At 41.9% G+C, this 72,089-nt stretch overlaps 2 protein-coding genes across 3 annotated transcripts; one reads left to right on the top strand and one right to left on the bottom strand.

The window, feature by feature from the left end:
- Positions 1-21,766: 21,766 nt before the first annotated feature.
- On the bottom strand, positions 21,767-51,811 carry C6H14orf39 (chromosome 6 C14orf39 homolog). Its single transcript, XM_074909186.1, has 17 exons — positions 51,760-51,811; positions 51,378-51,434; positions 48,230-48,356; positions 42,751-42,840; positions 38,053-38,240; positions 37,529-37,571; positions 37,002-37,122; positions 35,711-35,805; positions 30,908-31,047; positions 30,346-30,449; positions 28,267-28,352; positions 28,109-28,173; positions 26,926-26,996; positions 25,199-25,356; positions 24,578-24,713; positions 23,145-23,202; positions 21,767-21,960 (listed from the first exon to the last, which is right to left on the bottom strand). The coding sequence occupies exons 1-17, from the start codon at positions 51,806-51,808 to the stop codon at positions 21,767-21,769; spliced, it is 1,782 nt and encodes a 593-aa protein (XP_074765287.1). The 5' UTR covers positions 51,809-51,811.
- Positions 51,812-63,904: 12,093 nt separating this feature from the next.
- On the top strand, positions 63,905-66,927 carry SIX6 (SIX homeobox 6). 2 transcript variants are annotated; one of them, XM_074908814.1, is made up of 2 exons: positions 63,905-64,721; positions 65,886-66,543. In XM_074908814.1, the coding sequence occupies exons 1-2, from the start codon at positions 64,150-64,152 to the stop codon at positions 66,052-66,054; spliced, it is 741 nt and encodes a 246-aa protein (XP_074764915.1). In that variant the 5' UTR covers positions 63,905-64,149; the 3' UTR covers positions 66,055-66,543. The 2 variants fall into 2 exon arrangements, with proteins under 2 accessions (XP_074764915.1, XP_074764914.1); XM_074908813.1 differs by lacking the exon at positions 65,886-66,543 and adding an exon at positions 66,617-66,927 and having other exon boundaries at positions 64,036-64,721.
- Positions 66,928-72,089: the final 5,162 nt, after the last annotated feature.

Genomic DNA, 72,089 nt, shown 5'->3' on the forward strand with positions numbered 1-72,089 from the left:
CTCTTAATAGAAACATAATGAAACCATCAAGAGTTTTCATTCAATTAGACTTTTTTTCCCTCTGGTAAATTATTATAACACATTTATAGCGTAATGGGCAATTACTTTGTACTCCTTGTCTGTTGACATCTTACTAAGCCTACATTTTCTGTCCCTAACAAAAAGATCAGATATAATTGTTAAGAACTACAAGGAATACATAAGAACTACCAGAATACATTTAAGCAAAACGAATATGTATCTGTTAGTGAGATGTATGATATGCAGTGGCAGATTTCTCCACTCCTTTCTGCTCTGGGGAAATCTCAATTACATATTCTTTTATTTCTTCATACATTAACTTTTCCTCTGGTGTCAAGAATGATCTTTGTGCTGAGTGGGTGTGGACTATACAATGAATTCCATGCTTGTGAATGTGAGAGTGAGAGATGCAGTGAAGGCTGCAGAGGAAAGTTTTGCCCCTGGAAGCTTTGAAGATCCATGTATCCCTGGGGTTTTTTAAACCTGTAGCTGGGAGGCAGGGAAGGCAGGGCAAGGGCAAGAACTGATGGAGTCAGCTCTGTTGTGAATCACAGCAGGTAGTGCTAATGATGCTGATGTTTTCTTATCATTTCTTAACGTTTCTAACCAGCCTCTGAAGAACGTGACCCTTCCTGCAGTGCTCTAAGTGCTCTACCACCTTGGGATGTCCTGGTGTCAGGTAACGGGCAGACGTGCTCGGCATGAGTGGGTACTGATGGGTGCAGACATATCCCTGAGAGCAGAATACAGCCTTTGGATTGGGCTGCTTAGCAAAACTCTTACATGAGGATTTTAACAGTTATATCTTCGATCTGATCAGGTAGATCATAATTTTTGAGCAGCAGTCCGCAGAATCCACTCCGGTCACACACAAGCTGTCACTGATCTGGGACTCACCTGTCTCAGCAACAGTCTGGACATCTCATATACGTGGCAATAATTCCCTTTGGAGTAACACTGCTCACCCTGCTGCAGCGCTCAAAACTCTTACGGGCACTGTTAGGTGGCGGGCCAGAAGCAGCTCAGAGCTGCACTATCCTGGATTGCTGCTGCCCTTGCTGAATTACTTAGCTTGGAGATGTGTTACGCTGGTAAGACATGAGGCCACTGGTTGTGGCAAACCGTGCGAACTTCTGTGGGATATGTACAGGCCTTTGCAAACTGTGGATCATCAGTGAGATTAGCAAACACCTAAATGCTTCTCTCCCAGTCCTCGCTGGTGTTCCAGCTCGTTGCATTAGAGCTCCCACTAACTGCAGCGTGGCTCTTTACTGACAGATTAAAGGGCAACAAACAGCACATACAAAGACCTTTTTCACCTGCTTGGTTTTATGCCCTTTCATTATGCTCTGTGGTTACATACCCGTGACTGACAGGATAAGCAATGCCACGTCTTGACACAGTTGCCCAGAAATCCTGAGCACAAGCCAGCAATTCCCACCTGGCCACTGCAGCAGGATCAGTTTACAGCTCAGGAGTCATCTCACAAAGAGCAGCTTCAAGAAACAGTGACAGAGTAGTCACCCAGAAAGAGACGTTACTCAGATGCTCTACCCACAGTGGCGGGGGACTGGGACAGAGCTTGGTCGGTGACAAGTTCCATGGCAGCACAGTCCACATCAGGACTATGGGGCATCTGAAGGAGGCGATGGAATCAGCGAGCCAGAAAAAACCACCTCATCTGTGGGTGCAAAACCCACAAAGAATTTTAACCTGAGCACCCAAGTCCTCACTCTTCTTGGTCTGCCTCATACTCCTCCCTGGAGCTTCAGGTAGGCGAGGGTTCGCCTGCGAAGGGCAGGGGCACACTTCTCATGTAGAGTCTTCAACATTTTAGTTTTAGTGCCCTCAACCAAATACCAAAGCGCTTCTCTGTTAACTCTTTCCTACTAATTCTGAACATTTTCAAGAGACTGAAAGGATTTTTTTTCACCCTTAAAGCCACATTTGAGTTGCTTTTCTCCAGCCTCTTCTGAAAGCCACATGTGGATGGATTTCATGTGAGTTAACTCAGTGATTTTGCTGATTCCAAGAAACCTCTCAAGTAGGGGGTGATTCATTACAAAGTCGGGGTGAAAGTGATGACAGGCTTGAGGTCAAGAAGGAATTTGTGCCATAGATCAGACAGACACGTGTCATTGATTTAGGGCTACAATTTTTTGCTTTTTCCCAGAGTGCAGGGTAAAATCTTCTCCCCAGATATCACCTAATGTCACCTAAGTTCTCATTGACACACTACAAAGGTGCTAAACACACTGAAGGTGTTAATTTAACACACTAGAGGTGTTAAATTTGCTACTGATGTCAGAGTGCTGTGTGACAGGGAGGTCAGAAATTATGGCACACGGGGACTGGCGTGTGTGCTGTGCTGTGAGCGTCTCTGAGATATCCTCCACAAAACTGCTGCTGATGCCAGGGGTGGACTTTGGTGAAAGGGGGGGGCCCTTTCCAAGCCTTTGTCCCCATGTATCTATGCAATTCCTCTGTGGCATAAGAATGCAAACATCTGTGCTTCTGCCTACTGTTGGCTCTTGTCTCTTCTTCCCATAGATTCAAACATTTTTTTTTCACACTCTACCTAAATTATCCATTTTGCACCCGTTGGTCATGAATTTCTGTTCTAAGGCAATTATCTGGGTTTTCCTGATTCAAATACCTTTATGCATTTTGTTTTGAGAGTAAATATTAATTTAATTATACTTTGATTATTGTTTAATAGCACTGGGGACACGACGTTTGGAGGCAGCCTGAATTTTGGTTCAAAGTGTCAGGTCTTTTTCTGAATAGCTTCTTCAACTGGAGACCTTCCCCATCAGCTCTTTCATAAAGAGAAAGGAGAAAATGGGAAGATAAGCTAACTAGGAAAGAAAGAGATATTTCTTCCCTTGACCTAGAAGCCTGGCAGGACTCTTTTTCAATGCAGTGTATTATGTAGTGGTTTTCACTATTATGCATATATTTAGCAACTGCCGCTCACCAATCTGCAAAGGGAATAGAGCGGTAAAAGATGGAATTCAAGGGAGGAAAGACACAGATGTTTTGTTTCTGCTTTTATATTGCGAAGTTGCACTGGAATATAAACAAGAATACATCTTCATTGTAATGTGGAACTCGGTAGCTTTTAATACCTTTGGCATCTCTCCATTAATATACTTCCTGGTGACATTTTTGAACAAAAATACCCTCTTCAAACTGCTGTCAAGACCAATCAAAAAGCAGCTTTAATTACAAGCAAAGGTAAAAAGATGCACCACAGTGCAATGAGGAGCACAAGGGCCTGTCAGTGAACATATACCAAAGCGGTCCTCATCCTCCAGCTAGACAATACATATTGGGAAAGACTTCACCCAGAAGCTGAATTCTGAGCATCTTTTAGGCAGGTTTTTTTTTTTGCTGGATTCCTACTTGGTGTGTGGTACATATATTGGCTTACAAGTAACTTTCCCCAGTAAATTCTGGGATCTTGAGTGCTTGGTACCTGCTAGTTCAGATTCTCTATTTTAAAGACATGCTGAGGGAAAGTACCTATAAGTGTTGACATGTCACTACACACTCTGAGCATTCTTTGTTTCCTTGGCATTATCCCTGGGCAGATTATCCAGTCTGCAGGTAAATCACTTCTGCATATGGGCACTGTGCAAGCAATATATCTAGATGGAGAGGGTCTAGCACAGAGTCACTAAAATGCCACTCTAGTCTTTCTGAGTCTGCTTGAGTATCTTCACACCACCCAGTTCAGAACTGACTGTATATTGTACTGCAACTCACGTGAAGTGAGCTAATAGTGAGCAGACCTGGCCACGCTCCTTGGTCCAGGGACTGTGCTTACACAGCTCCTGCTTCATCCTGCTGGAGGTTCCTAGATACGTCCACACTGTAATGAGGAACGATTCAGATTTACACAGCAGCAAAGCGGATCTGGTTACTCATCTGCCAGTTTTAAAATATTACAGCCAGATCATGAAGAGAGAAATTGGTTCTAATGGAAGATATGAGAATAAATGTCCCGCTTCAGTCATCGTGTCCCTGGGACTTCGTAAGGGCAAAAGAAGACAATAGGGGAGCTTTGATTCCAGAAGGTTAAATAAAACCCTGAATTTCAGCATCATGATAAGCATCAGGAGGAAATGCACATCTGAAAGGCATGGTAAAACCACCTTAGATAGGAGGAAAAAAGAAAAGGGTATGAAGGTAATTGAAAATCTTAAGCTTGTAACCGATGCAGGTTTATGAACTAGCATAGTCCATCTGAGTAAAGATAGAAGCCTAGAGGAAATAAAGCCAAGGGAAAAGATAATTTTCAATATACAATGTATTTCATTAATACATGGTAAGTGTGGCATCTCATGTAAGCATGTCTTACTTCCTTTCTGTGTTCAGGTATTTGATGTTGCTTTTTAAGTTTATTGCAATGGTTTTTGTTCCAGCTCCCATCTGGTCAAAAACAGTTAATGGTCAATACTGAGTATTTGGTATAAGAGAATTATTCACTAAATTAAACTGAATGTACAGTAAATGTTTAGCCATCAGCCAACATCCTTCACCATCCATCCTGACCTGCCGGAGTCCCTCTGCAATTGCAGCATGAATTCCTACGCAAGAGAATTTGAAATAGTTTCTGGACACAGAGGAACTGACACAGAGGACATATGCAAGGCCTGAGACCAAACACAGGAGTCAGCCCTCAGCCAAAGAAGCTCAGAGAGGGGCTGAAGTAGAGCCACATGAAATGTTGGCATTTATGGTGTCTCTTCACTGCATTCAGCACTACACATACCACAGCAGACGAACATTTCCGTGAAAGAATCCGTGAACAGAATAAACCAAGTGCTTACCAGGTGCCTACTGGGCACTCACTCTCCATTCTCGTAATGTTCAACCACAGACCAGAGAATAAAAGCCTCCAGGTGAGCCCGCATCACACACCTCCTGTGTTCAATGGCTCGTACTGACATCGTTTCTTCAGGGACGTTTTTTGTTTAAATTACAATGAAAGCCCAACTCATTTATGAGGTGTTTAGTCTCTTTTAAAGGCTTTTAGAAGCAAGATGTGTGGCTCAAGTTAATTCTGTCCTTGGGTTTGTAGTAATCCCAGTAATGAGAATAATTTCCTTGGCTATCTACCAGCCATTGCAAGCGTTATTTCTGAGTGGATGCTGAAGTGATTGAGAAGTCCATAACACCTGGGTATCACTTGGTAGATGCAGCATTCAGAGCCCAAATGATTGACAACCAACATTTCCACAAAAAAATCCAAATTTATTTTTCTTCGTCAAAGTGATTATTGATTGGCTTAAGGCAAAGCCGGTGACCAACCATATGGGGATGTCTGTTATACGATTGGATTAGTGTTTGCATCTAACTGCACTCCATCTCTATCTTTGGAATCGATAGAAGATGGTAAAGAATGATTAGCCTTGCAGCTTCGTTGTATGTTGTAATTCTTCAGCTGTACAGCAAAAAAAATGGAGAAACTAATCAGGAGATTTAGAAAAATTGCTATTATTTCTAAAAAATGCCATTCAATTGTTTCCTAAACTGAGGGAACGTTTAGCAGTAATCAGCAACACAGAGATACCAAATACAGATTCTTTTTTAGTTCAACTTGCTGTTCCAGGAGACACATCTACTGCCTAGAAGATGCAAAATCTTAAATGCTCTGGCTGTAACTTTGTCTGTAAAGACTGTCAGAGAATTAGATCAAAGTAATTTCTTTCTTAAAAGATGGAAATGCATGAATTTCAGTCAAAAACACACCCTCATGAAGACATCATAAAGTTTTCTCTATATTCTCTCACAGATGTGCTACCTTCCCTTTATTCTGCTTTTATAATACAGCACAGGGCTTTTCTGCTTTGAGATGAATGTGGAAAAATAGATTTTAGTACAAAAGGACCCCCTACCTTCTAGTGCTAGAGAGGGCTTGGGTTACTAATCCCTATTTCTAGGAGCAGATGCAGATTGTCCTATTAATCAAAGCAAATCATTAGGCATTAGTTACACTTAGTAACAGAATAATTGCTTGGTTTACCTAAACTGTGGTAGGAATGTTTTTTTTTTTCTTTCTGAGTAGGATAAGCTTATTTAAATTATGTCATATGCACATTCACAAAACATGATGAAAGTAGATCAAAATCTGGTTTGTTTTGCACATGCAGGAAGTGAGCTGATCTTGGTAACAATGTCAGTGGGTTGATGTATGCAGTTTACGAAGAGATCCGTCTCAGAGATGTTCTGGCAGAAGGGAAGATTGTTGTGATATAGGATGAAATAGTTAACAAATCTTGTATTCTAACTGGTGGAAGTGCTGGCAGCTGGGGTTTTTCTGCCTCCCCCAGTTGAGGTTTGAATGCTGGGTGATCAGCCCTTCCACTGCAGCATAGAACGGTGAGTCAGTTAGTGGAATACCGTCTCTGGTCAAACAAAGAGGTAAAGACACAGAGGTATGATCTAACTGCACATTATCGTTTTTAATGTATTCTATACAAAAGACTTTTAAAAACTTTGTAGGAAGACCGTGTGCCCTTTCTGTCAGTCTGGTACTAGAAAGAAAGGCTGATGTGAGCAGGATCATGCCTGCGGTACACACAGCAGTTCCAAATGCACTGGAGAGGTAACAGTTGTGCTCAGGAAGGTTGGGGCTCCAGCACAAATATACACATTCGGCCTAACATCCAACTGAACAGTGTTGGGTTTTCCTGCCAATAGCTTTAGAAAGATAGTGTCTTGTCCTGGGAAAGAAAGACTATGTCCCTGGTGAATAAAAAAAAAAAAACCAAAAAATTTTCTCAACCAAAGCTTAGTAGCACTTTCAGCAGGTTTCTACCTGAAGTTCTTGGAGCTAAAAACTTCGCACAGCTTTGCTGTATTTATTCCCAATAAATGCCCTGTGAATGTTCATGATGTTTCAGGTATAGAAAAATGTATCTTTTCAGTATTGTAACAAGACAGTTAGATGTCGTGGGCATAGCAATTCAATACTGGCACCAAGAAGCATTTGTTGTCATGAATAAGTTTAAAATGTCCTACACTGAGAGGGATCCACATTTTCCCAGTCAAGAATAGCTGTTCTGCTACCTCTGAAGCAGATACTCAGCCATGGTCAGAGGACACTGTTCCTCTCCTGGGGAGCAAATGGGAGCAGCACCCAGAGCAGACACCTCAGAGCAAGCTTCAGGCTGGCCTAAGGGTACATATACGTCCTACAAATCTCAATTCTGTAAGAAATCTAAATATTTCTCACAATGCTTTGTAAGAAGAGCTGATCCGCAAGATATGAATAGAGTCAACATCAGCTGGAGTATTTTGTTTTCCATCAACACTGAAAGGTTTACCAGATCTAGCCAAAGTCACAGAACTTAGTTTGCAGACTATCATTTCAGCTTTCATATTTTGTATACTGTAAAGAAATCTAGTTTTTAAGGACTTGAAATAAAAATGTTACAGCTGACCCCAGACATCCATAAACAATTTTCCTTGTGGAAAACTACTCCTCTCCTGCAACACAGAATAAAGGTAATATTTCACAATGTCAGAACCTGTCATAAAACCTTCCATCTCCTGCACAGCTTTAATCACAGGCTTAGGTGGCAGCAGTGGCGTCACTGCCCTGGGTGCTCCCCTCCAGCACTACAACCCTGGATGCTTTCACCTTAGAGTCAGTTTGAACAATCCTTGTAGACAGCATTGCAGCACGGCAGATACTAATCACAGGTAGAGATTAAGTTTTCAGATTAGATCTTGAAAAGAAATACGCAGAGGCATTTACAAAATCCCTCCCTGATTCTAGACACAGGAATCAATTTTGCAAATTACAAGTTCAGCCTTTATGAAGGAGTGGGAGAAGCTGCCAATATATAAAAAGAGGGAATAGAAAGAGATAAAAGTCAACGAGACAGTTTGGATGCATCAGTGGAGAAGCGAAGTGGTGGTGTACAAGTCTGTTTTCACTAGGAACCCTGGGATGAGTCATGCTTATGTATTACTAAGATCATAATTCAGCTTTATTGGAATCATGACTGCATGTTCAGAGATTAAAACCTTTGTGTAAGAGGCACTCAGCTCACTCACAGGAAGAGATTAATCATGGCCTGTTCAATTTGCGGTCTGAACAACCAGAAGAGGCACCGTCACAACCGAAGCTAAGTCAAATTAAGTTAGCTTTTCCCCCTCTTTTTCAGTCTAATAAAAGACGTTATCTCTTCTTACAGAACTTGAGCACATAAATGTAACAATGATGATGACAAGGCCATTATTAATATGTTCATTTTTACCCATTGAGAACAGCGATACAGGAAGAATAACTGGCTGATACAGGAAGACTGACTGGCCCAGTGACAGATCCAGCTCTCCAGAGGCTAAGGGAAACAAATAAATTTGGAACTTGGCCATTGACCTTAATAAAATAAGACTGGTTCCAGAAATGATAACAAGGCATTAATACTTGTTCTAACTAGAAATGTATTTAATGGCACTAATACACAAGGATGTTAGTGGCTTTGCATTCGTTCAGCAGTTTGTTTAGCCTCTGCACTGGTACTACACCTTCCTCTGTCCACACGTGCTTTGGGCAGTAGGAGGCTGACAGCTGAAGTGTGTGTGGAACGGGGACGGTGCTGCTGTCTTGGTGTGCATGTGCCTCTGCTTGCACGTGCTCCATTTATGGGGATAAGGTTCTTGCTGATCATGAACATGTAACAGCCAGATCTGCTTGCTATAGGAGTGTGTGAGTAGTACTTATACCATGCTATAAGGACTGGCAAGGGGAACAAAGCTGAAAAGCAACATGTGCTTTGTCCTTGCTCTACTTTCCAAGGCTCTGATACTATCAGGATTGTAACCAGATTCAGTTAACACATGGCTTCTTATTAAACAAACTCAGCATATGAAACAAATTTATCATATGATAAATACTGGCACTTTTGGATAACTCTGTCAACAAACTCATTTGTTGAAATCAGCTGGTACCTCTAGCTGACACAAGGAGATGGAGAAGTGAGCTCTGAGTTCAGGAGACTGGCTCCATCCATCACAAAAATCCCACCCCAGTGAAACAGGCATCCTCCACCCATGATGCTCTATGCGTCCCTGCATTCCTGACAGTACATCCAAGAAGCTGGCCAGACATGAGTCCTGTTCTAGCAGCACGCAAACAGCTCGGATGCAGAAATCAATTTTAGCAGAGCAGTGCCTATATTAAGTGCAGTCCAGTTCACAAAACAAAGAGCAACTGCTTTGATATGTTCCGGTCAACACTACAGAACAATGAGGCACGCTGTAAGCAAATACCAAATGAAAAGATACTTTATGCCATGGTCAAACCAGGCTGGTGTGGCAGCATCGAGTGCCAGAGCTGGCACTTTATACAACGGGAGAGTTACGTAAGTGGAAGCACAGAGACTCAGCATTTCTGCACCAGGATTTCCAAATTTCTTTGCTAGTGTCCATTTCAGCAATGGTTTTACTAGCTACATGTCTACTTCAGCGCATCCTCAGATCACTGCCCATTTAAGTAATCGGCCATTGAGGTCCTAACAATAAGCTACAAAAGTGGTAAGCAAGCAGCGGTCCCTGCCTAACATTAGTTGACCCATTCTCAGAGCAGTGCCCAGCGCTTGCTGGAGCCAACACACAGCAGGGAGGAGACACTGAAGAGATAAAGCATTTGGGTCAAAGAAAAGTGACTCAGCTGGAATTAACAGGACCCATTTTGGGATCTGTTTTCCCACACTGTGTTCCTTCTTCACGCTTTGTGATCCTGTTCTTTTTCCAATATCCTGCTTCTTATTTTCTGTTTTCCCACTTATCCTCCCCTGCTTCAACCTCAGTTTAAATGCCCTCTCTTTCACTTTGTTTGTGTCTGTCATTCTGCTCCAGATCTTATGACACTTGCAGTAACTCACATTGCACCTGGCCAAGTGATACTCACCAGCAGTGAGAATGGAAGTGGCATAAGTAAGTTTAGTGAATCACATCTACTTCTCCAAAATCCGTTTTCTCTCACAGGCAAAGAAAAAAATGAGATTGGTGGCCTGGAACAGTGACCCAAGCCTGTCTGTCTGCAGGTCCACTCTGGCTTCAGTCCCACTGTTTCAGAAGAGCAGGTGACAGCAGCATATGACCCCGTGTTTTTCACAGTATACTGTGCACATCTGTGACACTCTGTATATAACGTAATACAAACAGAACTGCCAGGGATTAAGGTTTTGTTTCTGCTCCTACTAATAAATGCCAAAATCCCCATTGGCTTTGTTGAAATAAAATCAGGCCTTAAATGACCCACTATTGACATTTGTATTAATCATCCCAAACCAAGACACCTTTGATATGACATGCAGCACCATATGGATGGCCTTCTTTTTGCCTCCCACAACAGCTGCCAGTAGCTGTAATGCCGACTGTAGTAATGACAATAAAAATAACCCCAACAGAGATGGTATTTGTTATAGGAAAAATAAGGCCAGCTTCCCAGGCTGCTTCCCTGGCATATTACAGCTGACCGCAGCATCTTTACGCTGACTGGCTTGGGCCTGCACGTGCACTGCAGCTGCACCACTGTCACATAATGAAACATGCTAAATGCTGGGCTACATGCACCCATGCTGCAGGTCTACCTTACTCTGCTTGAATCCAGCTCTGAAAGCACTGGACTATGCAGACATTGATTAATCTTACCTATAATCTCACTAAAATCTGGGGGTAAGGAGGAATAAAATGTTGCCTTTTTTCCATTACATTTTCCTTCTTGCTGTTTGCCTCTCTTCTCCTCATTAGGTTTGCTCTTTCATCATCTTTCTAGACTGACATGCGCTTGAATGGACATTTAACATTTTGAAAGCTGCTGTTTTTCAGGTTTTATAAATTTCTCCCAGCTTAAGTTCTTGATGACAACTCTGCTCAGAGCAGTTTGTCGGTAACATTGACCTAGTGGAAATGGCCCAGTTTGAGTTTGGTGAACAATGCCGTCCTGAGACATCCTAACAAAACCCAACAAAGCCATGAGAGAAATTCTTTTTTATTTCCAACTATCACATTTTATATTTTGTATCCAACTATCAAATGCCTAATGTTTATTTTAAGGCACTTTTTTTCCCTCTGCAAATGCTATGGAACTAGTGGGAATTGTTTCTCCTTTTTTATTTTAGTTGAGAATTTCTTTTTAAGGAGTCCTACAGGCTTGATGGAGGAGACTGACTAGTACTGAGGTCCTGAGCAACCTTAAGTCCCATTGGCTTCACTGGAAACCAGATGTGCTCAGCACTTGTGGGAAGCACGCAGCGTTTTATGATCCAGCCCATCATTGTCTGCCCAGTCTTTCTAAATTGTAAAACATTTAAGGCTTGGACTCTCTCATTGTACATAACACAATGCAGCCCTAAATGAAGCTGTACCCTGTGGGTACTCCTGTAATATAAATGATCATTGCTACATAGGTATCCCAGCTAGAACTAAAACGTAATTCAGACATGCTTGCTTTCACTAATGAAGAGAAAACAGGAAGGATTGCTCCCAAATCAATCTTTTGAGTTGTAACAGCAACAATGTTTTCCCTACAAGGAATATTTATACAGAGTTTATCTAGTTCTCACATAAAGTGAATAAGAAAGCCAACCTATTATTTATTTAGAAGTAGCTGATGGCATAAAACTCAGTTTTATTGGTTTATTATTACTCAGTTCCTGAAATCTCAGCCATATTTATCAAAATGACTTAGCAATAATTATTGTTATCCTTTGCCAATACCACGGTCACACTGGTTATACTTTATAATGCCACATAGCTACACTGAAATTACAGCATAATGCAGCTATATATCTTGATACTTAATTATCATTTAGTCATATGAGTGAAGAGTTAATTATGACTTGGGGTCCACCCAAGGGTGATGAGGGAGCTGGCAGAAGTGGTCACCAAGCCACTTTCCATCATTCACCAGCAGTCCTGGTTAACTGGGGAGGTCCCAGTTGACTGGAGGCTGGCAAATGTGATGCCCATCTGCAAGAAGCGCTGAAAGGAGAATCTGGGGAACTGCAGGCCTGTCAGTCTGACCTCAGTGCTGGGGAAGGTTATGGAGGAGATCATCCTGAGTGCCATCACATGGCACATACAGGACAACCAGGTGATCAGGCCCAGTCAGTGTGTGTTTATGAAAGGCAGGTCCTGCTTCACTAACCTGATCTTCTATGGCAAAGTGACCTGCTTAGGGGATGAAAGGACTGTGGATGTTGTCTACCTAGACTTTAGTGAAGCCTCTGACACCATTTCCCACAGCATTGCTCTGGAGAAACTGGCTGCTCATGTCTGGGTAAAAAACTGGCTGGATGGCAAAGCCCAAAGGGTGGTGGTGAATGGAGTTAAATCTGGTTGGTGGCTGGTCACAAGTGGTGTTCCCCAGGGCTCAGTCCTGTGGCCAGTTCTGTTTCGTATCGTTATCAATGATCTGGACAAGGGAATTGAGTGCACCCTCAGTAAGTTTGCAGACAACACCAAGTTGGACAAGAATGTTGATCTGCTTGAGGGTAGGCAGGCTCTACAGAGGGGTCTGGACAGGCTGGATCGATGCACCGAGGCCAATTGTATGAGGTTCAACAAGGCTCAGTGCCAGGTCCTGCCCTTGCGTCACAACAGCCCCCTGCAATGCCACAGGCTTGGGGCAGAGTGGCTGGAAAGCTGCCTGGTGGAAAAGGATCTGGGGGTGTTGGTCAACAGCCGGCTGAATATGAGCCAGCAGTGTGCCCAGGTGGCCAAGAAGGCCAATGGCATCCTGTCCTGTATCAGAAATAGCGTGGCCAGCAGGACTAGAGAAGTGACTGTCCCCCTGTACTCGGCACTGGTGAGGCCACACCTCAAATACTGTGTTCAGTTTTGGGCCCCTCACTACAAGAAAGACATTGAGGTGCTGGAGCGTGTCCAGAGAAGGGCAGCAAAGGTGGTGAAGAGTCTGGAGCACAAGTCCTGTGAGAAGCAGCTGAGGGAACTGGGGGTGTTTAGTCTCGAGACAAGGCGGCTGAGGGGAGACCTTAGTGCTCTCTACAACTACTGGAAAGGAGGTTGTATCAAGGTGGGTGTTGGTCTCTCCGATCCCAAGTAAAAAGTGATAGGATGAGAGGAAATAGGCTCAAGTTGAAGCAGGGGAGGTTTGGATTGGATATCAGGAAAAAATTCTTCACTAGAAGGGTTAAGGATTGGAACAGGCTGCCCAGGGAAGGGATTGAGTCACCATCCCTAGCGGTATTCAAAAGACATGTAGATGTGGTGTTCAGGGACATGGTTTAGTGGTGGGTTTGGAAGGGCTAGGTGAATGGTTGGACTTGATATTAAAGGTCTTTTCCAACTTAAACAATTCTATGATTCTATGACTTCAGTATTTAAACTTTGCTGTTATCTTTTTTTTTTTTGAATATCCTAGTACATTAATTAAACTGTATTCCTATTACAACCCTCAGTGACAGAACTTTCTAATTATAAGGACTGGTGCTTCACCTAGGGAAATTTAATGTATAGTTAAATGTTACCTGTGTAGATGATTAGGTTATAAAACTACAATAGCATTGGAGTCACAGTACTGTAATACATGACAAAACCAGCTAATAAAAGAACACATTTAGTCTAATAAGAACTTCCACTCGGGATCCTGCAGAGATGTAAATATTTCCAAAACACCACAAGCTTGGAAGGGACATGCTCAGCATAGTTCTTTTATCTTCCCTGCTTTATTACAGAAAAAAAACTATTCGCTGAAGTTGTTCTGCACAACTTAACAAGTACCAAGAATTTTATCAAGTCTAAAAATTATTTTTAAATAATGGAAATATTATAATGAGATTAATGGAATTAATCTTATAAAAGCAGAGATACATTTGCTGCTCCTAACTTCACTTTGCAATTTACAAAGACAATATATAAACACTGACCATCAACTGTCAGTCTGGATATGATGATAATAACAGATAACTTAACTATTTCTGAAGCTCTGGAAGAAATCACTAACCCAGCAGCACTCCCTTGTCAAAAACATCACCATAACTGCCAACGTAAGCCACGAAAGACAGAAAACAGAAATTCGAATCATTATTTTACTTTATGCCAATACTTGCAAATGATAAAAGCACTCTGCCCAGCCTTTGACAATCTACTTTATTCCAGTAGTGTCAGCTCAGATAAAACTCAACAAAGGGAACTGAAATACATACATTATCCACGGGAGCATCATTCTTTTTTTTTTTTCTTTTTGTGATGTAAAATGTTCTGTGTTAAAATATTGACACTGCAATATGTGAGCTAGCTGAGATAAACATGCAAAGCGGCGTATGCTGCTGCCAGCCTTACGCTGCTGTGAACGTGTCATTTACATACTGAAAAAGACGTGCCTCAGCCCTTTGCTTTTGCTGTGTGTATCACAGAGATGCCCAAGGTAACACTAAAGCAATTTTGGCAACACAGAAAACTTTGTTTCAGATTTTCTGTGCCTTCCTCCTTCTCCAAAATCAGCTCAGGGACATGAGCAGATGGTATGTGTGGATCTTCCGTACCCCAGCAAACCCTGGTTATCCCAGTGACACAGGCAGTGCATAGACTTTAGGCCAAACCCACAGATGCTTTACATACAAAGGGACTTGATCTGTATCTCATCATTCTGATGCAATATTCCTGATTCTTCATAAAATAGTCTCTTATGGTCTCTTGATGCTAGCACAAAAATCTCCTGCCTACCATTAACATTTTAAATTAGTTTCTGTGAGTGTGTAGCTGTTGGAAATCCTACTATTGACAGCCATAGACATAAATGTCCTTTACATACCCATAGATTGTCCAGTGGTTCAGGCAGTAGCAACAGTTTTAGAAGATCTGCGCTAATATTCTCACTTGTGAGTCTGCTTGTAGACCTGTGGGAGGTCTACAACAATTCAGTGTCTCTCAACAATCTGACCCCAAACTCAGTTCCTCATTATGTTTCTGGGGACTGTGAGATGCTCAATGACTGTAATAATGTGGCAATATAATCACCTCAGGCAGATCTATAGTTTCAGTGCAACACAAGACAAGTAATCCAAGTGTCCTATTGACAAGCACCAAAAATATCTCAGAATTATTTAAGAGCAATCTGAACAATTAATCTCCCCCATCCATCAAACTAATGGTTTTTTTAACAATTTAAAAAAAAATTGTCACTACAATTTGTAATTTTGATACAACTCTGTCTACAAGTGATAATAACACTACAGTCTTACCATATGTGGCACCACACACTCAACAAATTATAATTTTTAGTCACTACTATACTATATTAATTTGTAATTAGCAAATAAGAATTACAAGCTTATGCAGCAAGAACATCACACACCCCACCCCACCCCCCCAAACCCCACAGTGTAGAGCCACTTTCATAACTCTCAGGTCTATGAAGTTAGCCTAAAGCAGAAAAATCTGTCTAATACTTACAGCACTGATTTTGCAATCAGAATGCTTCTCATGCACTAACAAAAAAACCTGTCTGTTTCTTTGAAACCTGGTAAGAGCACAATCCAAGGTAAAGTGGAAACTTACATGACGTCATGACCTGCTTCAAAGAACCAGCTTCTTTTAAGTGCTCTGGATGGATGGTCAATGTGAGTTTAAAAGCACCTCTGAAGTTCAGTGTTGCTTTCCACATAATCTGTGATTTACATCTTTTTTATCAGAACTCTACTACTTTTTGGCCTCTGACGATGAGTCACAAGTATTAGTTCAATATGGGAAAAAATAAAAAAATCTGAAGAGCCATGTTCTGCATCACTTACAACAAAACAACAGCAGTGGCAAGCAATGGGTCTGCATGAGCACAAGTGGTCAGGGCCTTAGTTTAACATCTCACCTTTAAGATCACATTGGCAATAACTGGCATATTTCTGAGAGCCTCTTCCAGCTGCAAGGGAGAAAAAGAAATAGGCAGCTGCATATTATCCTTCAATATATGTAGCAGTGAGAAACACAACTGATCAAGTGTTTGGGGCAAGGTTCCCAAGGCAAAATATCACCTTAAAGTATGTATTGTACCTGGTGACATTTGTCAACCCACGTGGCATGATTTGAAATTGTGGTGCACACCAGTCCTGCTTGGGTAACAGCTAGAGGGCTTCAATGGCTTGACACCTCCCTGAAATGTAATGGAAACATTGCTTACAAAGGGTTTGGTGGATAATTGTTAAGAAACAAATTTTAACCACTTCTGATACCCGTAGCTTCTGGACATGAGCCCTTTGCAGCTGTGGCAGTGAGCAACATCACTCGTCACAGCAGTATACATTTTGTGGAAATAGTAAAACTAGCCAAACACGCGCCTCAAGAAAAAGAAAAAAGCAGCAAGTGACCACACTTAGCTCAAGGCAGTCTTGCTCCAGCCAAAGGAAGCAGATAAGAAGCACAAGCTCCAAACTGAGTTTCAGTATGGACTGTCAGTGACCAAGCTTCCCACCAGTCATAACAGCTGGTTCCCCAGTAGCAAGACCTTTTTTTACTTAGCCCTGTACTTCTTTCCCTGATTTTCCCCAACCCAAGTCTCAAATGATTATGGAGTAAGTCCTGTGCTGTGTGAAATAATTTTGTGGTTGCTTTGTGGATTGTGGTACAATACAGAAAATTAAGCTCATGTTATTAAAACATTTGACATTATTTCTCCTGGGGAATCCTAACAGTCAAAGTATTTGCCTTTTGTATATGTTTAAACATTCTATTAACATGGAAAAGTCCATCTGATATTTTGTTTTACACCCTCTTGTCAACAACTTTTGATTTGACTGAAATCAAGTACAAGCTACATTTTATTGCTGAATTCAAGTGATTACTAAAAAGAAGTAAAACTGGGATGTAGCAAGGTGAGGGGAAAAATTTACCTTTCCAAAGGTAACGTGTTGCAAGTGCTAAAAAGAGCATCATCTTCACATCAAATCAAGAAAGGTACGGGATCCAAGAAACAACGTGCCAAGAGGCAATTTCTCAGCAAGACGTTAGCATCAGAACACAAAGTGATGTGTCTGGAAGCAGAACGGCTGAGCTGCAAACAACCTGGGTGTGAGTCAGAGAATATTAGGACAGTGCCTGTCCACCAGGAACATAGACTTGATTGCATGTGACTTGTGTCAACTCTGGAGACATCAAGAGTAGAACATAAAAGCAAGGCAACAGAGATATTTCTAAATGACCCATTCAGCCTCTAAGGCAACGAATCTGGCAACAACTCAAGTTCCAAGGGAACAAGTCAACATTTCACGTTTGTGTTCCACCGTTGTATCTTTCATTCGTTTCAGGAAGAAAGTCACTCAAACATCACGTTTTAAATCATTAAAAGACACAATCATCTCCTTTTAAACTAACCCGTAACTTTGAAACCAGAATCCAATTGCCTGTTCAGGCTCATTAGTGTCTTTGGATCCTAATGACCCACACAGTTGCAGTAAATGAAAAACTAATCCTTGTTTTATGCCATTGGCCGAAAAGGATTAGCCAATTCTTGCTACCCGTGCAATCAGCCTTGCACTGGGGAGATTACTACCATCTAATACTGTAAGTCTACACATTCCAATCTGTTACAATAAGTAGCACTTAAAGCTTATTTCCTTGAAATGCTTAAGCGTATTAATGCTGTAGTGTAAGATTGTTTTCTTACGGTGCAATGATTCTTCTACCCCTGCCCCCAAAGTTTGCATTTACTCACATATATGCAGTGATGCCCCTTTACTTCCAACATTAAATTTCGATTATGTTCATAGTCTTGAAGTGAAAAATGAAACAGAATTTTTTTTTCTTTGTATAGGACCCGAACTGGGCAGGCAACCATGTACAGAATTTCAATGAGATTCAGTGCAGCAGTTTTCCTGAATTGTGGGGAAAGACTGCAACTCAGACTCTAGACAATTGCAACTCAAACCAGGGTTTTAAATAATTATTTGATGTTTAAGGATCCAGGTGATATCTTTTGCACCCTACTATTAATCTTAACAGGTAGCTAGAAATAGATCCACTACTTAGACTTGGTGTTCTCTAGTCAACACTGTGGGTTATAATTCAGTTTTGTACCACTTGTATCTCTGCAATTTTTCCAATCCAGAATTCTGGTTGCTCTTGCTATATTACATATAAAATGAGTAACCAATTATATGAGGTCAATCTACTGTGTGATGGTATATACATATTTTTTTTCCCTCAATGTATTCACACAATGTTATCATTGAAAATTTAATATTGTAAAGAACCAATTTTAACAATATTACATGCTGTATTCATACTTCGACACTGAACAGTTTTTCTGGTATAAAATTAAGGAACTCTTATGTTTTTATCACCTTAAGCATTACATATAACAGCACAATTAATGTATCTTATGCTGTGCATACATGCTTTATATTGATAGACTTAGACTGAAGTTACAGAAAATTAATAAGTCACTCAACTGGAAACCTGATTTTTGAGTGGGAACAGTTTGGTGACTGTCTAATTTTCTATCAAAGGTGGTGTGTGAAGACATAGAACAGCATTACATTAAAAACAAATGCTATATCCCACAACTTCTGGAAGTCATTCCATTAGCCTTTACCTCTTAGTTTCTAAATTAACTTTTTAGCATCAAATCTGTCCAGCTGTTGCTCATTTGTTAGCCAAATATCCCAGACTGTTTATAAGCATGCTTAACATTTATGCATCAGTAAAATTAACAGTAAAATAGCAGATGGGGCTTCAGTCAAAGTGTTATATCACCTTACAAATTATAACAAAATCTTTTTACTGGAAGTCCACTTTTCACAACACAGCAAATGTGGATAAATGCTCTTCCTGTTATTTCTGATCAGAAAAATGACATCTCCATACAGGTATTATTTCTGTAGGAGAAAGAAACCTGAGGCATCAGCGTCTTCCTTCTGGCAGCAACAGATGAGAATGTAAATTTCATTCTCCACTCTTCAAAAATTTTACTCAACAAATTCAAAAATTGATTCAGTCAAATACCACGATATTTCCTACCATTCTGGTGACCTAAAGTATTTAACCAGCACTGACCTAATGCTCGGTGTTACACTGGCATACAAAATACAAGGAATTTTCAAGCTAAATAGTTTTCTGTCAGAAACGTAATTAAAAACTTAAATGGAACAGTAAATACAATCGGGTCCTAAATAAACATCTGCCTTCTGGTTAGGATATTCATATAACATTCAAAGTTAAATCCCTGCTCTGCTTATTTAAGAGAGGGGTTTTTTTATTGTTATTACCTTCAGGCTTGGTTGTGAACCTGAACTCTATTTTACTAGGTGCAATACAAGGACAGCACAAAAAGGCAGCCCCCACCTCCAAGGATTCAGAGCAGTACATAGTATAACCATATTACCACTTTGCAGACAGCTGCAGTGCTTTTAAGAGATTACAGCTCCCAGCTGCCATTGCTATCTTGCTGCTGGAGGTTACTGGTCTCTAGAAGTGGTAGTCGTGTGTAATACCTCTTCCTTATCTACTGAAGTAGTCAGCTAAGTTAGCTTTCCACACTTTCAGCAGCAATACAAATTACACTTACTGACTTCACACTGAGGAATGAGGAACAAATGCACAGTCCATTTACTGCATCTGCACCACTGGGGCAATAAAATGCAAATAACAAGTGGTAATGAACAAACAGCCCTTTGGTCTCAAGCAGCCCCCACTACATTGACAAGAGGATCTCTGCCTACACTTTCAAACCAGAGGTGGATATAGCCAGGTGTGTATGTAAAGGAAAAAATGAAATTACATTGGTCAGTGAAATGCATACTAGTCTCAGCAACCCAGCAATATGACTGCTGTTGATTTTATAGGCATAATAACAACAGATTATTGTTAGACAGAATTTGACAGATACTAATGAAATACCTCAGTGCAAGTTTATAAGCAGTTTATCCTCTTAGATCTCAGAAAAGTATCTCAAATGGTGAGTGGTTGCCTTTTCTGAAGGAGCTTTCTCTCTTATGTTATTAACGAGCCTATTCAATCTGTGTAAGTAAACATCCAGCAAGACCTAGGACTATGGTTTCTCCCACTTCAGCCAGCTGCCTTGACTACCAGACTAATGTCTGAGACACAGATGACTGAATTCACCAGAAGTCAAGAGAGCAAGCTTCAGTTATGGAATAACTGAGCAAATAAAATTGTGCTCTCTAAATTATCTCAGAATATCTTCCAGTAGCATACTCTAAAATACAAATAATATATATAGGGTCTCAAACTTGCCTCTAGCTTATGTTTTTCAGATTGCAAGGCATGCAGTAAATTAGAAAATTTGTTTAAAATAGAGTAACATGGAAACCCACATTTGGAGAGCATAAAGCCCACCAAATCCATGTGACTCACTTCTAATTAGCTGGATCTCAGTAGCAATTCACTAAAATTTCCTGAATTCCTTTCCAGGACGAAAAAAAACAACTGGCACCAATCTCTAGGCACAAGTACTTAAGGAGAAGCTAGGCTGCACAAAAATAGTCCTAAAGCATGTAGGAATTTGACAGAAAAGAAGGATAGCTAACCAAGCTTTTGGTCATTTAGGGCTTTGCAGGTCAGCAGAGGAAAAGGGACTCTACTTCCCTGTGGACTCTGTTGACATTTTATTGGCAGACTACACTGGTAAGATGCTTTTTGTCAACTTGTTCCACTCAGTCCATGTGTCCACCTGACTCGTTTGTGCATTTGCAATGTCTCCTGTGAAGTTTGCTGAATGATGCAGTCTTCCCTTTATTTACTTTCCTTCCATTTCAGCATTTTGCTAGCCTGCTGTCAGGCAGGTTGTCTACTTCATAGTGAGTGACTGAGAAATCTAATTTCCCTTAGAAACTCATGAGGAGTTTCAAAAATTAGGAACCTGTGTTTCACATGTAACAGGAAAAAATAACTTGGAAGTGATCAGGTATTTCCTTCAAAGGCCATAAATATGAAACTGCTGGTTCCAGAGAAGATAGTTCCAAGGGATTCAGGGGGCACAGTGATGTGGTGGCTCAGGACAGCCAGCATTCCTTGCTGAGTAACCCTGCTATTGGCTTTCCTTATGGAATGGCTGGCTGTGAAGACATCTGTGGAGAACTAGTGGATCTACTCGGACTGACTACGGTTAGACTCTGGGAACTGTCTGCTTTTGTATCTTTTTTTGAAAGACACTAGATAAAGAGGAAGGAGCTTGCTTTCAGTATTTCAGGTTTGAAAGACAGAAGCTGAAGTGTTGAGCATTATAATTGCAACATTATTTCACTTCAGATTTCAACAAATACCTGCAAAACTTTACATGAAATTAACATAAAATGTTTATTTCAAAAATGGTATAAACATTGTGTATAACAGCTAATTCAAAAACATCTTTAACAGCTTTTACTACTACAATAAACAGCTACTTAGTAACACAAGATTAGTTTATATCAGAGGTTGAAAGTACTCATCTAGACTTATATATACTCTCTCACAGATATTGAATTAATTCTCACACTGCTGTAAAACGATATTTCTGATGCAAGTGCCAATTTAGCAAGAGCATATCATAACATTTTCTGAAAACAACATATTTAGAACATAAATAAGAAAAATAAAAGCTGCATCTCAAAGCATATGTGCCTGATGAACATACACATGCTATTACAGCAATTGCAATAATGTATTCTTACATGAAATGAAAGAAGATGAAATGCTTTGTACTTTAACTTAAGAAAGTACATTTGTCAAGGCTAAGTAGGAAAATAATTTAAAAGGAAGTCAAAGGTATTCAAAAGAATGTAAATGGCTTTGTATTTTGTAAGGAAGAATGAAAACCTTTCACAGAAGGAGACTGTGATGATCTCTGATCCTGTCCAAATGCAAATGGAAAACTAAAGTCATCTCCAAATGCATGAGAAGTCGATTCTGGGGGGAAGGGAAAGGCAAATGCTTCCTCACTTTCTGATTTCCCAAACAAGCTTCCTATAAGGAATACATATTATATTAATTATTAGATCAAGTCTTATTGAAAGAATACTGCATTCAGCATAATATGCTTTTTTAATATCTCAACATCCCACTGAATGTCAGCCTCCAGTTGTGTTTATTTCTGCACTAGATAGAAATGGTACTTCCAGGAGGGAATCTACGTAGAATGAAGTGTGAAGTACTTGAATGATTTAGAACAACAAAACACTTCTGCAGGATATACCAGGTGAAATATTTTGAATACTAAGCAACAGAGGTCTTTGTAAACTGATAGATTTTTGCAGATTCTTTCCTCTCCAGAGAGCAAAGCAATCAACCACTGAAATACTTGGAGAAACAAAGCTACAGACAAAAAACACTTGAGTTTTATATTTAGTGCCACAAAATTCACACACTTTTCTCTACAACAGTTACATATGCATACAACCTCATACTCATCCACTTCAAAAAAAGTAACTTTGCACTTGCAGCACCTCAAAAAAGCGGTGATTATAGTTCCCTTCAGAAAGGTTTTGATCATATTGATATCATGAAAAATTGGCCCTTCATTTCAGTAAAGCCAGGATTTCACACAGAATGTATAAGTGTGCATGGCTTGCTTAGTATGACTGGAAGATACTATTTAAGTCTGATTCTCCTCTCTCTCACCTGTGCTGTTTTTACATTGTGTACCTCCAACAGTTTAATCTGATGGAAGTCAGTTTACTACTGACATTTCTTTAATCAAATGAAAACTTATTTTCATTTTAGTTGAGGGAGGAAAAAACCCAACGGGTGTACTCTTTCTAACACTAAGCTGGTAGCCTTAAGTTAAAAAGTAGTGTTTACCAAGTACTATAGCTTTTTACATTAAAACAACTGTTCTTTTTATCAGCGAAAAAGCTTCTTCCTTGCAGCTCTTAGTTTGCTTCAAACCCACCTAACACTATCCCTTCTTCTTTCTTTTTCATTTTTTTTTTTCATGACATCTCATGCATTTGATGCCAAACATGCAGGGAAGACTTAAACTAGACAAAACACAAATGAACACTATAAACCTCTGTACTACAGTGTCACAACTGAACATCTTTTAGACAACCAAAGGTTGTCCTGTTAAGCAGGATCATGAGCTTGTCAGTCACATAAGCACAAGGAGAGGACAGCTGGTATAAACAAGTACACCTGAGCTTCAGACTTACCAATATCCTTGTGTGGGGACAGAGGGTTCAAGTTTCCCACAGAATAACTTTCTTCTGTCTGAAATGTAAACAGCCATTTTATTTAACCAATGCAAAAGATAAAAAATAAGCTCTAATGCTGATACATAATAAGTCCCAGTAAATGTTAGCAGCCTTCACAAAATCTGCCTTTAAATGTATATACCCGACCTCAAAGCTGCAAGGTAAACTCTTTGATGAGATATGTTTCATGATATTTGCTTACATCTGCAAATACACTCCTTCCATTCTTCTGGGAAAAAAAAAAAAATCAGATTGAGAACAGACCAAAATCTAATGTGGATTACTGCTGTTTTCTAAACTGAAAAGATTCAAAATTATTTTGTTCTCTGACAATTTAGAAAACCTCTAAGCAACATAATTACTGCCTACTGAGTAGGACCTGATATTGCCAGAAAGAATAGCAGAATAACCACTCATCACTCTTGAAAAGAATTCCTAGGCTAGATTTATAATAGATACTTAAGTCCTTCAAAACTCCCATCTAACTTCAGAGCATCCCACATGACTGCTACAGGCTGTAAATTCTTTCTGCCGCTGAACAGGCACAAAGTAGCATGGGTTCTGACAGCACTAGGTGATTTGATACCTACCTCATTCCTAAACAATTCACAAACTACTCACCAGTGTCTTCTCTCCTATGCACAGGTGATGCTAGGAGATATCAACAACATATATCTTGCCAAACACAAAATAAACCCTTGTTTTCCCTCTTCCTTTCTTCAGCTTTTATCTAGTAATCTCAAGATTGAGCACACCCACTGAAATTGGAGATGGATTCAAAACCCCTATTTGCATAACGAGGTTTGAATCTACATTGCCAGCAGAGATACCTAACCACTACACTATGCACTGACACGTCTATCCTGAATATCCAATTATCTACCTATTAGCCCAGGAGAGTGAAAATTACTCTAGAGCACTGCAGTTAGGGAACCTGCAAAGGAGAAGGAAGACCTGGATTCCACTCTCTGTTCCAATTAGTTGCCTATCTCCTCCATTAAAGTATAGTTTATCCCTATCTGCTCTTCAGTATTCCTAATAGATAGTTTTCTTCCTGTTCTCAGTGTAAGTACCTAAAGTTTTGCATTGCAGTGCTGAACCAGAAGCCCTTTTGTGAATCTAGTCACAAAAGATGACTAGATGACTTACATGAGATCCAATCTTGCCCATATGGGAAAGATTCATACTTGATCAGATGCCATCATAGGGGGGATTGCCAGGAAAGGAGATAAGCATTTTCAAAGGATATCAAGTGTAAAATTAAGCAAGCTAGTAAAAAAATTATTTGCTGTAAAGATAACCAGTCTGAAAAACCTCATTCACTATCCATGCTGTTTTCTTAGAATATTTTGTTTTGTGGAAATTTAATATTCTCAAGTAGTTATTTTTACCTCATCAGATGAATTTTCTGCCCCAAACACAGATGAATCAAACAAATTAAAGCCAGGTGACTTCTGGGGTAAGTTCATGAGAGAAAAGAAAGCAGGAGATTTTGATGTTCCTTCTTCACAACCTAAATTGTGAATGCTGTTGAGACAGAGAGGAAGAAACTACGTTAATAGGTTTTTTAATTAGCCTAGGTGGCTTTTTTTTCCCCCCTGTTTTGTCACTTTTTTAGATTCCCATAGCTTCCATCAATAAATGTTTCTTCCTACACAGAATGGGTAACACAACTCCTTAAAGCAAAGGGAGGTGGTATTCTTACCAATTCCCTTCCCTTTTACCAAAAAAACTGTTTAAAGATAGAAATTAGTGCAACAAATACAACTGCAGAAAAGACAATTTTAGCAAAGGAGCTACAAAGAACCTGTGTCTCATATTTCTAAGCAGAGTCTCCCTCTTTCAAAACAACTTCAAGTGGAAATGATACTGTAAGAAGAAAATCTAATAAATTACCTAGCATAACTCAAAAAAAAATTCGAATATAGTATCTTTCAGAAACGCCAGAAACGCTTATACAATAAACATCAATACAACTTTGCTCAAAATCGAAATAAAAGATGAAATCATACAAATCAAATGGAGGCGTTTTAGAGAATTGGGTTTTCTTCCCCTTTGGGTCAGGCGTTCCTACAAATTTAGGTGTTTCAGGTGCTCTTAAAAAATGTCCTGCACTTTCTTCTGCTGTGTCAGGATTATCTTCATTTGACTTAAAACATGTGTCTATGTCCTATTAAAAAGAAATATACAATAATGTTTATGGCATATAGAATTTCAAAAAATATCATTAGTCCATTTACCTATATTCATTATATGTTTTAGGGTTAGATAATTATTTTTATTCTCATGAAGGTAAAAGGATTTTAACAAAATTCTCACAGTGACATATTCACCATACTTAAAACTGTAACCTTCATTTATCTAGTTTAAAATTGACTTACTGTGAATGAAACTATATATGCAAATTTTCACCCCCAAAAATAAAGAAACTCTTTAAGTGACTGAAAACACTGATTTTTAATAAAAGAACAATTTCACTCTAAAGTATGTCTTAGCATAATGCTTAAAGTCACACTGGAGCCCTCTTGATATGCCCTAGTGAAATATAGGAACGTCACCATCAGAACATATTTCAGTTGACTATTTCCTCTTCCTCAGAAAATGGTAAATGAGAATGCACACTTGGATTCTGTGGAGCAATTTCCAGCCGACTCAATATTGTTTTAAAGATGTTCTTCTCCACCAGCTGCCTGCAGGCATCAGTCTGTAGTGAGCCAACCAGAAGATGGGGAGTATCTCAAACTTGATCCTGTGTACTGGCTGTCCTGCCAGTGAGTAGGTTGGGGGTGCACAAAAAGTTGGAAGGGGACACAGCTGGGACAGCTGACCCCGACTGACCAGAGGGGTATTCCTCATCATATGACATCTTGCTCAGCAACAGAAGTGGAGGGCAAGAAAGAGGAAGAGGGAATGACTGGAGTTATAGCATCTGTCTTCCCAAGTAACCATTACGTGTGATAAAGCCCTATGTTCCTGGAAATGCCTAAACTGCCTGTAGAGGGGACGTTGTTTTGGTAGCATGCATAGCTTTTGCTATACCAGTTAAACTGTCTTAATCTCAACTCACAGGTTTTGGCATTTTTACCCTTCTGATTCTCTTCCCCATCCCACTGTGGGGAGAGTGAGCAAGTGACTATGTGGTGCTAGCTGCTGGCCAGTGTTAAACCACGTCTTGGTATCACCTCTACACGCAAGCTGTACACACAACTGGCTTGAATATGATGGCACAGTGAGCTTGATCTCACATTCAGGCACAGCTAGTAAAAGCAGTGCCAGTGGAGCCATACAGACTCTGTAGCCAGCACAGAGCCTATTTACTATGGTTTTGTGGGAGAAATGAGTTTCAAATGCAAACATTTTTAAAAAATGTTTCATCAGCTCGCATTGATGAAATTTATATGCACTAATTTATACAAAAACTACAATGTGCATAGAATAGTCCATCCTAAATAGCCTATTGTTAGCATAAAACCCCACAGAACACTGACATGATCAAGACCAGTATTACTATGGCTATATTAGTAATCTACATTAGTATATATGTTTATCAGTATAGATGTATATATATCACTATATTAGTAATCAGAAGGCACTGATGGGCATCTCACATGTTGGGTGCCCTATAAGTCACTTGTCAATTTCTGACACTTACCTCTTGCCAATAGACTCAAATATGTCAAGATACTTTGACTATTCTAAATAAAATATTTACTTATGACATAAGAAATGTTTTGCTTACTTGAGGTATATATGAAGAATCCTTTGGCTCATCTTCTGCTTCTTTATCACCACATTTGGCCTCCCGGTTTGCTGTACAAAAAAGACAGCACTGCTTGTATTATAACAGACTTTTAAGCGGATAAATAAAAATTACATTGTGGGAAAGAATCCTTGAGAAAGGTTTACTAACTTGTCATTGCTATTGGTAAGGAAGCATTCTGACTGTAGTTTTCATAATAACCCACTATTGCTATGTCCTCTCATTCTGCCACTTACTCGCTATCGTTAAAGCAGTGCTTAGGCTGAGTCATGTGGTTCGGTATGTTCTTCAAACCTAGCTATTGTTCCCTGAGAGTGCTATGTTTATCTAATCCAGCTATTGCCCTCAGAGTGCTAATACCAGTCAATAGAAACCAGGTGGAAACAATATAAAAAGCACATCCATATGACACTGATGAAGTGTATCTTAAGGAACTGGGCAAAAGCCGGGATGAGAAATGAGAAGAATGTTATCAGACTTTCTGCTCTGAGCTTCAGACTGTGCAACATTTCAGGCACTGTGGGTTTGTTAAGAGCCTGTGTTTCAGGACACATACTTAGGATCTCATGTATAAAAAAAAAAAATACACTATCATTTTTGACATGCATCTAAATTGGCAGTATAATTAGAAAAAAATGTATCTAAACTGAAGCTCAGTGCCTTGTGATTTCAAAAACTATAGGTGTATTTGTAACTACCCTGTTTTGTTTCTGTAAGCGTTCTGTATGTATTCCTCAAATTAATTTTCATCTTTCATAATCTGATGCTTCAAGATTCCTAAATTACTGAGTATATTATCTCCCTTTTCTGTACATTTCCTCATGCCTTCTGGGCAGATTTCCAGACTGGATTTCATTTTACCCAAGTAATTTGAGACTAGAGCGTGGATTTACAAGAGATGCTGGAAGATTCCTTTCATTAGCAATGGTCAGCACAGAAAGAATCCCACATTACTGAGCAGTTCAGTCAATTAAATTAGGACACTGCCTGTCTGCTACACTCAAAGTTTGAACTAAATAATCAAGGTGGAAAAGGAATACAAATGGTGGCCCACTTAGTACCAGAATGAAAATTTGGCCCCTAGAACTTTCTCTTTTATAATTATGTGATCCAGCATACAGTAACAGCACAATCTATCAAAAAAATTACAGCGGTACTTTACCTATTACTGCATTTTTACTCTCAAACTGTTGATTGGAAGTTGTCTGCTTTGGAGGAATTACCAGTCTAAAAGACAAAAATCACTGTTTCTCTAAATATGGATTATTTACATAAACCTTAATCACAATAATGAAAAATCCTATATTTAAGAAAAGTTACCTGAATTGCATTTGGTTTTGTAAGCGTTTTATTGATGGAACTTGGGCAATTTGTGAGTTATTAGTCCCTGCAGTGTCAATAAGCATCTACAACATAGCAAAAAATTCAAATGAGACAGCATATGAAATTGTCACTTCAACAATATCACTGACTGTGGAAATCCCTTCTTTTAACCACTCTTTAGGGGTCAGGCAACATAAAAACTTTTTTTGCTTTTCTTTACCTACATTTTAACAGCATGATACCCAAAACCACTTCTACAATTTTTTATAGTCTCATTCACAGCACTGATAACTGTATGTAAGTAATTAACTTTTCTGTTGCACAAACAACATTACATAATTTACAAACTTCATCCAGGTTTTCTACTACTGCATCCAGGTTGCTTGAGAACACAGAAGGGGCTGGAGCCAGGCCTGTCTGCACCTCCAAAGGCCAAAGTGAGTATATACATCAGTATGTCTCCTATGGGGATTGAAAAACTGCAGAAAACATGGAAACACTCCCACTCACAGATTTTCATCAGATCAGAAGCCCCAACTCTTTTATGTAGCATGTATTTGTGTCTTAAGGGCAGAGTGGCACTAGGAATCTACGCCTCAGCATCAGATTACACATTATTTCACAGGTGAGCTGCTAGTTCTGTTTTGTTTTCAATTTGCAAAATGTATCAAATTGAATTCAGCTCGGAATGGGGGGCAAAAGGGCTGGTTATGCAGAATCTGTCTGCCATTCAGTTCCTGTAGTTTACAGCAAGCCTTTTCTGAAGCATAGCAACCTTCTTTCTTCCAATCTATTTTTCCTCAGACTATCTTCTTTCCCTTGCTGTCATCACCCTTTCTTAAAGTTCCCTTAACCTTGACTTACTGCTTCCCACTATTCTCTAAATACAATTCTAGGTCCAGATTCCCACCCTCATCTCTGGATTACCCTGGCAACAGCCCTTCCATCATCCTCATCATGTCCAACTCCCTCAGCCAGTCACAAATCAGAATTGCTTGACGTTTCTTCTGGTCTTGTTCCACTTGGTCTACCTATCGCCCTTCATGTTGTCTTATGAAGGCTTCTTCTACCACAGGCTCCACTCTAAACCATTTAGTGATTCGCTCACTTCATCCTTCAGTTCCTTCAAAATTCTTAAAATTACAACAGGTTCTGTTAATTTTTTACTTGACAATTTTTGTTGTTCATTAAAATTTGGTTTTAAATAGATTCAGTGAGGTGTCCCTTATAAAAAAAGAGTTTGGTATAGAAACTTCTGCACAGCAAACAGTTACAAACTATTTATTTCATCTGCCATGGCCTTATCTGAGTACTCCTTTTATACTTTAAAAATCTATTGGTCCTATGAATGCTCTTGCACTTAATGAAATTTTATTAGTGGTTGTCATAACTGTGCAAGTTTTTCCTCCAACTTATTTCTGGATTGGTTTATTGTGTATATATATTTAAGATATTAAGCTGCAATACCCTTCACCTTTTCAAAAAAGTGCCATATAAACTCATTTATGGGTGAGAGATGGAAAATGTAGCTGTGGACTCCTCAAGTGTACAAAGCAATGCTGCTTGTGGTTTTATTCCTCTCAGCCCAGATTTTTGTTTCCGGTTAAACCTCAGAACTGAGTTGTTAACAGCAGACAGTCTTGTATAGCATCCTGCACATGTAGTCTTTTATGAAATCTTTCGTTATGGAGTAGATGGCTGACGATTAATCAGTAATAGAAGATCTTGTTCCTCCTTTGGAATTCCAAAAATTTGCTATATAGAAAGGTTAGTCTAAATTTTTAAAACTATTATACAAAATTAAATTAATTAAATTAATTAAATTGATGGTCCACCTCAAGCTTGGCATTAGAATGCTTACTATGACTACCAGTTGCATTTTGTAAGAACATACATATTTTCAGTTGAATTAGAAACGGCACCCAAGAAAGATTCTATTATGATTACCAGGTAAGAGCAGATTAGCATCCTGGTTACAATGTTAACAAGTTTTATGTAAAATATAATAGTACTAGGTATATTTGAAGTGTTTTAAATTTAAACAACTACATAAAACAGATTATATACTCATCTCACATTTTTATCAGTGGGAGAGCTGCATAACTGTGAATTTTCTGCGAGGCTGGAGGAACTGCTAGTGGCCACTGAAAGTTCCATAGTTTTTTCTTTTTCTTCTCTCCCTAGATTAACAAATATTACTTAACATTGTTAATAAGATTAAGTATCCAAAGCATGGTACTGTTAAACTGAACTTGGGAACAAAGTTTATAAATTTTCCTGTTAATAGAAAGCTAATAGAAAATTATTACAAAATATGAAAGTATCAATCAATTTACTGCAAATAGTTGATTAATATTTACTGTATTCATGTAAACAGTACTAAAGGTATGTTTCAGATTTTTCTGACACTATGCATCAGGTATACCTGTCATGTTACTTTATTCGTTGCACAGATAATAGAGCAATCAGGCATAGAAGATTTTCAGAACATAAAGACAGGTAAGTACCCTACTTCACTGAAAGCCTAGCTTCAGCTATCACAGTAGGATCAGTTCACTAGATTTGTTATCATGGTTTCCATTAATTTACACAAAAACAATCCAAGATCCTCATAGAAAGATCATTAAATACACTGCACCTGTTTCCTTTTGTTGCACTGAGAATCTAACACTCTGTACAGACTGGACTAATTTCTGAGGAATACATGGGATACATAATGGTTTATACTGTTGATGTTTCTCATTTAGCAAAGATGGATGTTCACTCTCTTCAACTACCCTAAAAAATAGTTGAATATTTAATTAACAGTTGCAAAAGAAAGGAAACCACAAAATATAACTGCTTCAAGTAAGTGGAGTTTTCAAGGGAGATGCATGCTGCCAGAGAGGTTCTACTTCTTTCAGCTCCAGCAGTTGATAAAAATTGAAGTTTTCTTTAAATAATATCAGAGAGAATATGACTGAAAGAAGAAGACATAAAGTAGTAATAAGCCAATCATAAGAATACTGCTGACATATTTGTCGGTATCAAAGAAAAGTATTAGTAGTTTGGGGTTTTACACTTTAATTAAGTAGTTCATTACTGTAGTTCTGAAATCACATTTTCACATTTAAAACCACTTTTTCTTTCTCTAAGATTGTCTGGAATACTCACACTATTCATACACAAAAGAGAAACTGTAAGTGTTTTCACTTGTGGAGTAATTATCCGTGTAGGGTAAATAGCCTTTTACAGTGTAGAAAGACAAAGGTTAGCAGACAATGAAGGGTAAAGTGGCTATTTGGCACAGGAACATTTACCATTTTCTAAAATAATGAGTTCTATTTTACTTTCTCTCTGTCATTCCTGCTTAGGCCTCTGTGCTTCTAGCTGCAACATCTGGCTTATAGCTGACTAAACAATGCTATTCAGAACAAATGAAAAATTCAGTCAGTCTTTTTTTCTTCTTGAAATTTACCTTAAATAAAAATAAGATGAAATGTAGGATGCGGTTCATAAGGTAGTGTGGAGTAAAATTAGCAACACTACTGAAAAAATACCAAACTGTAAGCTCTGGTTAAGATATAGGGACCTAACAACACATTAAACTAATATATTACATGCACAACTGTGATCACATAAAACCATGAATGCACCTCAGTCAATAACTCTGATTGAAAGGACTATCTTCACCTGTAAAGTTACATATACATCTAGTGCTTTGCTGGACTAAGACCTAACAAACTATATAAACTATATGGTACCTAATACATCAATCGAAAAAAACAGGAATAATAAAAGACTTCAAAAAATAACTGTAATTCTTTCAGTTACGATAATTATATTATCTGTGTCAAGAATGTGTACTACAGAAAACAAGATGTGCATATAGCTGGTGTATCTTTAAATTCAGATGCAGAGAGTGCAAAAACAAGGAGCAATAAAAACAGCTAAGCACAGAACCCTGGTTAAAACTGCTTCACTTTGTTCAAAATGGCTTATTTGACCACTTTACCACAACCATTCAAAAATTACTTGAACAAGTCTGCCGTTTGTCATGAGTTAGATTGTCATAAACCACTTTTTTACAGAGCTTAGGATGCCAAATAGTGCTTTTAAAGTTCCTAGAGTCAGTTTCCACGTGCTTCTGTAGAGCCTAGCAGACAACTCTACAATTCTAAAAACTCACTTCCCACAAAATAAAGCATTCCTTTACAATGCATATCTATTCAGAAGAATGTATTGATGGCAGAGTTACCAACAGGACTCAGAAGCCCTTAAGACAGTTATTTTTTAAACAAAACCTTCCAAAAGATCCTGCAGTTAAACTTTATACCTATGCAATATCCCTGCTCCCTTCCCTCCCCAAAAACACTATTGAAAAAACCCCATGTGCATCTTCTCTGACATAATTAATAACCACTGAAAGAAAAATCAAACTGCATACTGAAGCTCAAAATAGTCCAAATTGCAGTACCACGTCAGATCATGTCTTCTTTCTCTACTTCATTGTTAGTAGACATCTGAGTAGATAAAAAATCTTTATCTTGATCCATACTGAGAAATTGATAATTTTTTTTTACTAAAGTGCAAAGAACAGAATAGATATCCTTAAATCAAAATCAAATCCCACTTCCTCAGCAGTAGTTTCTTCTTTGTAGCATAATGAACCCAAATATTAATGACTTTATCTTCACTATAGCAATCAAGTGTCTTTAATGTACATATGAAGAATGACACTTGCCACTGTGGTATCTACTAGGAGTCTCTACTAAGCCACACTCAGTATCCTAATCAGGCACATGCCAGCAGGGCCTTTTGGAAGAACTTCTAATAACTAGCTGCCATAATAACTAGTAACTAAAAACTGCCTATTAGGTTCTGGTCAGCACAGGGTTGACTTTTCATATACATTAACATCTAGAAGTCCAGAAACAGCTTTATAAGTATTTTTCCAAGAATTATATTACAAAAACAAACCAGAATTACAGAATAATGGCATTAAGGCGTACTCAAACATTTTACAAAAGTAGAGAGAATGAACATGGTATATGCCAAAGCACAGTTCAAGATGTCAGCCTTTCTATGTAATAAATATAATTTCTAATTGAGAAATCAAGACCAGGGCTTCAAAAGACCTGAGTGCTATTTGGTGACTGATGACAATTCTTGATTTGGAAATTTTAACTATGACACTTGTCAGTGTAACTGGTGAACTATAAAAGCTCACTAATCAGAGAAAACAGCTGGTCTGAGAAGAGGAATCTGTGTTTTGCAGTCAGTCCAATCAATGACTAGCTAGCCAGCAGTAAGTGTTTCAAACTAAAACGTTCCAAGCCTTTTAAAAGAATGGTTACCACTGCCATCCTCGTGACCAAACAAGAATATGTATACCAGCTCCTATTCATTAACTTGCAAGCTGGTTTCTTGTCTTGTAGACCTCTAAAGCATTTCATGGGTAGTAATTTGTATATTTTTCTGCTCAGTGCTTTCATTGTTTTGTTTAGCTCTTTCCCTTGATGCGGCTGTCTTCTCTTCACCCTGGTGTGCATGAGGTCATGGAGATTCACAGTACAACTCTTTCTTCTTGATCTTGATCTTGATCTTGTTCTTCTTGTTCTTTTTTTGTGGCAGAAGATGAAGATATCTCCTTTTTCTTCACAAAGCTCTCTGCTTGGTAGTAACCTTGTAGTGACTGCAGAACAGCTCACAGACTACTGCCTTTGGTACCCAAACTGCTCTTATATTTTTGTACATTGCCTTGAGTCTGCAAAGGTTTTAATCCATATGACTTATCATCTTAGCACATTTTCTGTGTTTTTTTCACAGTATTTATTATCACAGATTAATAATACACCTAATTTTAACATCAGTAGTTACTTAATCAAACACTTCCATGCTTTCTAGTGAAGACTTTTCTTAATACACTAATGCCAAATAGGGATTTTTAAACACAATTTTTATGCCATTTTCTACTAGCCTTTATATCAAGGATATCTTTAACATAAATAAGTTTTAAATTTACTCTAGGAAAAATGTATTAATTAATAATCAGGTTATGGTCTGATACCATATATCACATCAATGCACACATGGAGGTTAAAAGGCAATGTGAGTTAGGATAGTGTAAAACGTTTACAACATCTTGTAACCATGATGCAAGCCATACAATTATTGCTTCAGTAAGAGCACCAAAAAGATCTACTTGTGTGCAATCAAGACACAACATCAAATGGAGGTACAAGCACCTGAAGACTCCAGGACACCAAAGTTTACATACAAATGGCAGGTCTATCAATGTACCCTATAGATTCCTTTCCACAAAGACCCTGATGGAGTGCTTCTTACTCCTCCATGTGCAGAGCATAGATCTCTGCCTTTTACAACAGGTCTTTAATTAGCATTTTCTTTCTGCAGACTGAACCTACATGAGTTTCACCGATAATTCAAAGGGAGTGCTTCCCATCTTGGTTTTTTTTTAACCTAGTCTTAAAATTAAGTGGATTTCTTGCTTCCCTATATTTCTGAGGTCTTATCAATCACAAAAAGCTTACATAAGAAGGTAGAATGGGTGTAAAGGCTTAAACCACCAAAAAAAAGTCATCTGAATAATTCATAGGCCTGTAAGAAGGTATTAAAAACCTAAAAAGCCCCCATGGAAAGGATCTTAGGAATGATTAAGATGACACATTTCTATAGATATAGTCCACTAAATCCCTATTTAAAGCCCTGAAAAGCTTCTTTTTCAAGCACACCATAAAGTAAAATCACTTGGACAAAGTCTTTTGGACATATTTTCAGTTTAAAATGGATTTTAGACTAAAAGCATCAGCTCTAAGGGTGATGTTTCAATGTTCACAAGGACTCCAGATAAGTACAAGATAGTCCTGATCGTGATTTTCAGTCACTGTAATTGAGCTCCAATTAAAGCGAGTCCCAATTGTAAATGACCACTGACTAATTTACTAAGCCAGTAATCCTATGAAACTTTCATTCATGCTTGTTTTTAAGACCTAATTTAAGAGTTACATTTCTAAAGTAGTTCAGAGCTGAAGACAAAAGACATGTGGAACCCTGACTCTTTCTCCCCGAATATGCATTTAGTAATGTATTTTATCTCTGACTGTACAGTCACTGTAGTTGTACTCAAAACTCGTAAAACTATTCACACAGATCTATCGTCAATAGCTGTGAGGAGCAAAGGTTTCTACAAAATACTTGTGAATAGTATGTTTCCATGAAACATACTATTTTTCTTTCTTCCAAGAATCAAAATTTGATACCATCTTAACCTCAAGAAATATAAAACTTTTAAAATTACATTATTAAATCACATGACCAGGGTTAGAAAAGCTTCCCAGTCATTATTTAGCAACAATTTGTGTTTTGTGGCAGTCTTTGTGTAAATGCTGAGATAGTACGCTGGATGAAAGCAAGGGAAAGAAATCATTTTTAAGTGTACCTTTCTTTAAACTCGTTTGGCTTCTCTAGACTTTTCTGATTTTTCCTGTCAATCATTTCAGAATTATTTTGATCTTCTGTAGTCTCTTCAAATGTCTTAAAAGATAAAGAACAAATAAAAATAAAAAAATCTTGAAAAATTAGAGCTACATGCTGCAAATGTTTTGTAAACCTGATAAGCCAGTACACTGTAGTAGAGTTTTTGTAGCCAAGATGGTCTGAAGAAATAAGCAGAACAAGGTTAAACAGAGAGAATATTTTTTGTTGGGCCGACTGTAACAACTGGAATAAACACAGAAGTTTTTGAACACAGACTCTACATATCTATTCAGAACAAGGATCTCCATACGTGGTCTCCTTCACAGTTATAAATAAATTTACTACTGCCCTTCTTACTCTATGTTTATACAGCACATACCACATTAGGAACTTTTGTCTATGAGTGTCAAAGAATGTCACAAAACATAAATAGAAAACACCACCTGTGCACAATACATTTCTATCAACATAAGGCTGGCTGAAGTGGACATGGCTGACACAGCAGGAAATGGCATCCTTGATCATCTGGTCCAGAGAGGTAAAAGTCTCCAGATGTAATACTATAAAACTCACCAAATTTGTTACAATATTCACCTACTGGGCTACTCAGGCTTAGGAGAGACCTTTTGCCTCCTAGCAGAGGAGTGGGTCAAAATGCTGTCTGGACAAAGTCCTCTCTTTTTTTTATTGGAAGACCATCCCTTTGGAATCAGTGCTTCTTCTAGTCAGTGGAACTGAACTCCTGTCTAAAATCAACCAGTTTTATCTCTAAGTATTATTTACCCACATTTGTTGGAGGGAAAAATAAAAAATAATTTACATGATTCTTATTGTAAATCATGTTTAGTTAAACACATTTATATTAACAAATCCTCAAAAAACAGTAGAACTTGTGAAATCTGTATACTCAAGCCCTGGGGCTCACTAAGGAACAGCCTTGCTAGATTTTGAAGTGTATTCTCTGGCCCTCTTGAGCTAGCACAAAAGTCACAGTGACACAGTGCCTTGACGGAAATGATGGTGTAAACGAGGTCAACAGAAAGCAAGCTTTAAGAGTCTTTACATTCATGGACCCCTCTTCTCTAAGAAAACATATGTGATGATATAGAAACATAATTACTAATACTGGAATCATCCTGTTGGTCTGTATGCTTGGAAATACACCATTTTCTTATGTTTTAGAAAATGTAATGGTGGTATATATAACTACATATATAAAATGTATTTATACAGAATGAAGTTAAAATAGTTACCTTTTTAAAAGAATTAATTTTCATTTCTATTTCCTCTGATTCTTTTTGTAGTTCAATGGATTCTTGTGCAGCAACTTCAGCAAGCTTTAACATTTCTTGTGTTTTTTGCCTTGAAAAAGCACTTTCATGTTACGGAACATAGACTGCAACATTATTATTTCAAGCAAGGGAACTATCAGATCCCTGACACCTCTATGCCATAAGTGCAAATGCTAGAGGTGCAGAAAGCTCTGTCAAATCTACATTTCCCAGGCAAATCTTCAAATCTAAATTCAGTTAGGCTTCTCCTCCTTAGTGAAGCATTCTGATGGATTATCATTAAGTGAAATTTTATTTTCTTTCCTCAAAATGCTCCCAGAGACTGAAGAGTATTGTTTGACCTTCCATTTTCTCACAGATAAATGTCAATGCTGCCCCTCTAAACATAAATATATAAATAATTACTATATTTTTTAACAGAAAGTTGTGAAACGTTAATATAAACTTTCTTGCCTGTAAATTTCATAAACACTACAAATCAAGGATACATCCGTAAAGCCCAGTCATTTAGGGATTTAAAAGGAACAGTCTCTGCAGAAATAGAATTTCATTTCAGATGATTAATTCACAAATCCAATTTTTGTTACAAATATGAGATGAACTAATAGATCAGAAGCAATTCTCTTTACTTAGAATACACAACAGAAATAGCAGTGTAACAGACAGTAATGCATTAAAAACAGCACCAAAAAGATATAAAAAATAAATTTAAAATATCGAGAGGCTTGTTCTGAAGTAATTTTAGGACTTTTTTACCCCAAGAAACCCAATAGCAAACTCTCCCTTTCATTCATGTGTTGGAGGAATGAATATTAGTATGTATATCTAAATTCTTGTTCAAAGTCTCAGTTTGCTACAGAATTTTTTCCTAAAAATGGTGTAACAAAAAGAAGACATTTTTATTAGTTTAAGAGAAACTGTGGAAAATTAATTAGAGGGTTTCTGTGCAGCACTTTAATGTGCAGTGCACTACCAATAGGGTTCACTGTAAAAGCATTGATAATAGTAGTACCCAGAACATCCAAGCAACCATCTTCTTTCAATTTATATTTTTCAAACTGTTTCAAAACTCTGTTTTGGATTTCTTCAAGCTCTTTCTTCTTTTTGTAATACTCCTGTGCAAGAGCAGTTTCTGCATATTTTTCACGGTGTTGCTTCAAAACCTCTTTATACTGGGTTATGTAATCCTGATACATTTTCCTATAAAAATACATGTCATATAATTATTTTCTCATGAAGCCATTGTTTATAAGGAAAAAAACTATTATTTTATGGCATCAGCTCAATCAGACTTGCTGCTTTCCTGGAAAAAAGTCAGATTACATTTAACATACCACTATTTGGCTATATTTTTTTATCTTCCATCTATTTTCAAGGAATACTATGCTGTATGTAACAAAGAATACACTTATGATGTAAAAACCACTCAAACCTCACTGTTCAGAAAGGAATGTAGAGCATTCCATATTCAAAGGCAGCCTGGCAGATGACAAATATTTTTTCCCTGTGTAATTATCACGAAATTCACTGCAAGACAAATTCTCTGTTTGTGTATATTGGCACAACTCCACCAGTTTCAGCAGAGCTGTATCAAACACAGTAAAAGAAAATTTGGCCTAGCATCCCGTATCTAGAGCAGTCTGATGCATCACTGGACTAAGAGCTAGCTCCAAGGGGATGCTGGGTAATGTGTCTGACTCAGGGAAGACTTAAATACACACATTAGTTACGCTAAAACAATAGGACTGTTCATGGTTAAGATTAAGAAATACTTAAATGTTTAACTGGCAAAGAGCCAGAATGCTCAGCTTCTTGTAGGCCTGCCCTCTAAATTAATGTTACATGAGTATAATTTCACTGACATCATGTGAGTACATAGCTACAAATTATTAAAGTAGGTAACATCAATTAATGTTCAAGACATTTTTAAAACTTTAAATCGGCTTTTGAAAAAATTGCACTATATAAATAAACAACAACTATAACAAGTAATAGAAGGTAACTCATCATGTAAAGCTGAAAATTGATCAATATTATGTTTGGAAAGAAAAGAAAGAAAAGTGCTGTTGCACAGAACAGCCATCCTCTTATGTTAAATCAATTGCAGTGACTACACTGGAAAAGACTTTTTTTTTTCAGGGTTTCTCATTCAGGCAAGGAATTTACACGATAGATTGTTAATGACAGATCAAATATGCAACTATCTCTTTGGGATGAGTCTTTTATTACACCAATAATGCTGTTAGGCATAACTTTTATTACAGGTAATTTCCAGTACAAAAAGTAGTATCTTTTGGGAAAGCTGAATAATTAAAAATGCAAACAAGAAACTGGTTCCAGTTCTTAATGTCACACACAGATAATCTAAGTATAGACCTGCAGGAAGTCTGTATTTCCCACATAAAAAAGAGTTAACTATTAATAGTTTTTTAAATTATGAATAATAACAACCAGTGCCCAGTGACTGTATTTCTCTCTTCATTTGAAAGCAAAAGCTTAATAACTGCTCAAAAATAAATTCAAATGTCATTTTTTTGAACGTTGACATTCTATGCCCTTATTCCTGAAAAAAAAAGAAAAATTTAGGCATATGCAAACTACTTAATAAGAGTTTGATGGTTAGCGTTTATGCAGACGGCACATGTTTATAAAGAGATATCACAGCTACAGACACCCATCATATATCATTAACACAGAGTAGTCATTTAACTGAGAAAGAAATATTACACAAAGTTGCTTGATATTAGAATATGCCAACATAAGGTGAAGGAAATGTCACCCTCTAGGAAAAGGTTATGTGAGCAGTACAGACAGGCAAATTTTAAAATATTAATTTATTAGTACACTTGTAGATAAGTCAGAAAATGTTTTAGGAAAAAAATCATGATGCATAATAGCAACTAATGCCAGAAACCCACATGTTTACCTGCACCATGAATAAAGCGTACCTTGAGGAACAGCTCTCACAGCTTACAAAGCATATAGTATTTCCCTTTAAAGAATAAGTTTTATCTCAAACTGCTATTAATCACTTAGATGCAGCATGACTGAAAGGCAAACACTGCTGACTGCTCACTGGCTAACCCAGGCAATGAAAGAGAGAAAAATGTGTGTCCAAATTCAATAGTAGAAGCTTCTGCTCTTACCAAAGGAAAACAAAAGTTACAGGAACAAGAAAGTAAAATCGTAATTTTCAGATAAAACTACACTCCAGGTACTAGTTCCTGTTAAATTGACTGAAGTTCAATAAACCTGTTTAGGGGAAAGAAGTTTAGATCAACACTGTGAAGCCAAGGAATTGACCTTTCCCAAACTTCTTGTAGAAAATTACATTTATCTATTTATTTTTCTGCATGGGTGGTCAGGGAAATCTAAGTTTCTTGATTTGCCGAATATCTGTGTACACCGTACAAAATTTCCCAGGTATGAAAGATGGAAATATTCAGTTCTATTTAATTTAATAGATGCTACAAACAATAACTGAGCAACAAAGAAATCTGCTGATATACAATTGCAAATAAATTTTTAAAATACAAATAATTTATTGTAGCAGATATGTTTCAAGCTTCTGAAAATCATCCTCAAACTTTACACTCCTTTCCCAAAATTTATTTTCCATAGATTAATATTTATGGACATGTAGAGTAGAGTAGAGTAGAGTAGAGTAGTCTTGAGAAATCATCATTATTTTAAATATTTTTTCTGAAGAAATTCACATCCCCCAGTTCGTGCAGTTAAACATAGGCTATTTAGAGTTCAGCACTGTTCACATTAAAGTCATTAGAAAAAGTTTTAATCTAATGACAATGGGAAAAGCACAGCACCCACAAAACCCCTGAACATCCTGTGGGTAGCTATTTATTCCTCTTTCTTTCTTCATATCACTTATTTTCAGGATGAACTTCCAGTTCACAGAAGCGTTTTTATATGTTCTTGAAACCAATAATAATGAAAAAATATGGAACGCTCTTAAAACTTCCATAATAAGTGCCTAATTAAATGCAAAGTGATCTGCCCATCTTTTTAAAACATCTTCCCATCTAAAGTATATGTCCTCAGTGCCTCCAGATGCCAGGCTAAAAAGCACATTCAGCTCATAAAGTTCCAAATGTACTTATTTTTCTTTCTAATTGAAATATTCAGAATTTGCTGAATGCACATCTTACTGTTTTGAATATATCATCAAATGCTTCAGTACAGGACTATATTTGAGAGACCATTTCTGTAAAACACACAAATTAAATTTATTTTATGATTTATAGTCATGATGTTTCATAATTAAGCTCAGGAAAACGATCAAACACTTTCATGATGGAATTGAAACTAGTTATCTAAAGAAGCAATTTAAAAGTAATGCTTCTTTGGTTTGTCAGCTCGAATTAGTGAAAGCCAAAATGGCTTAATCATATGGTCATAGAAAGCCAATTTAGCCTTATTTTTCACCAAATATAGAGCTCTGAACAGGAAGAAGACAGATAAGCTACTAACTGAGTTAATTAAAGGCTATCAGGCACGTTATTTGTGCTGTCTTGGACAACCGACAAAAAAAAAACCACTTTCAAAACAATCAAAGTCCACATTTTAAATTACCTAAAGTTACACTCTAAATTGGTATTTAGATATCTAGATAGGTCTGCCATGATTTTTTCACCATAGAGCTAACCAACTTCTTCCCCTTCATAAGCGGATCAGTAAAGGTGAGCAACCTCTCTAAAATGAAGATTAGTTCTACCTGAGTGTTAAATAGAATTTCAGAGGATTAACTTGGCACACTGCATTTTGAAGATTTCAGTGAAAATCTTCATGGACTGTTTTTTATTCCATATAGGCAGCTACATTGCACAACCACTCATTTCTTTAAAATGAAGAATCTAACTAATGAAAATGAAACAACTGAAATGACACTTACAGAACAGAATTGAATTTGCAATTAATACTCACTAGAATCTTACCTGCAACCGGTCTTAAAATGGTTTTGGACAAGGCTTTCCTGAGTCACTCATACTGTTTTTCAGGATCTAATACTGAATTTGCATGCTTTGTGGTTACTTTGAAGAACACACAGCAGTATACAAAAACTTGATTTGTATATTCTGATAATCATATGCAATTCATACTCATAAATAAATAAAATCATAAAATTATGTGAATGTTTCTAATAGTTATCTTACTTAGTCCATATACGAATTTAAAGGCTTAGGTTCAATTAAATGATGCTTCTGAAAAAAACATAAAACCTGTGTATTTTCAAAAGAATCTCCCCAAACCTGAATATCTGAAACCACTGAAATCACAGTATACTTGAAAATGTGTCATAATAATGGTAAAAAAATCATTTATAGCTAAAACTTGTGTATGGTCTCATAAATATGCTCTGATATTTCATATTTCTGCCAAAGCTGAAACATCCATTGCTTTTATTTCTTGAGCTTTTCTTGAAATTGTAGGCAACTGAACAGTGTTCTGAAAAATTATAATAGGTATTTGGGAAGCAATTGTATTTGAAGAAGCCATATTTTATCCTATTCCATTAGTAACTACAAAATAACATATGACCTCATAATAATGTAAAACAAAAATTCTTTTAATTATTCACTTATATTATCCTGAAAAGTTTACAGCAATTTTTTGATGCAGACTGCACTACCTTTGCTAAGACAGGTTAATAGGTACCACTACCAGAAACCTCATCTCACATGATGATAGATACCTCTCATTTTCTACAGCTTCTTGTAAAGCTTCAACTTCATTTTTCAAATATTCTTCATGCTTATTAAGAATTACATAGGTGGGCTTCCAGCTGTGGAGAAAGTAACAAAAAAAAAAAAGTCATAGAAGTGGTCTTTCCTAATAAAAAGGCATTCAGAAGTGAAGATACCAAGTTACTTTAGCTAGCTTACTACAATAAATAATTAATGTTCTGAAAGTCAAAACATAAACAGGTTTAGTATAAAAAACTTTTACATGCATACATTTATTTTCTTAAGATTTTAAAGCTGCAAATTCAAGAATATACATATATAGGATTAACAAAGATTATAAAGCATTTTTTAAGAAATAGAGTGAGCTTCACAAATTTTTGAAGCCTAAGGCTAAGCAATTAGGCATCTCAATTCACATATTAGGCACTCAGAACAGCATCATCAGTAAATCCTTTAGATATGTACGATTTTCTTGGAGGTGCATACAGTTTCATCAATGCCACCAGCACCTGTCTCATACCTAAATGCATGCAGCAGTGACAGACAAACTCAGAATTTCCTCCATTTGACAAGCAAGTCCTGCTCAGAAAACAGACAGAAAGAGATTGCTATCTTTCAGTACAATAGCCCGGACACTGGGAGCACTGGCCTGGCAGTCTGAAGTCACAGGTCTACATACCACCTCTTACTGACTACATCTGACCTCACATTCTGCCCCTACAGGAACACACCAGCTAATAGTTAATAATAATTAACGGCAGATGAGAACTGAACTTCAGTTGCTGTCAAGTAACATTCTTTTCCACCTCTAAGTCATCATCCACACATATTTTCATATTACATGCAGTTGGTATCTGGCTATATAGTATGTCCAATGTCCACACTGTTAAATGCACCCATTCCAGAAACCTGTCTCTCACACAAAAGGTGCTGAGCAGCTCGTACCCAGCTCATAACTGGATTCCTCTAGAGCAAACTGATGGGTCCACATTCTGTGATACTTAGCCTGGATCTCCTCTCATGTGGCTCCCCTACAGCTCTGAAATACAATTAATCCATTCTTTGTTGTTTACATTTCTGGAGCTTCCTATAATGTAAGAGCTATGATGCAGCCCACCAAAGTGGTTTTCTTGCAGCAGGATGCTGTAGATTGAACTGAAGGCACAGCTACTTCAGGAAATACACGAAGGACTTACAACTAATAAACTAATAGTACTTTCTCAACATCCAGGTATTAGAGATGCCTCTTCCTTGGATGGGAACTCTATAAAAACATGCAGAAAAATTTTCTGGTTCAAGTGAAATTCAGACATGACCTTTAAGAAGAAAGCATTCTGTCTGAAAAATGATGGTGTAAGGAGCACGAGCCATCCAGGCCTGGAGGTCTCCCACCCACCTTTCTGAGGTAACAGCTATCAGAAAAGACATTTTCACAGAAACTAATAACTGAACAGATGGCCAGGATGTTGCTCAGTTAAAGATGGTAAGAAACAAATTCAGAAGCTTCCGGTGCATGGAGCCTCCAAACAGTGAGTAATACCTTAATAAAGCTTAACAGACACCAGTGTTGTGAGATGAGGGAAAGAACAAAAAAATTACTGAAGTCTGCTGAGGTAAATAGTGGATGTGCTACTGACAAACACTGCTCATTCAGAGAGAATAACCTCTGTAATGACAGGTTGTCAGCAGGCAACTTCTGAGATGCTGGGAGCTGAGGTTCAAATGATGACCAAACCATCTGAACAGACTGGGCTAGAGTAGGACAGTGATCCTATTTCCAATTTAAAAAATCACATACTCCCTCCAAGGAAACCTTCTATGGAAAAAATTGGCACACCCTCTCTCTAGTCAGGGCTTAAAGTGATCAATAAATTGGGCATTCGTCCAGAATGCAAGGTACCCTAAGGCAACACAGACATCTACAATGAAGTTTGAGTGGAACTATCTGTCCCAGGAGATGTACACACAAACCCCAATTTTAGGAACACATACACAGATATTATCAAACACTGAAGAAATAGAATGAAAAGTCCGTAAGGACTGAAGAGACTAAGTGAATCTGGAACAGCAGAGATACAGTTACATTTAAAGAATTACATCACCGAGGAGGAGGGGAGAAATGACAATACAGAACAAGGCTGCAATTGAACAAGGCAAGTAATTCATTACTGGACAGGTGAGAGCAACTGAGGACGTATGGTTCTCTTTGCACTATGTATTCATGAGCGGGGTAAGCAAAGGGCATTTCTGGATGTGAGTATGCCCTGTGTTTCAAAACTGGAGAGTTTGTAGCGTGCAGTCTCATGAAGGATGAATGTGCATTTGGACAATCACTCCAAAGGTGGAATAAAATAGAGGCTTTAGTAACAGCTAACTTAATGCAATTTCCATCAAGGAAATAAATAAAGAACAAAGACCTGACAATTAATTTGCTGAACTGAAGTCCAATAACCTTAAACAAAAAATAATGTGCTCCAGGCGGTGAGACAACACAACATACAATCAACATTTATAACAGCAGTAAAGTTTGTCAACAAAAAAGCTGAATGAGAAATTGCAGCACACATTCAGGATATTTAGCACTATTGGCACAAATTATTTGACACCACTGGTGATTAAAACTGTAATTACAAAATGGTACTTCACCATATCTATTGCAAATTCAGCAGAAAGCTGAATTTTAAAGGGTCATATTTTTTAAAAAGTAGAAACCAACATACTTATATACTCATATAAAAATGTACTGGCACACAAACACTGTGATCTTCTACTCACAAAACTCTATGCCTTTCTTTGGAGGAAGAAAAACAAGCAATGAAAAAGTCATAGAGCTTTTAATAATCAATGTACAAACCATGTTGTGTGTTACATTTTGTATTCACATCTATTCTGTGGACATGCAAAAAATGCATAGTACAAGAATACTGTTTTGTAAACACAACAAGGTATACAAGATTCACATAGCTCCTCTACTGGAGGAGTTTGCTAAAGGCATCACTGCTTCACAGAAGTTCTTGGTAGCTATCACATTTATTTGTACTTCCTTTCATCAGCTAGGGTATAAAGATGTCTTTATCCACGCTAATCTGAAAGCAATAAAAATACCCTGTAGATTAACTAGTAGGACAAGACAACAACTTCTTTTCCGAATTGGCAACATTCTGAGTTCATATGGCTTTTTTTTTTTTTTTTTATTTCCATAAAATCTCACCATCCTTAAACCCAAATTTAAAAAATAGAAGAGAAACAATAATATTGGAATAGCAGTATTTCACCACTTCTTACTGTTCTGAGATCAACATTCCTAGTGTGAATCATTCAAGTAACTTAAGTATTAGAAAAATGTCATCACTTGTCTAAAAATATGTATTTCTTTTTGTGCCTTCAGTTCTTTGTTACATAGATCAGTATGGATTTATTTAGAAAACACAGTAGTATCCTAACACACTTGTCTCATATATCATATTTTCTGTAGACTTGTTTAATATAACAATCCCGCATTTTGTTCCAGGTCTTCAAACATGCTTCAATATACTTACGATGCCTAGTAATCCAGACATAAAGTTGTTTCTTTGAGAGCTCTGTTGAGCATTACTGGCAATTAATCAACTATGAGGGGGATTGTGACTCCAAAGCAATATTTGAATATACAAAACCAACATTAGAATCATGTCCTGTATATAGGGAGAATCAACTAGAATAAATTTTAGAAGTTTAAGATGATTCCACTGTGTAAGTGCTCTAATTGTCTGATCTTATATATAGCTAGGGCTTGTGTCTTGTAGTTTTCAGTATGTCGTTAAATGACATTTTCAATAATTTAAGACACAAAGTCTCTACTCTTCTGCAAGCATTGTCCTTCTGTGAATACATGTATTCATTAATGAGTCACTTCTCATTTTCAGTCTCTTTACACTAATGCCATTAATTATTCTTTGTAGGACCTGAGCCAAAACCCATTGAATTCAATGATTAAAACTTAGATCAGATCCTGAGTTCTACCTTTAATTTTTTATTTATTTGCATCATTTAACAATTTGTGACTGGTAAACAGATGTGCAATTTCGAAAGATATCTAAGAGAGTCATGTGAGTGGTTTCAGAAACTTAGAAAAGTGTTAATTTTATACTGCATTAGAGGCAAGAATTTAAGGTAAAGGAAAATCAGACTTTTCTTGTCAATGTCAAATCTTTTCCTAACTCTTTTTTTATGATAAAGCTACAAATCAGCATGGTATGGCAATTGATTCAAACAGCTAACCACTACACCCACTTCATTCACTAATGATTGCATTCTTCTGTTTTCAGAAAGTTCAAAATAAACCTAGAAATGACCTTGATGCTATATTTATTTCTTTCTCTATTCTTAGAAATGCCCACATTCTCCATTTGCACCCTAAAAAAATAATTTCAAATATATGTTATAGACATTTTTAGTCCAGTACTTATCTTTAGGTATAGAATTGCAAGAAAACAAAATGGATAGAATTTGCTAGCAAATCATCGCTTCAACTGCCAAGGAACTAGACAGATTGTGGAGAGATGAACACTGCACAGAAAAGACAGGGTTATATTATCTGGGCCAAACTCTCTGTATTGCCAATATGGATTTGCCTTTTAGCTACCCATGCAAACACCTGAAATTTTCATTTTTAAAAATTAGATATTCCATGTCGTCAAGGAAAAGCTCCTTGTAGCCAAATTCCTGCTTGAGCAACTTTTAATTACTAAGATCCAAAAGTGATCTGCATTTAAAACTTCCACTAATAATCTGATTTTTTAAAATTCTGTGAAGAAAACTGTGAACTGCAGCCCACTGCATTCATCAAAACAGTGTGCCTAGAAGAACAATTTTGTACTCTGCAGTAAAAATTATACCAAAATCTGCTAGTAGAAGTATACACATATCTGTATGTAGAGACAGCTATGACATCTTAGGAGAGAACATGTATAGAACAAAAAGTAACGTTGAAAATGTTGTGAACAAAGAACAGAAAGATGCTTCAATTTCAGGAAGCCAGATTCAGAATTAAGCAAAGAACATAATGAAGCCCTATTCTCACTGATAGGGATAATTTTTTTAGTTTAAAAAAATAACTTTTTTTAAAGCAGTATTCTTAATAATGTTCAAATTTGACAGAACTCAGGTGCATCCAAATATAGAAAAAATGTTTCTGTTACCTTACTACTTGAATACTTTACCATGCAGCAAAGACAGTACCCATGATCTCTGAAAACTGTTGATTCTAATAGAAAACTAAACCGAACATAAGTGTAGTCTGTTTTTCTATAATTTACTTTTTGAGGGGATGGGTAATACTGCAATTTTTGTACCTGATGATTTGCAGATTGAAAAAAAATAGAAGAATACTAAAGTTTTCTTTAACATCACTCCTTTCAGAACACATACACAAACACTTTTACACTACTTCCTCGCTGACTTTCTTAATGCCACCATAAGTCAAAGTTCGGGCTATATTATACTTACACATTAGAGCTCTCCTTACTACTCTGATTTTGCTTGTGCAAATCAGCAATTGCATCACTGCTGTGATTTATATTTTCCTGCAACCTGGAGATTTCATTGTTTTTTTCTGTGATTTTTACAGTATACACTGAAATAAAAAATAAATTTTAAAGGAAGCACATGTATTTTCAACATATCCAGGAAATAAAAGGTCTACTTTCAGAATGATTAAACATTTCTTCCAAAATACTTAATCTCGATAGTGCCAGACAGCCTGCAATTAAGCAAAGCAACCACAAAGTGAGTCAAAAATTTAGGGATTTTCAACTGTGTGTACTTTAATTATCATCTAATATTGTGAGATTAACTTCAGAAGAAAAAAATTCTTTGTGCTGTTTCTGCATTCCAGTCTATATAAAACTGAAGCAACTTAGTGGTAGAAAGCAAAGCACTCTTAACAGTTAGAGCTGACTTATTTTTTTTGCAGTCCACAGTGTCTGCGGGTACTAGAAACACACAGATACAGGGAAACTGGAGTGTAAACCACTTTGTCCTTGGTAATGCTTGTAACAGGGAAGACTGATAGAAGTACAAAAGTTGCTTGAGACAAAGGTCTCTTTTAATCATTTGTTTTCTTTTAGAAAAGTCCAGAAATACTTTTTTTTTTTTTTTTTTTTTTTTTTAATGGGAAAGATGACTACAAGAAGGGAAACATAAAAACATCACTAAAGGTATATAAGCAAATTATCACTACAAACAGAAACAAACGAACTAAAATAAAAAGAGAATTTACTCAAGATGGGAATGTGTAATGTATGATAAATTAATACAGGAGACAGGTTAATTAAAGCACACTGTAACAACAAATTCTCAAGTAGTATGGTATTTGCATAGATTCTTAAGGCAGATTCTTAATTCTGCCTTTTCTAACAGCAGACAGCTGACACATTTTCTGAATAAGTGGTTAGTAGAAAATCCATATTGTTGAACAAGATCAGTGTTCTCTTTCACAAGTAAAAGCTGAGAGAGCTTTCGCGCATGCTCACGTTGCAATACAATAGAGCACAACTAGGTGCACATTTTTTCCTCTGTGCTCTTCTTATTTTTTCATACAAGGTTTCAGACTTATTAGTGCCAAATTATGCCTTGCCATCTCTACTTTTCTGATGTGATATATGGCAAGGTTGGTGGCCCTATACAGAAGTCAGTCACAGACATCCTGCCCTTCTCATATACTTAACCAGGAAGGGCATCTTAGTTATGCAAGATGTATCTTGAGTTGTTTGAATTACTGCTCTAGAACTTCAGGTAGTCCTAAAGTTTGGGTCTGGCTTTGCAGTACTTGCTCTATATTCACTTTCAAGGCCAACTGCATTTATACCAGAAAAAAAAACACTTCTCAGAGAGAAACATCAGTCAGTGAAAAGGAAAAGATACTCAATGTATTTTAATATCTTGAGTTATCCTGAATATCTTCAATAGCTTAATATTTTCAATATCTTAAGTCAGTAACTTGCCTTTACTTATCATGAAGCATAACTATTGGACAATTGACATATGCTTCATTTCTGTAAAAAAGAACAGGTGTATTTGGAAGTATTCTACAGATGACATCTTGAGATTTACCAAGATATAATGTATCTAGTTTAACACAATATGTATTATATAAGCACAGCTATAAATTTGACATTTCATTTAGTATTTTCTATAGATCAGCACCTCTGTGACAAGTGTGAGTTGTTCTACTCACCCTTTGCTTTCACAAGGACCTTGTGAATGAGAATCATCTCACCCAACTTTACAATGCAGGCACCTACTTCAGAACTGGACACCCATGGCGACAGCTACCCTCAGTGGAGACAAGCAGACATTTTTAAAGCTTACCTTCTCTAACCTACTTTAAACTCTTTCTTCAGGATAAGACAAATCACACCCTAAAAGTGCCTATTTCCCTCCACTGGTTATAAAGGGACTGTAGCCAAAAAGACTGATGAATCTCACACTAAAAGTCCAAGGCTGAGTGCTACAACTCTTCCTCTGCCAAGTAATAGATGAAATTAATTCAGTGGAACTATTTCTGGGTAAGTTTTTGAAGGATTTAACCCAAACTTTTAAAAGTCTGAGCGCTGGTTGTGAGTTCATACATATTTAGATATCTCTGAACTGAACACACAAAGAGCTACGCCATGTTACTACACAGCCTCTGGATTTTCCCTGAAGGCATGCTCATCTACCATAAACTTGCATAAATGTTAAGATAAACCTCAACTCTAAGATTCAGTTATGTGACTGAAGAGTTAAAATATAAATTCTAGTGTACCAGATTTAGTGTTACAGATGTTTTAATGTTAGGATGCTTCAATTTAATGTAAATAAACTTGATGAGTAAGCACTTGTTTGGACATATCAATCAAGATTATCAGAAATGTTGCCATTAAGAGGAACACCAATTAGACCAGAATTCTCTCTTTATTTCTCCTAGACTAGTTTCTCTACCACGACTATTCTCGTGAGTGAGTGATTCCACACAGTAGCATGGTAAAAAAAAAAAAAAAAAAAAGAGTCCAGACCTAAGTCCATAATATTATGCTGGGTCTGTAAGTCCTGGGGGGAAAGAATTTGATGTGGAATAAGACTTTCTCATTGGCTTTACTGGTTTGTACTTCAAATAAAATTACCAGCTGTTTGATTGAAAAAAAAAAAAAGAACTAGACTTGAGTAGGTAGTAGCAACTGAGAGAACTTTCATTATTTTAAGAAAATAGAAAGAGAGAAGAAGCAGTGAGGCAGAGGTCCAAATCTGGAAAGAACAAAAAACATGAAGAAAGGGAGGCAAGTGGCAGATGTATTGAGCAAGCACAGCTGAACCAAAGAACTGCCAGTGACTGTGAGGAGCTACAGAGTAAGAGCAGGAAATGGCGCGGCATGAAACTGGCTGTCCATGAGACAGCTGAACAGCGTTAGCTAAAAGTCGCAAGGAAAAGCAAAGTCTGCTAAGGAGAATGAACAAGTATTGATGGCAAAAGAGGAGGCAGGGTGAGAGCAGGACACGGGACAGCTTGCATTATAAGGCTTGCTTCCGCCCCTGAAACACAGAACATGTACCAGAAGTAATGAAACAAAAGCAGTGTGTTCAATGTCTAATAAACTGATAATTTATCACTACTCACGATTTATCTGTTGTTTCACGTGTTCCTTAGCATAAGAAGTTTGTTCTAGCTGGAAAACTAAGAAGAAGGTTAACACTTTTTCATATATATATATACAAATATATATGAGTTGAGCTGTGAAACAAATGTGTGTTGTGCAGCATTAATTGCACACTGATTAACAAATATTTTAACAAACTATCTAAACGGCAGTTTTACTAATTAAATAGCTGTTAGCACCCCTCTCCTTAACCTCACAGCTAACAAAACATTATGTATGCAAACATCAAAACCTTAATATTGTAAATTTATTTGAAGTTAGCGTAACTGTTTAAAGCAGAAAACATCGCAATATGTACTGCATTAGCAATTGTTAATTTAAAAATATTATATAATGACCTACCAAACTTGAGCAGAAGTTCATCTAGGTTGCTCAAAAGTCTGTCACTCATTGTGTAAGCTACAAAAGAAAAATGCAATTCAATGATTTACACAGTCAAAAGCTTTATTGATGCAATAAACAAGTCAAAATAGCAAGACAATACCATACATGTTAAGATAAAAGGGAAAAAAAAAGTTTTCACTGCATTTGTTTTAGTATCTAAACCACTTTAGTGGAACCAAATTTCTCACCGATAGCAGTAATGGACTCAGTGAAAACTCTAAACCACAGTTAGGAAAAAGGAGGTATATAATTTAGGTAAAGCTTTGTTCCTGGAGCAGTTCTGTCTTTGAGAGGCTTATTGTCCTTAGACGGTATGAAGAATGCAAGGAAAGATGCTCGTGTACAAAATGTGTAGCCTCTACTCCAGCTGGTTTACTAAGCCTATCGGCTGCAATGCTGGTAATGGAAAAGCTACTTATCCATTCTGTACACTCCTCACATAGTAATTGCAAAGTACCTTTAGATCAGAAGATGTATGCATAAGTGTGATTAAAGACAGAACTCTTATACAATGGAAAACAGATTATTACAAATTCATTCTTCTGTTTGTATAGTGCTGCTACATGCAGAAATTCAGTTACAGGTTTTTAAACAGTTTCAGAGTTATGCAGTCTTCTAAAAAGGATGCTATCACTATTTTATCAGAACGTACTGAATACAGCTAGTTAGCTCAGATATACTTAACATCAAGCAAAGTTATCCGGTGCTTAACTGTCCCACAATGGCTTCCCCGTACCTTTAGTACCGTGTAAGAAGTAAAGCCACAACAAATTGGAGATGAGGATGAGATCCTAATCCGGGATAAAATGGAATAGAAAACAACTGCAGAATTGAACTAAAGTGGCATTAAGGCTATGTACTGTAGCACTGAGGCTGTGGAAACGGGAGGGGGTGGGGGGAGCATTTAAAATGCTGGATGTTTGACAGAAATGAATTTGTCTAACAGTTAAGTGAGGATCAGAACACCTAATCCAAGTGACTGGATTAGTACAGGCTGTGATAAAAACTCTGAGAAAGAGATAATAGTTTTACTAAATGTATTTAAAAGCTCGGAACCCTGGTTCCTGGTGCCTGGAAACACTTAATATAACAAACAAAACACTTTCTGAAGATACTAAGAAATACTACCTCAAGACACGGGACCACGCAGAATATTTTGGCTTTTACACGATGTGAAAAAAAAAACAAACCCCTAAGTAATTCCTTTGGATGCAAAAACTAGTTTGGATCATATATTTAAAACCTATTCTCTAGAAACAGTTTAAGAACGTTTGTTAGTTGTTTCCCTGACAGTTCCCAAAAAAGCTGCACGACATTGAGGTGTACACAGAAGGTACACAGATGAATGCAAAATAAAAAGCACAAACATTAAATAGCGAAGAATTTCTATTCACTGGTTTATAAATCCCCAAGAGCAGACTGTATAGCTGTGCATTATTAAGATACATGCTCTTCTATCATCTAGTCACTAAGACAGTTACAATTAATTTTAACTTCTGAATGCTTTTGCAGGAGAGAGAAACAGAACTAAAGTGATTTTTTTTTCTGTAATTTTACAGTACAATTTATGAAAAGGGTAAAATTTCAGAAAATGGCAGTACTTCTGAAAGACTGCATCTGTAAAATACCTCCTATTCTGGATAGTGTTAAAATGAAGTAACATAGCTGCAAATAACAAACGCTATTCTGTGTTGCAAATTACGAGGATACATCCCTCACTAGTAGGAAGAGCTGAGAGAGTCAATTGAACTGGTAATCTATGGGATGTTTGTAACAGATTTTAAAGACAGTAGTTAACACCAGCCTGAAACAAAAGACACCTAAATGTTGGACAATTGATGTCTTCCAGGATATGACTGTCGTAAAGACTGATTTGATTCTTGGTCCTACCGGAGAAAAGTAGCATCGAACCATTAGCCAATTTTGGATAACAAATTCAGAGGATGTTCTCATATGGGACTGTTATTTTTGTTAAAGAGAAATAGGTAATACACAGCAACAGGTAAAACAACTTAAAACTTCATATATTATTTCTAATGGTGCTATTCAGAACGTTGCCAGAAGCAAAATCTTATTATGCATCTTGCATTTTTGTACCGCATTAACGTAATTATATGGAATTCAATTGAGGCAATAAAGATTCGTGTATTACAAGATTGCATTGAGTGCAGAAACCACATAACGCTAACATTAATGACACCTGTCATAGCAGAAGTACAGCAGTAGCTTCATACCTCATCTGACAACGGCCATTTCTATGTTCTTCATTAAAAAGTGAAAAATACCTATAATCTATGACTTAAATTTCTTCCTTAAAATCGAACGCTCAATCCTACCCATTATCAACTGTGGAACAGTATTAATTTCTGTTGGCTTTCTAGAAATAATATTCATTCCAGCAGAGCTCTTTTGAGAGCACACCATATTTCTCCTGTGCTATTCAAGTGACTGGTTATTTGATTATTCCTGAAATTTAGTAGAGTTCACATTTCTAGACTAACTTTTTACCTCTGTTTAAAAAAAGAAGGAAAAAAAGTGTCCCTCATTGTGCTGTTTATGTTCCTCTGCCCCTCTTCTGCAACACCGTTTTAAGAACCCTGTGAGGAGGCTTGAACCCTGCATTCAAAGTGAGGACATGCCATCTTTTTCGAAACACGCCGATGTTTTCAGTGTTTCTAACATCATCCACGCCCTTTCCTGACTGGTGACAACTCTAGTTATTACATCTGAGTTAACGTAACTGTAAGGCTCTTCGTTTATAAAGTCCCCGTTTCTAACACCTGTGTTTTAAAGCGCATTGCCACCGTGCCTACCATTGTACCGTGCCTTCCTTACTAGCTACCCACATGTCTGTCAAGTCCTCAGAAAGTCAAATATCTACTGGATTACCACATTTTACTTAGTCGGACACACACCAAACGAAATGATATTGCTGCAGATTCTTCCCTAAACTCCTGGAATTAGAAAATTAAACCAAGTTTTATCAAAATGGTAGGGGGGAAAAAACCCATCGTGCGGGATACCACAGGGGCTGCGGATGAGCGCCACAAAATGGCGGCGCAAGAAAAGGGGAGCGGGTCCCTCTCGGCGGAGAGGGGTGACGGGGCCGCGGCGGCCAGGTGGCCCCTCTGCATTTTGGGGGGGCCATCAGCGCTGGGAAAGTGACCAGGACGTGGTGGTCCTGCACCGTCTGAGGCGCTGCCAGAAGGGGAAGAGGCGAGGAGAGCTCTGACAGCCACCCAGCGCCTCACCCAGGGCAGTCACCGGAGCACGGCCACCGCCCGGCTCCCCCAGCTTCCTCCCCGCCGTCTCGGAGGGGAACAGGGGCGGCCCAGAGCCGGCGTCAGCCTACCCCGGGAGGATCCCCGCACCCCGGCGAAGGGCCCGCATCAGCCCCCGTGGGCGCCGAGCACAGTCTCGCCGCTCTCTCTCACCGGCGGCCGCGCCCCAAGCCGCAGTGAGGCGGGAAAACGTCCGGGGCCCCCCCGCGGCCTTGGGCGGGCGGAGGGACGAGGCGGCGGGAGGGCGCGGGGCCGGGCTGGAGCAGCAGCCTCCTGAGCGGCGGAGCGGGCAGCTCAGCCCCGACAAATGCGGGTGTCACCTCCCCGCCGCCCGCCTCGCCGGGAGTGGCTGGGGACGAGGGTGGCAGCTGCCGGCACGTCGGGGCTTTCCGCTGGGAAGCGTGGAGCAGCCTCACCCCGCCGCCGAAGGGGCTGGGGCCATTTTGCGAGGAGGTCAAACAAGCAGCGCCCGGCGGGGCCGCCGCCCGCCCGCTCCTGCGGGAGCATATCAGCGGGGTGCGTGTCTCCCTAAAACCCACCCGTTTGCCTTAACAGTGAGAGTTATGAGGGAAAGACCAACATTTCCGAGGGCTTCGGGGCGGAGGGCCGAGCCAGCGGCGCCGGCCGCGGGCGAAAAGCGATGAGGATGCTCCATCTACTGGGGAGAGCGCGCAGGCGGGCGGGAGCCGGGGAAAGGAGGCATCGCCGCCTAAACGGGGCATCTCTTGCAAAGAAACGGGCTGGGCGGTACAACACACACACACACACGCCAGGACGTAACACAGAAAGAACAGGCTGCAGAGTGTAACTTGCTTTATCCACCCCCCGGGTCCCACGCGTGTTGCTGACCCGGCTGGGGGGGGGGGCGCAGGTGTAGCGATTGCATAAAGCTTTCTTCCCTCCGTACCACCCGTCTCAAGGGGCGGCCCAGCCCTCTGACAGTTTAAAAACACGCTAAATGTCGCACTTCCCATCCTGGAGCAGCGCTTTACATCGCAGGTGCTGGGGAATGTCATCAGCCCCGGCAGCTCCGGTGCGTGCAGCCGCCTCGCCGCTCGCCTCGGCACAAATTGAGCTAACTAAACCGTGTGACTTTATTTATTTATTGATGTGCAGCTTTACAAGGCAAAAATGCATAGCCCGGTCAACGGAAGAAACTAGAACATGACACTTGCCTCCAAACTGCGGTAGAAACGGGGCCGTTTTTTCCTCCCTATTGAGATGACTGAGGCAGGGATGGGTTTAAGATTATCGATAAGCAAAGGAAAATAAATGAGATGGGGAGGGGGCACAGGGTGAAGGAGAAAAATCAGACATCAGCATGGCTGATGAAAGAAGAGAGGACAGGGAAAATAGAAACAGGACGGAAGAGACGAATAGAAAACTCTTTCTGCCAGCCACAGCACCGGGTGTCGATCAGATACGATGCTGCTTTCAGGTCAATTCAACCAACAAGAAATGCAACTTCCAAGAGAAATAGCTGATCTACCTGGCTCCAGGTCAGAGATGAAGGAGAGGAAAGAAAAGAGAGAGAGTCAAGTGGAGGCCGGCATGTTCGTTTGGAAGCCACATGCCTGCGGCCTCCGGGCTGTGCTCCCGGCTGGCGGCGGGGCCCGTCCTCCCCCGCGGAACCTCCGCGCTGCCCCCGCCGCCCCCCGCGCTGCCCCCGCCGCCCACCTTCTCTCCCGGTGGGCGAGACCCCCCTCTCTGCCCAGCTGCCCAGGGACATGTTCATTCCTCGATACCCCTAGGGCCTCCGCTTTGCAACCCGCCTTCCCAAATCTTAAATAAAACACAAGGAGAAATCGCTTCAAAGCGTTGTCCTGCCGTAAGCAATTATCTTAAAGAAACACCCCACCTCCAAAATTCTAGAAATAGGAGTTTAATGGCAGAGTGGCAGATAACCCCAGTGATGCTCATTAACACCTCCGGTGTTCGGGTAATTTAAGCAGCGATGTCGCGGGAGGCTGAGGTTCCCACAGACCCAGGGACCCGAGCTCACCCGGAAGGTGGTCAGTCATTTCAACAGGCTTTGGATAAAGCCAGCGGGGACTTCCCGGTTAATTCCCTCTAAAGACTATCAAGATCTGGTCCCCACTGGGGCTTTTCAGGGCCCGGGAGCAACTTTAACCTATCGATTTATTACAAGGACTCCCGACCCGAGGTTATCGCTCTGGTACCCACTAACGGTTTCTGAAGCTGCAGAAAAGAGGGCTTTGTGTCCCGCTGGTTCCGCCTTGTTTGTTTTGCCTTGATTCCCAACCGCATCCCTAAAAAAAAAAAAAAAAAAAAAACCAAACAAACAAACAAACAAAAAAACCCCACACCAAAACCCAAAAACAAACACCCAAAACCCACACACACAAAAAAAACAAACAAAAAAAAAACCACACAACCCCCAAAGTCATAAATAACGACTTTCACTACCGTCCGGCAAGCATGAAGAACTCTTTCACAGTATCATCTCTAATAAATGATGAATGGGTTGCACTGCTCTGAAAAGATATGTGGTCGATTCAGGGCTCAGAAAGGGCTCCCAAACCCGCTCCCCCCGCTGACAGACCCTCGGGCCCGCAGCTCCGTTAGCGGAGAGCCCCGACGTTGCCTCTCGGTGGGCTCCGCTCCCTCCATCCCCTCTCCCCCGGTTTTGGCGGGGTGCCCTCAGCCCTCCGCTCGCCGCCTCCTCCAGCTGATAGAGAGGGCAAAGAAATCCGGGACCTTTCCCCCAGAGAGAACAGGGCACCCAGTGCCCCCAGCCGCCCCTATGGTCGAGTTTGGCAAGATCTGTGTGTCACCCCCCCACATCCCCCCGGAGAGAGCAGGGAAGGGTCGCTGCCTTGTGCTCCCTGAGCCCCCCCCCCCCCCCCCCCCCCCCCCGGCTGTCCTCCCGCAGAGGGAGAGGGGGCCGGTGCCTAAACTCGTACAGAGGGGAACAGTGGTTCCTGCAGTGTTTTGGGGACACAGCGGGAGAGCGATCATGGCTGCAGAGCGACAGGGACAGTATAAACATGTCCCAAAAAAGTGCCTTTCTTCTCAACCTGAGTAACTACTCAGAAAGCAAACAAGCAGGTAAAGCGGAGAAGTTGAAGTACTGGCCCTTAAAACCCGGCAAGGTTCAGGGACCTCCTACCTCTTATCTTTCACACACACACACACACACAAAAAAAAAAAAAAAAAAAAAAAAAGAGGCATGGCAATTTCAAGGCGCAAGGGATGGACGATTCCCGTCCTCATACGGCTGCTCTGGGATAAACTTGCTCCTTGAAGCAGCACCGGAGCCCAGGCACATGCCCACTGCGGTGGCCCTAATCCTGTTTCCAAGCCCGGGGTGGTGCCCGGAAGCTGGACCGGGAGCTGGGTGCGATGCTGCTGACTCCCATAGGGCACCCAGAACTGCGGAGGGGCTCCCCCACAAGAAAAGAGGGACCCCAGCGCCCGAACAACCTTCATCGGCCGCGAGCAGCCTCCAGTAAGGGCTGTTCCCTCGGCGCCAGTGCCCCGACCAGCCGTGACGCAATATTTCTCCCGGACTCAGCTCCAGAAGCATTTAAACACTAAACTATCTCAGGGTACCTAATTCCTGGCTCTTCACCCTTCCCGAAACATGCAGATTATCCCCATTCCTGCTTTCTCATAAATAAGTGTTTTCGTGACAGCCCTCGTCCCAGTTCTGGGAGGATATGTAAGGGTTGAAGGATTTTTTTTTTCCATTTCCATAAACACGAAATAGTTTTCCATACGATTTCTGCTCTCAGATCCCCAACTCCCACGGGAAGTGAGCCGCAAGCAATCCTTTCCCCAAAGGACCACTTCCTAGGGAAAAAAAAAAAAAAAAAAAAAAAAAGTTTTTTTAAGAAAAAGGACTTAATGGGGAAAAAAACCCAACACCTAAATGGTAAAACCTTCCGGATTTATTTGAATACTTTGGGGGTTTTTTGTTTGATTGTTTTTGTTGGAATTTTCCGTGAAAACTCTGATGAAAACCGGGGATTTTAAGCAGAGTGAAGATTTTATATAAACACACCTCAGTTTAAAAGGAGATTTGGTGCTGTGTGTATTTACCTCCAGGGAAAGGTGGCAGCCAAACAAATCGTGACGGACTGGGGACTTTAAAACCAAGCCTTTAGCTACACTCTAAAGAAAGTTAAAGATAAATCTTGGGCGGTATATCCCTTCTGCCTGCAGCCCTGGCCTTGATCAGGGCCCTGTACAAGGAAGGTCTTCCCTTTCCAGTCTCAAAATAATGCAGTTTTTTCGAGTTTTCGGTGCTTCTTTATTCTAACGTCAAATATACCAGGCATGGTCGGATACTTCATATTACAGGTAACCTAAATAATAGGTTTAAGGATAAAGACTTAATGAATTTTTGGGCTTGAGAGCAGAAAGTAGGTGAACACCTCTGTCAGTCTGGCAGCATTTTAGGGACTCTTCGGTGCTTTCGACGCTTATCAGTGATTTAGGTGAGGATCCAGCCTGCACACTCTCCTTATTAAGCAGAATATAGCCCTAAACATAACTCTTTTTTTTTTTTTCTTTTTTTCTTTTTTTTTTTTAAGAAATGGTGTAATTGATAGCTGCTATTTCAACGGTGATGGCACTTTTAAAAATAAAAGTCAAGCACACGAAAGACATCGAAACGCGGGTCGTTTCCCTACCAAACATCCCCCACCACATCACCCCGATCTTGATGTCCTCCCCCCAACCGAATCTCCGGGGTGACTCGGTGGGAAGCGTTCCCGAAAGTCCCGCACCCCGTCCCGGGAGGGGCTGACATTGCCAGTAACCTTTTCTATAAGCGACAGCGGGCACTGTCCTCCGCCTGAGCATCCCTCCTCCTCCTCTTCCTCCTCTTCCTCCTCCGGCTGCATGGGACGAGCTGGGGGAGCCGGGGTGAGGGCAGGGAGCCTCGCCGCGCCCCGGTGCCCGCTCCAGCACTGCCCGACCCGGAGCTCTCCCCGGCACCAGGCCGGGTCCTGCCGGGACGGATCCAAGGCCGAAAATTCCCGTCTGATTCGCAGGTCCCCCCCGAGGGACTCCCTGCGCTCCGGCTCCCTCGGCAAGGGCTCGGTTAGCATCACTCAATGAACTCCCCCATCTCCGGCAATCCTACCCAGACCTTTAAAGTGGGGCTTCTCGTTCCCGGCGGTGTTTTTAAAATGTAATTCTTAACACCAGTCAAAGGTTTAAAAAATATGTATTCACACCTCTATTGCGGTTGAAACTCCGTCTAAATAAATAATCCCCAGGGACTGAGATTCTGGGACCCAGAATACCTGGGTGTGACTGCTGATTTGAGGGTGTACAGACACGCATATTTTTTGGGGGATAGTGTATTTTTGCTTCTGCTCGGGGGGAGGATGCCCTGTCCGTAGGCCAGAGAGCGCACCGTGTCGGTGCAGGCCGTCGGGCCGTTATGGATTGCTGGCGGTAATTTTGGTTAATCTTTTTAGAAGTGCCGTTTTATCCCTCGTCTCCAGTGGGTTCATTTCTGCAGGGATAACTCAGTCTACCTTAGCAAGGGTCAGAGCCGCGACCTAAATTAAGGTAGTTATCATTGCTGGCTATTAATGACCCCATTATACGGGGGTAGGGGGGTAAAGCGGGAGGTGTGTGGGATAAAGGGGGCAAAAAAAAGCAGAGCGCCCTAGCGCTCACCCAGGCTCGCAGACATCTCTAAAGAACGGGGGCCGAGCCAGGAGTCTGGGCACCCCAGGACTCTGTGCTTTCCCGGGGAGCCCATCCTGGCCGCGCCACCGGGTCCCCCGAGGGTGGGGGGGTCCATCCTGGGGGTCCCGGTCGCGTTGCGGAGACAAAGCCCGGCCCGGCCCGGCTGTAAAGCTCCCCCGGAGCGGCGGGGCGAGGAGAAAGCTCCGGGGTCTCGGCCACGAATAAAGGTCCCGAGGGGGTGGGAAAGGGACGGAGAGCCCCCCTTGGAGCTGATGTCTCTCTCCCTCGGCGCTGGTGGCACAGGGCAAGGAGCCCCGAGGCCCTTCCCCAGTCAGGGACAAACGGGTTCCCCGCGGGCTGTGCCAAATAGAGACCCCAGCGCTCACAGCTGGAGAGGACGCAGAGCTACTGGGGCTGGGCTGGTTTTCCCCGGCGGGTCAACCTTAAAATGGTTAACACAGGGTTCCTGGGTCCATTTCGCTGTTGCCTTTTCTTTCTCTTCCTCTCCCCTCCCAGCAGACCTACCAGCATCTCCCCATCCGGGCCGTTTTCTGGGGAACAAAGGCTGGGGACCTGGGGGACAGCCCCTCGCCCCTGCGAGCTGCTCTTGCTGCTCTTAATGAGGATTCATTTCTTTAGCCTACAGTCCTGGCTTTCATTATGGAGCCTGTCTCGCTCTGTTCATGGTCATTAGGCTGCAGCCCAGTAACTCCCTAGCCTGATCATGTGCATGCTTAAAAAAAAAAAAAAAAGACAAAAAAGAAAAAAAAAAAAAAAAAAGACGACCTACAGTAATATTAATAATCATCATCATCATCCTATGGCCGGTCTAAATTAGCTACCCATTAACACAGGCTTTCCGCCCGCCTGCCCCTCTCAAAGCAGAGGTTTTTCTCCATCAGCCCCTGTCCCGGCATGTTCTGGGGGGCCGTTGGCCGCCCCCCGAGCGGGGCCTCCGGCGGGGCAGCCGCTCCCCTGCCCACGGGGATGCGCCCGGCGCCGCGGAGGTCAACGCCTTCTCACCCCCTCTCGGGCAGCTCGATGCTCATACCGAGGAGGTTTGGGTTGTTTTTTTTTTTTTCTCTCTGTCCGAAGTGGTGATTTGGGATCTTTCACTGAGCTGCTCGTATTCCCATTTTCCCCTGGCGGAGAGGACAGGGCTGGAAGGGGACTCTCCCTCAGTAATATTTATAGATTATATTTTCCCTGTCTCTGATTTTTTTCTTCCCCCTTTTTTTCTCCTAAACGGCTCGGCAAATCAAACCTGGGTCTGTAAAGTGAAGCCGAAGAGTTTTCCCTTTTATTTTTTAAGTTTCTGTGGAGTGTCTCCGAACTCGTGAATTTTGCCTGGGCTTTTATGTCTCCCCAGCTCTGTCGGGTTTTATGAAAATGAGCAGTATTGAAAGCTTTTCCATCCCGCTAGCTGTGAGCCTCACATAAATGATGTAAATGGCTCGAAGGGTTTTTTTCAAGTGAACTGTGTAGATCTGTGAAAATAATATCAGGGTTTTCCGTCAGAATGAGCTTAGCACTGTACTGAGGCGTACCATAATCTGACCCGACACCTCCGACCATCTGCGCTATCTATCTGCCTTCTGATTTACCAAATCTTCACAAGCAAAAGACAAATTGTACTTGATACTAAAGAAAAGACGGCGAGCCCCGGTCCGGCTCCATTTCTGCCGAGAAATGATTGGAGAAAATGTAAATCTGTTTAATTTTGGTCTACGGGCAACTAGCAAAGAAGCTTGCTTAAAGAAGAGAAGAAAGGAAAACAAAAAACAGTAAGAAAAAATAAAACAAAGAAAAATAGAGAAAGGGGAAAGAGACAATAACAAGATATCAAATTAAGAAGGAATTTCTTTGACAAGCGTTCTAGAAAAAAAAAACCCCAACCCCCCCAACATTGCAAAGAGCAGAGGAGAGAACATATTGAGTTTAATTCAAAATATATGCTGTCTTTCCGAGCATGGTCCCTAATGTTCCCGAGAAGAAATTGCCGCTGAGCAGCTAGATGTAAAGAATGCATTTCTGATTTTTATTCCCCCCGCCCTCCCCTTCTCTCCAGAAAACAAACCGTATCCTCACAGCTCAGAGAGTGTTTTCATCCCTGTCCCGAGACGGCTGGAGTTTCCCCCGCTCCTCCGAAGGGGCGCCCGGGCGCTCACCTCGGGGCGCGGGGGGGAAAAAAACCTCGGGGAATGATTACTACTGGGTGATCAATATTTCAAAAGATTCCTGAAATCTGCTTTAAGTCGGTGTCCTGACCTACAAATGACTTCTCACTCCCCGCGACTATTCTCGGCGTCTATTCAGGACCATTCAGCCGAAAACAATAAGGTTTAAAATGTTAAATAAATGGATATATATAGATATAGCTTTATTTGGTCGGAGAAGGGCGCTGGGCTCTTTGCAGATAATTCCTTGTTTTAAGAGAGATGGGAAAGCACCTACAGGGGGAAGGGGGGGAGTTTTTCCCTAAATCTCAGCTCTCCTTGCGGTTCTCCCGCTGCATCCATTGTCACCGACACTCCCAGCATCACTGTCACGGGGATGCAGCCGGTTTTTATCTGATTTCTCAGCTCTGCCTTATCCCCCTCTCCCACCCCGGGCGCGCCGAGCTCCGTGCGGGCAGCACCGGGCCGGACCCCACAGCTTTACCGGGGAGGGGGTGTGTGGCGGGGTCCCGGCCACCCCATCGCGGGGGCAGCTCCCTCCAACTTTCCGGCAGCAAAGGGCGGCGGGTACCGGGTGTGCCCCCCTTCTCCGCCTCGCCCGTGCCCGCAGCGGGGCGGCGGCCCCCGAGGATCGGAGCGGGCCGAGCCGGGGAGCCCCGGGGAGCGGGGCGGGGAGCCGGGGCGGGGAGGTGCCGCGGGCCGGCGGTGCGGGGCTTCCGCCGTGATTGGCAGCGGCTGACAGTGAGTGGCAGCCCCGCCATGGAAACCCGGGAGCCAATCTGCCGAGCCCGGCAGCAAATCAGCCGCTCCCGCAGCAGCGCGGCGGCGGCGCGGAGCTGGGCTTGTGCTTTTTCTTTTTTCCTTTTTTTTTTTTTTTTTTTCCCACCCCCCACCCCTTTTTTATTTTTTAATTTTTGTTCCTTTTTTTTTTTTTTCCCCCTTCCCTCCCTCCCCCCACGCCCGCCCTCCTCCCTGCTCCATCCTCCTCCGCCTCGCCCCTGCCCACCGCCCCCAGTCGCCGGAGCCGCCGAGCGCTCCCCATCGCCTCTCCGCCCTCCGCCGGCCCTCCCGCGGCTGCTCCGCCGGCGCCGGAGGAGGCAGAAGCGGAGCGAGGGGCGGTCGCCCGGGGCCGCTGCCCGCTTCCCCGCCGCGGGGCTGTGCGCGGCGGCGGCGGGCACCGCCGGGGGTGCGCGGAGCGCGGAGCGGAGCCCGGCGCCGCCTCCATGTTCCAGCTGCCCATCCTCAATTTCAGCCCGCAGCAGGTGGCCGGGGTCTGCGAGACCCTGGAGGAGAGCGGGGACATCGAGCGCCTGGGGCGCTTCCTCTGGTCCCTGCCCGTGGCCCCCGCGGCCTGCGAGGCCCTCAACAAGAACGAGTCGGTGCTGAGAGCCCGGGCCATCGTGGCCTTCCACACCGGGAACTACCGGGAGCTCTACCACATCCTGGAGAACCACAAGTTCACCAAGGAGTCCCACGCCAAGCTGCAAGCCCTCTGGCTGGAAGCGCACTACCAGGAGGCGGAGAAGCTGCGGGGCCGACCCCTGGGGCCGGTGGACAAGTACCGGGTGAGGAAGAAGTTCCCGCTGCCCCGCACCATCTGGGACGGCGAGCAGAAGACACATTGCTTCAAGGAGCGGACGAGGCATTTGCTGCGGGAGTGGTACCTGCAGGACCCTTACCCCAACCCCAGCAAAAAGCGGGAACTGGCACAGGCCACGGGACTTACCCCCACGCAAGTGGGCAACTGGTTCAAAAACCGCAGGCAAAGGGACAGGGCAGCAGCCGCTAAGAACAGGTAAGGTGCTGCCCGCCCCGTCGGGGCACGGCGCCCCCCCCTTAGGGAGGCTTCGCCCCCTCCCGCCGAGGCCGGGGGGGCCGGTGCGAGGCTGCCGGCGGAGGCGACCGGCCCCGCCTCGGGGGCCGGGGAAACCAGCCGGGAAGTGTCTGCCCGGGAAATGCAGCGGGATAACGGGGGAGCAGTGGGAAAACCCTCCGCCTTTTTTACTTAGTTATTTATTGGAAGAGTGGAGCGTGTGTGCGTGTGTCCCTGGCTCCCCCTCGGCCGCTCTCGGGGTAAGAGGGGGGGACCCGGCCCGGGCACGGCGCCTGGCGGAGCTGCGCGGCCGCGGTAGGGCCTGGCGGCAGAAGGGCCGTGAAACGAGCTCAGGGAGAACCCCCCCCGTCGAAGTTTTGCCCGGACGTAGAGATACCTATTTTATATATATGTGCACCCGGGGCAGAGCCGGCAGTGCCCCTCTGCGAGCCCTGCTCCTTTGCCGCCTTGCCCCACACCTCCGCCGGCGCCGGCCAGGAACGTTTCTTGGGATAATTTTCTGATTTTTCTTCTCTCCTTTTTTTTTTTTTTTTTTTAATCTTAAAGAACAAAATCGCGGCTCTACATGCGCCGTGTTACCCTCACACTAGCGGCACAAGCCGACGCCCCGGGAGGCGGGGAAGGGAGCGGAGTCCCCCCGTTATCTCCTTCTCCAGGACCCCGGGGATGGGGGGGAGGTTCCACCCGTGACCCCGCAGCCCCGCGGGCCGCGGCGCGCAGCCTGGCGGCCGCACGTCAGGGGAGGGGGTGCTGTCATCCGCAGCCCCTCTCCATCGGCCGAGGGGGAAGGTTTACGGCCTGCCGGAGGGGAACCGCCGCCCGGGAGATGCTGCGGGGAATTACCGACCCCTCGGATGAGGCCCGGCTCGGGGACAGGCTGCGGGAGGCGGGGCGGGGGGGGGACGATGACACAGCCGCAGGACAGGCTGACCCTGGGGTGGGCACCCAGTTTCTCAGGTAGAGCCGCCCGACTGGGATAACTGGTGTGAACTGGAGGCGGGAGCAGCGGCGCGGGGGTGCCGGTCGGGGTTGCCCCCGGGGAGGGGGGGAAGCGGGGGTCTGCCGGCGGGTCCCCGGGGCGCGGGGGGCGGGCGGTGATGCTGTGTGTGCCGGTTCCCCTTGCAGGCTACAGCAGCAGGTCCTTACGCAGGGCTCGGTGCGCTCGCTGCAAGCGGAGGAGGAGAGCGGCGGGGAGGCGGTGGGGGCCGCCTCCAGCCCCGCAGCCAGCCTCTCCAGCAAAGCGGCCACCTCCGCCATCTCCATCACATCCAGCGACAGTGAATGTGACATCTGACACCACCGCCGTGACAATCCGGGGGGAGCGGGAGGTCCGGCTAACCGCCGCCTGCCTGCCGGCCGACACGGCCGGAGCAGCGGGGCTGGCAATGCCCCGGCCGCGGTCGCCAAAGCCGGGGGACGGGGCTCTCCCCGGCCACACGCCGCCCGCCCGCGCCTCCATCCCAGCCCCGCAGCAGACTGCATTAAAAAACGTGATAAAACTCGTTGTCGCCTTTATTTCGAAGGATTTTCAGAATTGATGCCTAAAAAAAAAAAAAATTTAAAGCCCGCAAAACAGTTAAAAAACCCACACACAACAAAAACAAACCAACAAAAAACCCGAATGCCAAGTTGCAAAATGTCTGAGCGCCTGCCCTTATTCCGCGGAGGTGTTTCATGTCGAAAAGACGCTGTTCTTTTGGTTGGGTTTTGCTTTACTTTAAAGGGTTTTTTTATATAAATATATATATATAATGTTTATTTACTTATTTAAGGGATTGCTATGGTAGATTTTTTTCTATTATTATTATTATTATTATTAATTATTATTATTTTTGGCTTGTTCTCTATGTGCACAGGTGACTTGTAGAGCATGTGCAGGACGAAACTGTATGAAGCAGCCTAAAACCATAATAAAATATTTGGTGAACGACCCTCGCATCTGCTTTGAAATGACGGTGTCGGTCTCAAGCCCGCCAGTTTACGCAGAGCAGATCTCCGAGGCCACGGGTATTTCAGCATCAGGTCGGCAGGATCCGAAATAACCGGGTCCCCGGGCCCGGGGGTGATGTCTTTGCTCCCGGGGGGAGCCGGGATGAGGAGAGGGGAGCGGGGCCGGGGCTGGCGGAGGATGCGTGTGCCCCGGGACGGGAATCCGGAGGAGAATTTTCGGACAGGGACGAGGAATAATAAAAAAAAAAAAAAAGAAAAAAAAAAGAAAGGGGGGGGGAGACGAATGGTTGGGGACAGCACAGCCGGGGAAGCCAAGCTTCCTCCCTCACCTGGCAAATGCAAGGAGAAGATGAAAAATTAACAGCCCTCTGTGCGCGGGAAGGGCCGGAACGGGGGCGAAATCCCCCCAGTCCCAGCCCCTGCCATGTGCCAGGGTCTGACCCCGCCACCCGCCTCCCTCGCGTTGTTTTGCGGCGGTTTTGCTGGAGGAGACCAAACGCCAGGTCCAAGGAGCGCGCTAAGCTTTTTCCCCCAGCAGAAGGATTTTATATTATACAATTTGACATTGATCTTTAAATCGCCTGAGCTGTGCTTTTTTTGTCTGCTCGGTCTCATCGCCTCCACTTCCCTGTCCTCGGAGAGATGCCTCCCCGGTAAGCTGATTGCTCGGCTCGTTTTGTGGAGCCGCCGAAGCCCGGCCCGGGGGGAGCGGAGCCGGGCAGAGCTGACCCGCCGCGGCTGCCGGGACCGCCCCGGCCCCCCCCGGCCCCGGCGGACCTGCGGAGCCGGCCGGGGGCGCTCGGCGGCCGCATCAGCTCCGCGATGGATTCATTCGGCCCTGCCGCCTTTTAGCGGGGGGTATATTCGCTTCTCGGCAGCGGCTTTTCCCCCCCTCTGCCTAAATCCGCGTTTAAAGCTTTTTGGCACCGCCGATGTCTAAATCCGCGTTTCACCCCCGTGCATGAGCCTTGGTTTTCCTCACAGACCATCCCAGGGACGGGGCAGGCAGCAGGTATTTATCAGCTGTTTTTTAAAGCCCGTTTACAAGCAGCTATCTCCTTGGCGGGATGTAATTCAGGGCGTCGGGGGGAGGCAAAGCCGTGTTTTGCGAGTGCGGGAGCGGCCGGAGGACAAGGGTGGGGAGCCGAGGCAGCGCGGGGGTTTCCAGCTCCCTTTGGGGGTACCTACCCGAGGAGGGGAGGAGGGGAGCGCGTCTTGCACCCCAACCCTGCGCCGGGTTTGTTGCCTCTTAAAACCCCACCGGGTTCATCCTCGGCAGAGCCGTGCAAGGGGAGCCCGGCTTTGCAGCACAAACCACAAACGAGGTGTGTGGGGGGGGTTGCCTTGGTTTTGGGGGTGGTGGGTTCGTTGGGGGGAAGCGCTTCCCACCCACGAGTTTTTTTGGGGAGCAGAAGCGGTTGTTCGTTCTCAAAACGGAATCGGCTGAAACACACCGTGTTCTCTCTTTCCTTCCCCGGGAGTCGGTGAGGCGGATGGCGATTTCTCCATCGGCTTCTGCGGGCAGAGTAGTAGGGCTTGTTGTGGGGAATTAAAGCTTTAGAAAAGACATATAGGGAGGTGGAGAATTATATGAACATAGGCGCGGTGGGATTTCTTTTTAACTAAAAAAGCTGGAATTTGGACAACAGGCAGCGGCGTGAACATTATATATTTCTACAAAGCGTTTTAGCGGATTGAAGGACTCTATCTCTCCCGAGTGGGCCATGGAGGGACCCTCCCGCCATGCTTCGTGCCCCCAGCCGCAGAGGGGGCACAAATCAGCCCCTTCCGAAACGGCGGCCGGGGAGGGGGCGAGCACGGAGCCACCCCGAGAAGAGCAGCCCCGCTCCCCGGGCTTGCTTGGTGGGGGAGGACCGGGAGAGCTGAGCATCCCCCAGCCCCGCTTATTCACCACCGGGGCTGCGCCGCCCGCGTTTGGCTGTACCGAGAAGACCCACGGCAGAAAATCGCGCTTCACGCCCCCCACCCCCCTTTTATTTTCCTTCTGCCCTTTCCCTTCCCGCATTGAAAGAGAACGCCCTGCCCCTGGCATTTTCAGCATTTTTTTTTTTTTTCCCTAAAGATCAGCCCAAGCGGTCGCCCTCCCGAACCATCGGCTGTTTTGAAAATAATAATAATAATCGAGGAAGAGGTGGGGAGCTTGTATTTACATTAAACAAAACGCTCAGAAAAGGGTCGCTAAAAAGTCTGCCTTGACCCCTCTCTCTCCGGTTTAACAAAGACGGAAAATAGTGTATCAAAAGTGAAGTGAATGGGGAGGGCGGAGAAGAGAAACATCTTTTCCTCTCTTCAGCTGGGGCGGGGAGGGGGGGAGAAATGTTTGAATATTTCCGTTTCTTTTGAGAAGCGGGGCAGCCCCGGGCAGGGCTGAATGGGAAAGTCTTGTAAGCGGGCTGGGAGGCTGTCAAACTGCTCAGAGTAATCACTGCTAATGAAGGGGTCTCCAGCCCTCCCTGGGACAAAGGATGCTTACGAGTGCTCGCCGGGGCTGAATAGCTAATAAGTTTGCAAGGGGAAAAAATGAGTGAGCTGTCCGCAAATTGATTTTGCAGGAGAAAAAAAAAAAAAAAAAAAAAAAAAAAAAGAAAGCAAAAGGCTTGCAGGTTGGGGAGAGCCTGGCCCCGGTGCAGCTGGGGACAGAAGGCCCACTTATCCCGGGGTGCATTGTCCCAGCCCCGGCGCTGCAGAGGAGGGCTGCTGCTGTTTGTGGTGGAAACCGGTGTGGAGGGAGGGCTGGGGGATGCAGGAGCCTTGGAAAAACCACACCGGCCTTCCCAGGCAGGGAGCGCTGCCCCAGCTGCTGCCTGGCACACGCGGGTGCTCCCCACACACCGATCTTCGCGCTCCAGTTTGCACAAGCCTTGCAGAGCGCTTGTCCCGTTCCTGTCCCACTGCCCGATCCCACCAAAAAGAGCGACTGTTCCCTAATTGTTCTGCCACCACCTTTTGCCCCTCATCTAACTATGGCATTTTCTGTGTAGAGAAAAGAGTGGGTGTCGGGAAAGCTATTGAATATTTTGCTGCCACCAGCACCCCGCTTGGCTGGGAAGGCTCCTTTACAAAGAGTCTGCCTCAGCTTGCTGGCCTGGCAGCTGGGTGGTATCAGAGGTTAGAAAGGAGGCCGGCTCCATTGGGAAGTGGCCTTGTGTAACAAGAAGACACTGCATCTCATAGCTGGTGGAAGCATGAGTGAGCTGCATTTTGGACCTTTCACGCATGCAATTAAAGGCTTGGGAGGATCAGGCTCTATCGCAGATCCAGTTACCGCCCGATGGAGGGGTGATACCGTGAGGGAGTGTGTAGTACTCCCCAATGATGTCTCTACCTGCCTCTAAGCACTGCCAGGCACTGGCTTCTTTATATTAATGTTACCTCTCTCTTTTCCAGGAGATGATCTAAACGTGTTTGCTGGAGGTGGGGATGGAGGTGTGGGAGGCCAAAGGGAAAGGGCATTGTGGGGTGCAGAACCTGCAAAACCTTGACCTGTCCTCTCCCCTGTCCCCTCCCCAAGGCCACCCTGCAGCCCCAGCACCCACAAAGGAGCCTGAACCCTGGGCTGACCTTGGCGTGCCCTCCTGAGGGGGACCCAGAGGGCGAGACCTAGCTGGGAATCAAGGGGAGGAACATGTCATCTTAGATCCCCCGAGAGACACAGCACTTTACACTCTATCGGCATTTATTTTCAGCACTGGGGTGATGGATAAAGTCCTTAGATTTCTCTTCCCTTCTCTTTCAGGACAGGCTGCAAGACCCCCAGCCAAAGGCCGGGAAGTGGCTTTCCTCCCTTCACCACTTGCTACATTCAGTCTTAAGTCGCCCCAAAATGCAGAAATTCCCTAGAGAGCCCATTTTAACCCTGCTACCTTCTGATCGGTGACATGGACCTCTCTGGCACACACCTTCCCCTGCAAGAAATATGGTTTGAAGGGAAGTTGACAGCTTCAAAGCTTATAAAAGCAAAGTGGGTTCAGATATTTGTCCCCTCTGTCTCTTCCCACAGGTGGAGGAGAGGCACCATGGCCTTCCAGACCTCCACACTCATTAGCTGACTCCTTACACTTGGCTGGTGCCTTTCCATCCCACAGGAGTCAGCCTCAGGGCATCAGCCCTCACCACTGCTTCCACTATTTCTGTCCCAGAAAGCCTAAAAATGTTGCCAATCACCCACTCCTCTCCCCTCACAGGCTCTTCTCTCGCTGTATAAAGTAAAACCCAAGTGGCTTTTCTTGGGATTTCCCCATAACACTGAGCTAAGCCCACCCCCGTGGCCTTCCCCACTGTGACCCACAGTTATGGCATGGGTGGGATGGGATCTGCACCCTCCCCACTTATGACTGGGGGAGAAGCATCTCCTCTCCAGGAGTGTCCAAGGAGGGGCTTGGTGGGACCTCTAGGGCTCCCTCCCCACCATTCCTATCCCAAGCCAAATAAAGATGGAGATGGTGTCAGACAAGACTGGGAGCTTGCCACCCCCAAAATCTGGATTTGCAGCTCACCCTCAGACAACCAGGACAGGCTTGTCAGGAAGGTGTCCACATAGAGATCAGGCTCATGTGGTCCCCCAACATGCCTTCATCCAATACAGACTCCTGACTGGAAAACATCTGGCAGGGTTTTAGCTCTTTGTTGTCACAGCAGAGACCTGTCATGGAGCACTTTGCCACATCTGCACTATTAAATGACATGTCCTGGCACTGCTGCGCACTGTTGGGGGCCCTGCTCCAAGATTTTCAGCCCTCTTACCCTCCTAACCAGGGTGGCCGTGTCCATACTGCTGATGGGAAAGGCTCCACACCCCGTGCTAGCTACTGAGCCATTTCTGGGGACCGTGCAGGGTAGCTCTGCCTGGTCTGAGGCAATCCCATGCCAGGAACTCTTCTAATGTTTTAATAGGATAAGTGATGAACCTCAGTGCCCTCATATCTTTTAGCATACAGATACAGCCAAACTAAATCACTTGAGGCATCCCAAACAGCCTAAAGGATTTAGTCATATCTGTTTATTTCCATTTAAAGCTGTTCCCCCTGATACTTTTAAAAAAATTATTATTGTAATTTGTTAGCGGTCTGATATAAAGCAAAGATGTGAAAAGATAGGTTATCATAACCTTGTGGCAGAAACAGAAAGGGAGCATCCAATTGTCCTGAGCACCTACACCTAATTTGTACTAGTCTCAGAAGCTCAGTTCCTTAGAAAACTTCACAGGAGACGAATGCAGGTTTTGGAGGGAAGCCTCCAGGAGACACACAGCCATGGCTGAGAGCTGCATACACTCACACTCACACACACACACACATGTATTGACCAGCAGAACAAGCTTCTCAGCCTTTATTCGATAACTCCATAGTAACCCAGAAT

Source organism: Athene noctua, chromosome 6 (assembly GCF_965140245.1).
Source record: "Athene noctua chromosome 6, bAthNoc1.hap1.1, whole genome shotgun sequence".
Lineage (NCBI taxonomy): Eukaryota > Metazoa > Chordata > Aves > Strigiformes > Strigidae > Athene > Athene noctua.

What these genes read in the sequence shown, in the direction of transcription:
- SIX6 (XM_074908814.1), top strand. Translation starts at nt 64,150, where the DNA reads ATGTTCCAGCTGCCCATCCTCAATTTCAGCCCGCAGCAGGTGGCCGGG. An exon ending in GCAGCAGCCGCTAAGAACAG is followed by an intron (nt 64,722 to 65,885) that starts GTAAGGTGCTGC and finishes TTCCCCTTGCAG; the next exon opens with GCTACAGCAGCAGGTCCTTA.
- C6H14orf39 (XM_074909186.1), bottom strand. Translation starts at nt 51,808, where the DNA reads ATGAGTGACAGACTTTTGAGCAACCTAGATGAACTTCTGCTCAAGTTT. An exon ending in AATGACTGGGCTTTACGGAT is followed by an intron (nt 37,123 to 37,528) that starts GTATCCTTGATT and finishes GTAACATGAAAG; the next exon opens with TGCTTTTTCAAGGCAAAAAA. An exon ending in CCAAACGAGTTTAAAGAAAG is followed by an intron (nt 31,048 to 35,710) that starts GTACACTTAAAA and finishes ACTATTTTTTAG; the next exon opens with GGTAGTTGAAGAGAGTGAAC.